This window comes from Lineus longissimus, chromosome 10 (assembly GCF_910592395.1).
Source record: "Lineus longissimus chromosome 10, tnLinLong1.2, whole genome shotgun sequence".
NCBI classification, from domain to species: domain Eukaryota; kingdom Metazoa; phylum Nemertea; class Pilidiophora; order Heteronemertea; family Lineidae; genus Lineus; species Lineus longissimus.
The window spans coordinates 12128865-12200953 of NC_088317.1; the positions used below are offsets into that span (position 1 = coordinate 12128865).

General features: G+C 40.9%; 3 protein-coding genes and 1 long non-coding RNA gene across 4 annotated transcripts; 2 read left to right on the plus strand and 2 right to left on the minus strand.

The window, feature by feature from the left end:
• The first annotated feature begins 1228 nt into the window (after nt 1-1228).
• LOC135494341 (uncharacterized) lies at nt 1229-2152 on the plus strand. Its single transcript, XM_064782258.1, has one exon. It carries the CDS (start codon nt 1229-1231, stop codon nt 2150-2152), a length of 924 nt encoding a protein of 307 aa, XP_064638328.1.
• A 16774-nt stretch (nt 2153-18926) lies between these two features.
• LOC135494634 (uncharacterized) lies at nt 18927-20283 on the minus strand. The gene is made up of 4 exons (XR_010448418.1): nt 20206-20283; nt 19792-19925; nt 19298-19403; nt 18927-19010 (listed from the first exon to the last, which is right to left on the minus strand). It is a non-coding gene; the product is annotated as an uncharacterized LOC135494634 (long non-coding RNA).
• A 12335-nt stretch (nt 20284-32618) lies between these two features.
• Nucleotides 32619-34961, plus strand: LOC135494342 (uncharacterized). Its single transcript, XM_064782259.1, has one exon. The coding sequence runs from the start codon at nt 32619-32621 to the stop codon at nt 34959-34961; it is 2343 nt and encodes a 780-aa protein (XP_064638329.1).
• Nucleotides 34962-60517: 25556 nt separating this feature from the next.
• On the minus strand, nt 60518-62890 carry LOC135494343 (uncharacterized). The gene has a single exon (XM_064782260.1). It carries the CDS (start codon nt 62888-62890, stop codon nt 60518-60520), a length of 2373 nt encoding a protein of 790 aa, XP_064638330.1.
• Nucleotides 62891-72089: the final 9199 nt, after the last annotated feature.

The following is a 72089-nucleotide window of genomic DNA, read 5'->3' on the forward strand; positions in this document are numbered from 1 at the left end:
CCAGTTTCCTTCATGCGCTCTCGCTCGCAGGAAGTAGGTCGAATGGCGACAAATTTTGTTTTGAAAGTAGAGTTTGACCAGAAGTATCCAGAAATGCAAAATTGAAGTCTCTAGGTCTTACGGTTACAAAATGTGCACCATGGGTTTAACGGACGGACGGACGGACGGACGGACGGACTGACAGACGGACGCCACTGAGCAGCTTGTTTGACAAGCTCAGCTGACTTTGTCAGCTGAGCTAAAAATTCTATTCAACCCTAAGCCAATGGATGCTTTGACTCACGAGCAGCAAACTAGTTACAATTTTGCTAGAAACTGTTATCTCTGTGACAAAATGTTCACAGCACAAAATTTCAAAGTTCGTGATCACAATCATTTCACAGGTGAATACAGAGGAGCAGTACATAGAAATTGTAATCTACTCTTCAATTCTCCAAAGTTCATACCTGTATATTTTCACAATCTGTCAGGCTATGATGCACATCTGTTTGTGAAAAATTTAAAAGGGAGACTGAATGTCATCGCCTCAAACTCTGAAAATTACATATCTTTCAGCAAGGTCTTACCTATCAATGATGACCAAATTGAAATAAGATTCCTTGACTCTTACAGGTTAATGCAGTCTTCACTAGCAAATCTAGCTAAGAATTTGCCTAATCAGCAAAAGAAAAATTTAGCTACAAAGTTTAATGGTGAACACTTTGACCTCGTAACAAGAAAAGGTGTCTACCCTTATGAATGGGTTGACTCATACGAAAAATTTCAGAGTCAACAGTTACCATCCATTGAAGGATTTTATTCCACCTTTAACAACACCAAAATTTCCCAAGAGGAGTACCTACATGCCCAACATGTGTGGGATAAGTTCAACTGTCAAACCTTTAAAGACTACCACAAAATTTATCTTGAGACAGATGTTCTACTGCTAGCAGACATACTGGAAAATTTCAGGAACACATGTCTGTCTCATTATGAATTAGACCCTGCTTGGTTTTATACATCACCAGGTCTGTCATGGCAAGCGATGCTTAAAACGACACAAGTTGAGATTGAGCTGCTCACAGATGTGGACATGTACAACTTCTTCGAACTAGGTATTCGAGGGTGAGTATGTCAAGCAAGTCATAGATATGGCAAAGCAAATAATCCACTCCTGAAAGACTATGATGAAAATCAACCTACAAGTTACATCACCTATGTTGATGCGAATAACTTGTACGGTGTCGCCATGGGTCAAGATTTACCAGTGAGAAAGTTCAAATGGATGAAGGACTTTTCCAAGTGGCAAGATACCGCCTGCACGCTTGAAGTTCACCTTGAATATCCAGACCATCTTCACCAGCTTCACAATGATTATCCTCTTGCTCCTGAGCACAAGAATGACAAGCTCATTCCTAACCTGCAAGACAAGAAAAATTACATTGTGCATCACAAGATCTTGAAGTTCTATTTAGCACAGGGTCTCAAACTGACAAAGATCCACAGAGGTGTAAGTTACGAAGAGTCTAATTTCTTGAAAGAATATATAGACTTCAACACAGGCCAACGCGCAAACGCCAAAAATGACTTAGAAAAAGACTTCTTCAAATTGATGAACAATGCGATATTTGGCAAAACTATGGAGTCCGTCAGACGTAGAAAAGACATTACCTTAGCCACAACTGCCAATCAGCTTCGAAAATTAGTCAATAGTAACAACTACAACTCACACAAAATCTTCTGCAAAGATCTAGTCATGGTAGAACGACAAAAAGCAGAAGTCTATCTCAATAAGCCAATATTTATGGGACAGGCCATTTTAGACCTCTCTAAAGAGCATATGTATGACTTCCACTACAGTCATATGATGAAAAAGTATGAACACAAAGCACAACTGCTGTACACTGACACTGACTCACTAGTCTATAACATACAGACTGATGATATCTACAAAGACATGCAGAAAGATGCTCACTTGTATGACTTCTCTAATTTTCCAAAAGATCATGAGTTGTTTTCAGATGTCAATAAGAAAGTGATTGGCAAGTTCAAAGACGAAGAGGCTGGCAAGGTGATCTCTGAGTTCATAGCTTTGAGGGCTAAATTATATGCCTATACATGTGACAAAGACTGTGAAGTCAAAAGTGTAAAGGAATCAAGCGACAAGTTGTGAAAAGTGAAGTCACCTTCGAAGACTACAAGTCCGTGCTCTTGGGCAAGGTTCCCATCGAAAAAAGGATGAATGTCTTTAGAAGTCGAAATCACCAACTTTTCACAGAGCAAGTTACTAAAGTAGCATTAGACGCAGCGGACGATAAACGAATGATTCAAGCTGATGGAATAAGTACATTGTCTCTAGGACATCACTCACTGTGCTCGTAAAAATTTTATCATAAATAAAATGGAAACATTTCCACCTTATCTTAAATTTAACCCAGATGCAAACTATCCAATCACTTACAAGAATAACTCTTTGACCAAGGACCCCTTCATCCATCAGAAGATTCAAGTAGCACCACATCAAAGCTTTGAGTACGATACGATTGACATATTCCCGGATAGATTATCCCCTCGGAAATTTACAACCTATTCACAAGTGCAAGACTATTTAAAAAATGCTACCCTGGACAACTGGGACAACCAATTCAAATTTGCACTATGGTGTGCGACGTCTGGCTGCGGTGTGTCATGGCACAATCATGTTAACCATGCTGACCCCTTAGTACAGAGTATTTTTAGATTCCACGTGTACTTCACCATCAGAAAGATATTACATCAGCTAAAAATACCTTTACCAGAAAATCCTGACTTTAATTCAAAGAAGAACCCCTACAGCACACAAGCCTATGAAAATTTAAAGCTTGAATTTGGTAGAGTTGACTTCAACTACTTTCACAAAGGCAAAATGAAAGCGCTTGACATCGTCATGGACAATGGTAAGTATTACTTGGATGATCCGAGCAGGTTCCCGTTCAATGCAGACAAAGAAGGATATGTATATGCTGATCATCATAGGACCTACATTGATACACTATCTTTCATCTACTCAGATGACTGGACCAATTTTATCGCTTTAGACAGTAAAGGATTGACTAAAGCAGGCATGAGTAGAATCAATGAGTCCATTAGGACCTATGTATATTGTATCCTTGGTGCACAAACTATGATCAGACAAGACATTTTAGACTCCTTAGACACGCAAAAGCAGTTTGGGATCCTGGTGGAAGATGCGATACAAGGTCAAACGTTAGTTGACTCCATCAAAACATTTCAGTCAGCGAGTATATTAATTCACTCAAAACAAGCGTATGCGTACGCTTTAGAAAAAGCAGGTACGCGACTAGATTTCGCCGTTGGTTTAGGGTTACAACTTGTGCCGAGTCATATGCGGTTACATATTGGCACGATTGAAGGGTATAATAACTCCCTGTTGACCGCTACGGAAAATACAACTTTTGGCATCAACTCACATATCAATGTTAGAAAAAAGCGACAAGTGAGCACAGCGAGCACAGCAAGCACGAGTAAAAAACCTATAGCGTCACTCAATGCGAGTGAAGCGAACATTGTACACGCGAGCGAAGCGAGTCATCTACCATTTACAATAGGGTTAATTACTGTAGGTCTTTTAGTTCAAACTATTCTCTAAAATAAATATGATGCAAGAAGAATATGCGAAGTACTACTATCCATCGGCTTTAAAATTTTATAGAATCATGAAGAAGAAAGATCCTAGCATAAAATTTAACGACATCGATGCATTTGTAAAGCAGCAAAAAAGTTATCAACTGCATAAAAAGCAACCACAAAAGATCCAGGGTCACATTATAGCCTATCGTGAGAATGCTCTATGGTTTATGGATCTTTTAGACATGTCAAACTACTCAAGGCAAAATAAAGGATACAAATGGATACTTCTTGCTATTGATACATTTACTAGAAAAGCCTATGCTGAAGCTTTAAAAAATAAGACAAAATTTGAAGTGAAAAATGGGTTTGAAAAAACACTTGCGAGCCCAATCACACTTATTATTACAGACTCTGGCAATGAATTCCTGAATAGGCCAGTACAAGACCTATTCAAAGAGTTAAACATCAAGCATGATACAGTGGACATAGGAGATCATCATGCGCTAGGACTTATTGACAGACTATCTAGAACCATTAAAGAGATGATATTCAAGGACTTTACTGAACGAAATTCAGTAAAATGGATTGATCATTTGCAAGAGTACATTACTGCGTACAATAGTAGACCGCATAGAGGAATTTTAAACTATGCTCCTAATGAAGCTGCGCATCATGAAAGTGAGCTGATTGAATTAAATGCTGAAAAGTCTATGCCAGTTGAATACAAATTTAAAATAGGTGAAAGTGTTAGAAAGAAGTTAAAGAGACCTATATTTACTAAAGGTTACAAACAAATATGGTCCAATAGAACTTACACTGTGAAAAATATTGAGGGAGTGCATGCAATATTGAATGATGATTCTAGAGTTAGACTTGATGCTTTGCAGCGTGTGACACAAGTGCTAGCTACAATTGATGAAGAATCAGAGGTTGATCGTGTTGAAAAAGAAGCTAAAATTGAGTCAACAATTAAACACAAAGAAGGCTTAGATCCTGAAAATAGTATTGACTCACGGTTGAGAAGGTAGTAAGATATTTATAATGTAAAAACATATTATAAACATGTTACTCAATTTGCAACGAAGGAAGTTCTTTCATTTCTTTTGGTACATTTTTCCATCTTCTACGGGTCAACATATAGTCTAAATAAGTTCCAACGATAGTCCACCATGTTTCTAATTTGATGAAACTGTCATTCACTGATATCTCAAGTTGATCAACTTTGGTATTGACTTTACTCGCTGTTATAACGTCTGCACCCCACGGACTGTTTTTAACCTTGAGGATCTCTTCTTTAATCTCAACTAGTACTTTGTCAATCTCATAATCCCACAAATTAAATCTATCTTTAACCTTGATAATGTCTGCATCAAACTTGTCTTGAATGTCTTGAATTTGACTATCATTTGAACCAAAGTTAGTATATAAATTATTCATTTATTTTAACATTTTATTTTTTATTCTATAATAAATGGACATGTCCTACGGTAAATACTTAGACCCCTATCGTACAGATAAAACAGCTGGAGGCTTAAAAGCCAAGAGAAATGTTGAGGTTATTACACACAATCCTAATTCTGTGAATCCAGGTGAGACACTTTATGTGAAGATTCCCAAGCTTGAGAAAGGGCAAGTGATTGTTCCTGGAAGTATGAAGCTTACGTTTAAACTTTCTACCACATCAAAAGCGAGCAATGCGGCCAATGCTACACCAGCTACATTTGTGGCCAATGTTGGTCGAAATATTGTGGACAGAATCACAACTAGTATGGGAGGTCAACACATGAGTGAAGTGAACAAAGCGTTCATCTACAACACTTTCAAAGACTTTTGGTTGACTGAGAAACAGCGAAAGAATCGAGTACAGCAAGGAATTGTGAAAGATCAGCGAAAAGATGGTATCAAAACAGTCTTTGAGGACCGTTACTGTATTCCTATTGAGTCAGCACTGTTTGATACACATGCACCCTTTTACCCAGCAGCTATTTTGGAGTCCATTGAGTATAACATCAAATTCAATGATGCAAAGTATGTGGTTGCTGGAACAGCATCCTCAAAGACATATGCTGTGACCGATATTCAGCTTGAATATGAAACAATCACCTCTGATGTTCTGACTCAAACCATTGAATCTTTTTATAACTCTGACATGAGATGGATGTATGAAGATGTCCATCTTTTGTGGACAGAGTCAATTGGGAAGAATAAACGCATGAATATCAATGTAGATGTCAATCGCAAATCTACAAAGGGTATTCTGATATTTTTCCAGAAAAATTTCTCTGAGTATGACTCAGAGAACACAAGTTTTCAAAACCCTGACATCACAAATGTAAGCATCACTTCTGAAGGGATCTCACATTGTATATTCAAGTCAGGAATGAAGGGTTACAACTTGTTCGATGAAGTCAAACGGCTTTATATGCCAGAAGATCTTAAGCATACAGAGGACTGCATGATGGATGTCGAAAAATTCTATGACAAACACAAGTATGCTCTGTGGATTGACTTAAGATCAACCGAAGACAACGATTTGCATGGATCTGGAACCGCAATGTCAAATATCAAACATGGCTTACAACTTGAACTTACACGAAGTACTGAAACAGAATATGACATGCTTGTCTATATTGTAGCAGATGGTCTAGTAGGGCTTGAGAACAAGCGTGTGAGAGGCATTGTACGTTAAAATAAATGGAGACATTTCACTATTGTCACACCCCGTTCAATATGCTAGTGTGTGGCATGACAGACTGTGGGAAAACATATTTTGTCCTAGATCTTCTAGAACAAGAATTTCAGAAAAAATTCGACGATATTGTGATATTTTGCCCTACGATTGACATGAACAAAACCTATCAAGATAGACCATGGATCGCACAAGATAAAAATATACACATTTACCCTTCTAAGTTAGTGTTGAGCGATTTAAATGCCTGCTTAGAAGATGCTGTTAATGTACTAAAAAGTCAAGATCATCAAACACTATTTATCATTGATGACTGTGCTAATTTATGGGAGGCAAAGTATAAATGTACAAAATTGACTGAACTAGCTTTCTCTGGACGACATTTTGGCATTTCTGTATGGCTTTTAACTCAAAAATATAATGCAGTAGTCAAAGACTTCCGTGAAAATTGTAAACATATGGTCATCCATACGTTGAATGATCAAAGCTCATTGGACCAAGTGTTTAAAGAAAATCGTTGTATCCCCAGTAGCGAAAAGGATGCAGTACTTGCGCAGATTGATGCAGGTAAACGACTTTTACTGCGCAGAAAGATTCCATTTCAGTATAAAATTTTATCATAAATAAATGGAAACTACTGTTGAAGAAGAGCACGGTGAGTATGACATGCGAAGTGAATTACTCTCTCACTATCAATCAGGATTGCTGAGTAAATTAGGAATAAAAGCCAGCGAAGGAACAATTAAAAAAGCCTCTAAAAAAAATATTGAGAAACTACATGGTGAATTTCAAGTCAAATATAATACACAGATTGCTGACGATTTAGTCTCTAACATACTATTCGGATATACGCAAGCTGTTGGGGTGGTGTATCCGAATATAGACAAGGAAAAACTTCGCGAAAAATTATGTGGCAATGTTATTGTCAACAATGAAATAAAGAAACAGCTGGGTCAGTACATGAATCCAACTCTTCTGGCAGCAGGCACAATTGTAGCAAATACGGCAGAAACTGTCTTGAAACCAACGAGTGTACCTGCGATCGAAGAAGCGAGCGAAGAAGTGAGCAAGTGTCAATAATTTTATAGGATGGGTTAGATCTTATAAAATTATGGCCAGTTCAAATGGTCAAATATAGCATACACCTTTTTCATTGAGTCAGTTAATTTTTTTGGCTGTTCGACCAAGGAGTAATGTTCAAGTAATTTTTGTACTATAAATTTATTGGAAAAGAAGTTCGTCCTACCTATTTCATCATACCTCGCATAAAACAGTGCTTCGAGCCTTTTAAAATCTTTTTTAATCGTACCACAGTCTTTTGATTTGAACAATAGGTCATCTTTATAGAGTTCCTTAAATTTTGAAAATTTAGATGGTACAAGCTGATGAGTATCTTTCATACCATAGTCTAACCCTTGAATATATCGGCTTTTTTCAACTGCATTTGACCAAAGAACTGGTTTATGACTGTGCGGATCATAATAGTTGTCTATTGTGCCACAGTCCTCGCAGACTATTTCATACTCTAGTATAGCATGATCGGTTGAATAACATTCTTTGCATATCCAATGGTCGCAGTACAGGTACACATATCTGTTCGCTATTGTGAGCTCTTCGTGCAGAGAGATAGCGTCTGAAACTTCATTCATATACAGGTGTCTTGTATATGGTTTTGATGTCAGAGCAGCAACAACTTTGTCATAGATTTCATCAAATGTGTGAAATTTAACATCAGGTTTCATTTTATTTAGAGTAGAATAATTTTTATTAAATAGTCACTTTAATAGTCACTTTAATAGTCGTCAATAGTCACTTTAATAGTCGTCAATAGTCACTTTAATAGTCGTCAATAGTCACTTAATAGTCGTCAATAGTCACTTTAATAGTCGTCAATATTATTTTATGAAAATAAATGACGAACGAAGAAGAAGATGAACAAGTTAAAGACATTACCACATCCGAAGAAAAGCCAAAGAGCTCTGAGAGAGTTGAATGGGGCAAGAAATTAGGTCAGTTGAACAAAGGAAAGAAGAAGACTGTACAGCAGGACGCTGTACAAGCTAGGAACTACTATCCTTATATTGTAGCAGGTAGTGTTGGATTAGCTGTATTTGTGCTGTACTATAGTTCACAATCACAACCACAACCGGCGAGCATAGCGAGCATAGCGACTCCACCTGTTACAAGAACTCAACGTGGTAATACAAAGCTAGAAATATAATATTTTTTATTCTATAATAAATGGACACTATTAATCCAAAACAGATCGGTAACACAATCTATCATGCTGCTGTTTTAGCAGGTTTAACCGTTGGCTATGGTATGGCTGCAAAGAAACTTCTGAAGTCAAACATTGGAGATCCTAGTAAACCAGACCTTATGGAAGCGCTGAAGCTTACGGGAGCGGTGACACTTGCTATTATTAGGAAGGGCTATCTGGAAAAGCAAGGGTTACCGAAGAACATCACTGGGTAAAATTTTTATAAAATAAAAAGAATATGGCTGGCATGATTTTAACAACCATTTTCGGGGCAGTAGCTAATGCGACTGCTTTTGTAGGAGGTAATGCCATGTTCCACGCATTTGATGCGCAGAATGCTGCAGAAGAGCGTAAAAGACACGATTTAGCGAGCGAAAAATTACAAAAACAGTCAGCGACGTGGTCGCACAATAGAATTAAGCATCTTGACTTCCTTGCAGAACAACGACAGAAAAAACAACAAGCACAGTCAGACATGTTAGACATGAGAGACTCTATCCGACTGTATGACACGATCCACCCTGAACCTACTTTGTCTCATTATTATAAACCTAGTCAGAGTCAGAAAAATTATGAACAGGCCTATATTGCTGCAAGTGTCATCGGATCTGCTGTGATAACAAAATTTTTATAAAATAAATGGCTGAAGGTGGTATGGGATTTAAAAATGAAGCATTTGATCCAGATGCAGATCCTGAAGGTGATGCTGGAATTGGAGAAACAAACAACATGGATGAAATCTACAATCAACGGGTAGAGGGAGATAACGCACTTGAGGGGGAGATGGATGCTGGTAGTGTCCAAGAAGACAAAAAAATTAGAGCACGTACGGAAGAAGAAAACAAAAAAGAAGAGCAAGGTATCATAGATCAACGAAAAGTAGTTATAAGTTATGATGAGATAGCCAACTTGAAAAGACCTGATGGAAATCCACCAAATCCTATAAGATCTTCGTTAATGAGGGCTGAGGAAGTCATTGATAAAAAAGATGAATTTATAGATAAGGCTTTGAGAAAATGGAGCAAAAAATTATTGACAGTGGATTCTTTGAATAAGCTACGTAACAAGCTGACAATTGATGAGAAGGGAAGTATTTTATTCGAATGCGTATGCTCATGACCTTAAGCTAACAATGGAAAAAAAAAAATCGGAGAATCTTTGGCATTGAGTACTATAAAAGGAACAGGAAAAACAGGACTAGAATCATTTTTAAGAGACATTAGACCGAGGGAAACAAAAGGACTTGATAAAGTGAAGGAAACAACAGGACTTGAAAATGTTAGAGAAACAACAGCTAGAAGACAATTGGACTACAGAGATGCAGCAGGATCTAGTTCATTGGATAACATAAGCCCACCAATTCCTCTGAACCCTAAAGTTAATATCACCAATATTGGTACAGGTGAAACACAGCCTGTTGAGTTTACATCTGAAGATCTGAACAGGCTTGCAGCTGAAACTTTGAACTCAAAGGAACCTATTAAAACAGATGATCCTAATTTAAATATGGAGCTTAACGAGCTCAGACGTCGGAAGGTAGCTGTTGACAAGAAAGCCGAGCAAGCTACTACCACATTTCTTGAAAAGAGTGAAACATTGAGGAGAGATCCTAATATTAAACCTTCGGATAGAGCAGCTTCACTTGAACAAAATGAAGAAAATATGATGGAGGTTGATGATGTACATGCAGATGAAACGTATAGTTTGTTAGGAAAAACCGGAAAAGCTTTAAGGGGATACGGAACGAGGTTAGAAAACACAGTCAATGATACGAGCAGACCCTTAGGAGACAGGCTTGACGCCCTGTTCAAATTGAAGGGCTTTAAACTTGGCACCATTGTCACCGCAGTTATTATAGCGTTGTCTGCCATTGGTGGAACTATAGGTTCTTTAGTAAAGCCAAGTGCTCCTTCAAAGTCAGTTAAACCTGATACACCAGGAGGATCTGGTAGACCTAGTAAACCAATAGGACCTAGCACACCTCCTAGTAAAATTACTCAGGGTCTGATAAAATTTAAAAATTGGTTACTTTCCTTAGGTTCTAAAGCTCTAGCAGTACTTCCAGGGATTCTAGGAGCCATTGTGTCTACTATCTTGAAAGCAGCTGCTAGTGTTGTAGGATTTTTAGCAGAGCATTTGATCATCGCAGTGGCGGTCACTATTCTTGTCATTGTTCAAGTATTGGCATCCAATATAGGAGGGATTAGAAAAAAAGCAAATAAAATTTCTTCTAAAATAAATGAACATTAGGTTCCATGACACATTACGATGTCTACTCCCAGGGAGTATTCAACCGTACGAAACCGTACAGGTTGAAAAGGCTGTTATTCCTATGACCTACTATAATTTTTCAAGGAAACTGAAGAATCACTATCTACGATTTGCTACTGTGGTCAATAAGGAATATACAGCACAGGAATTGATTACTTTCCCGGATGGATTTTATACACCAGCTACCTACAATAAAGCAGTAGAGGAAGCGCTGAGTGAAAAAGGGCATGCTGATAAATTTGACCTAACTTATGTACCCAGTGAAGGTAAAATAAAAATTAAAGTTAAGCCACCGTTTGGTGTGATTCTCCATAAAGAACTAGGTGAGAATGAGATATTTGGGATGACTAATACAGAGACTACCTTCATAAGCTCAGAAATTACTGGTAATAAACCTTGTAAATTTTTACCTCATCATGAGTACAGAATTTCATGTAGTATTGTCGATACTAGAAAAAATTTAGTAAATGGAAAGCGCAGTGATCTTATCACTTCATTTGTCCCCAAAGGTAAATATTATGGAGATATGCATGAATATACCTCCCTGCAAAAAGTAAAGATCGCGCAGCATGACCATACTAATATTGAACTGCAGGTCAAAGATCAGAATGGTGAGGTTATTGAATTTTTAACTCCAGTTTCAATTGATTTACGGTTAGAATAAATCATTAAATGGATGATGTCGATGGAGTGGAAGAATTTAGGCTTGAGAAAATTAAAGATAAAATTACAGAATTAGAGGTGAACATTGGGGAAAGAAAAAAACTGTCAAAAAAATATAAAAAAGCTAGTCAAATCTTGCACGGTTGTGAAATTGGTATGTATATCACCAGTGTCACAGTGGCATCAATTGGTGCGGCGACTGTGATTGGAAATGTAGTCAGCATACCAATTTCCGCCATCTGTACAGTGTTAGGATTGGTTGGAAAAATTGTAGTTCCTCAGTTGAGGAAAAAAGAGAAAAAACATTTAGATATTTTAACCAAGAAAAAAGCATGCTTAATGAATGTCAATAATTTACTTTCCAGAGTCAGTGACAATGGGACTATTACTGCGAGCGAATTTGAGCTCATCATTACATCTTAGAAAAAATATTATTTTGTTTAAATAAAGGGCAGGTATGATGGATTCTACGGTAAACACGGTCTACAACTTGAGAGCAAGCGTATGAAAGCACTCTGAGGACTGTATGATGTTAACACAGTCTATAACAAACGCTAGCGTCTGTTGTTGTTATTAAATGATAAATTTAGCTTCTAACTTGAAGCAGGGCTTATCGCATCCAAGGTATCCAAAATGACATGACTTTCATCTGAGATAATCAGTTTGGGCTTAATTTAGCAAGTCAGACAAGAGTAGTGTGGATGTAAATTTATAGGCTTAAGGGCTTATAAAATTATTCCACCAAGTCAAAACCGTAGTAATTCCTGCCATTTACTGACTCTTTCATACCTGTGGACCGTATATACTTATGAGCAGGTGTGAGTTGTCGCTTAATGATACTCGTAGGCCACACGGTGACAATGTCACCTTTCGAATCTTCCAACGTGAGTAACATTGACTCACCGACTAAAGTTCTCAATTCTTTCAATTCGTTGATTTTGTACCATACATTCAACGGTAACTCTTTCCATTTTAGATAATCTGTCGAACGTGTGATACGTAGTTCAAGTTGTTCGTTTGAGAGGAAGGGCATCATTTATATTATACACAATAATAATTTTTCATTAAGTTCACGTTTGGAAAGGGTATTCCCCTTTTTTAAGTTTCGGTTTTGTAGAAGTTGTGTACTTTTGAAGAAATGTGTAAAGCGAGCGAAGCGAGCGGTTTGAAAAATAATTTAATTTGACCACGTTTGACTCCGTTCTTCAATTTTGGAGAACGGCTTGACTGACGTTTTGACTGAGAGAAAATGTGTTGACTAGGATTTGACCATATGTTCGTTCTCCAGATTTGGAGAACGAGTTTAACTGAGATTTGACTGGTGTAAAAAATTAGACTGGAATTTTAACTGGAGGTCGTTCTCCAAATTTGGAGAACGAGTTGACCAGAATTTCACTGAGTTTGAGAAAGCTAGAACGGTTTGTAAATTTGTACAAGCTGTTGTTCAGCGAGCGAAGCGAGCGAGTTGAGAAAATTCGTGAAACGTGTTGACTGAGATTTGACTGAGGGAAAAATTATTGAAAAATTAACGAGTTGAGAGATTTTGTGAAACGTGTTGACTGGGATTTGACTGAGATTTGTTTGACTAGGATTTAACTGGAAAGGGTAAGGAAATTCGTGAAACGTGTTGACTGGGATTTGACTGAAAGGGATGTCAGTCAAATTGTGGGAAGGGTTAGAACTCTCACTTTTACCCTACTAATACTCCTCATCAAGATCTTCCTTATCCTCATTTTCATTATCAGAGACAATATCGTCCTCAGCCTCTTGTGCCTGTATTTCTTCCAGGATAGAGGTCAAATCATCTGAAGAAAATCCTATATCGTCCACTTCTAGCAGGGTGTAAGGAATCCTGTCCCTAAACGAATCCGTCAGTTGCTGAATCTCAACATACGCACCACATGTATTCCTAAATGTTGAAAACTGTCTTTCAACCAAAACAATCTTTGACACAATCAAAGAGTTCCTTCCTCTTGAAAATGAATCCGAGGAGTCACACGAAGACAGTGAAGAAATGAGTGTAGCATGTTGGCGACGCATAACCATGGCAACATTGGCGATTTCTTTCTTGAGCAGCTCAATCTCTTCCTCAGCTCTCTCCTTCATATTGAGGACATTGGCAGCTCGCCTTTGGTAGGGGCGATCTGAATCCACGGGAAACTTGAATTCAATGGCCTCCTCATAAGTCAGAGGTGGAGTCAGTTCCTTGTTCACCTGTGCTATCAAGGATCGAATAGCCTTGTTGGAATTATTGATGTTCTTCTGCAGTCGTATGGCAATTGCCTGGCCTACTGGAAATATAAAGAAATCACAAAATTTATTTTTGCAACAGCTTTGCCTAAAAAAAATCCCCAAATTACTTTCAAATGACGGTTCACAAAATTGGAGGTCCCCATGTACACATCGTGACAGCCTAGATCACTGCAATGAATCTTAACACCACAAACTTTACATATGAAAATCAGTAACGCCCTCCCACGAGAAGCCAGGGAAACACTTCTCAACATGCCTGGCTCCTTGCAGTTCTTCAAATAAGATATAAAACCAAGGTTTCTTGTAGCTAATGACCATGGCAAGACAAGCTAGACTCAACTTGGGTAAAAGAAACATGACTGTCTTGCAAAGGACTACTTCCGACTGAAGATAGACCCCATTGGGGCCTAAACGTAGTGGCACGTAAAAACCAAGCTCATCATGCCTGGGAGCAGAAATAGTCTAACACCTCCAAGTGCTTAAGAAACACCCAAAAAAAGACACTATGAGTAAGGCATTATTCATAAAACAATCACACTCGTCAGCAGGCAACATCTGACAAAGTGAATTTGGACACAGCACCAAAAAGCCATTATTACCTGCATATTTATTCATCATTTCCAACAGAATTTTTCTTTCAGTGCAGTGTCGATGGAGAAGAGGCAAAAGTTTGTCTTTACCTGATTTCGCTGAAATTATATACATGTACGGTAATGAGAAAAGGAATTTCAAAGGCAGTGTCAAAATTTTACTTGACTACATGTACAAGTACTTGGAATACTCTGTAAGGTTACTGTGTGTGAGAGCAAGCACACAATGGAGAAACAGTTCCGCAACAGACTCAATATCACTTATATTCTTTCCAAATTGCTAGGCAGCCTGTCCTGGGAAAAAGAGAAGAGATTATCCTATTTTCAATACACATACCTGGACAATTTTCATGTCTCTTGTACGCTGCGGATCTTTCTTCGACCAATTTCTCACATCAGCCGTAGTTGCTAAAAGAAAGATAAAAGTTTAAATGAAACGGCCAGGGGCCATTGTGCTCACCGTATACATCTTTTATTAGGCAGGATCATGCTTAGTTTAGAGGTGAATATGGTGAACACAATCAGGCATGAAGACTTTTTTTAGATGTGTATTGATGTCAAGTAATAAGACAGGGCAGTATATATAAGTTTATGATCCAACCAATAATTGTCTATGACATCAACAAGATCAATATCGTGTGATTGCTAAGAGTCCCTGCAATAAAAAATTCATCGAAAAAAAGTCATTAATAAGCGAGATATTGCACGTCCTACTTTTTCAGTTTTGACCCCCTGGTGGCCAAATCAAGAATCAGATCAGGCCAAAATTCGGTGTCAGAGATTATCTGATGTAGGGGGTTACATGTACCAACTTTCAAGTTCATAGCTTTAGCAGTTAAGAAACGTGCCATAGTTACACTCGAACGGTCAATTTACGCCATTTGACCTCTGTGACCTAGAAAAGGAGGTCAAATCCAAAAATCATAGGAAATGTGATGTATCCTTGCTAGGAGTCCCTGCCATAAAATTTTATCGAAAACAATTCACTCAAATAGGCAAGATATTGCACTTCTTCCTTTTTCCGTTATGGCCCCCTGGTGGCCTAATAAAGAATCAGATCAGGCCAAAATTCGACATCAGACGTTATCTGATGTAGGGGGTTATATGCACCAAGTTTCAAGTTCATAGCTTTACTGGTTAAGAAACGTGCCATAGTTTACACTCTAACAGCCAATTTACGCCATATGACTTCTGTGACCTTGAAAAGTAGGTCAAATTGAAAACCCGTAAAATATGTGATGTATTCTTCCAAACAGTACCTACCATAAGAATTTTATCGAAAACAAGTCACTTATAAGCGAGATATCACACTTTTTAGATTTCCACTTTTGGCCCCCTGGTGGCAAAAATTAGGAATCAGATCGAACCAAAATTCAGCGCCAGAGGCTATGTGATATAGGGGGTTATATGTACCAAGTTTCAAGTTCATAGCTTTAGTGGTTAAGAAACGTGCCATAGTTTACACTCTAATGGCCAATTTACGCCATATGACCTCTGTGACCTTGAAAAGTAGGTCAAATTGAAAACCCGTATAATATAAAATGTATATTTGCTATGAGTACCTACAACAAAAGTTTTATCGAAAACAAGTCCCTTATAAGCGAGATATCACACTTTTTAGATTTCCACTTTTGGCCCCCTGGTGGCAAAGTTAGGAATCAGATCGAACCAAAATTCAGCACCAGAGGCTATGTGATATGGGGGGTTATATGTACCAAGTTTCAAGTTCATAGCTTTAGTGGTTAAGAAACGTGCCATAGTTTACACTCTAATGGCCAATTTACGCCACATGACCTCTGCGACCTTGAAAACAAGGTCAAATTAAAAACCCGTATAATATAAAATGTATATTTGCTATGAGTACCTACAACAAAAGTTTTATCGAAAACAAGTCACTAATAAGCGAGATATCACACTTTTTAGATATCGACATTTGGCCCCCTGGGGGCCAAACAGAGAATCAGATCGGACCGAAAATCAGTGTCAGAGGTCAGCTGACCTAGGGCATTCTGTGTACAAAGTTTCAAGTTCATAGCCCTAGCAGTTAAGAAACGTGCCACTGTTAGGATACGACGACGACGACGACGACGACGACGACGACGACGACGACGACGGACACAGCGCTATCGTATAGACTCCCCTTACGGTGAGCCAAAAATCACTGCCAAAAAATACTCAACACAGAAAGAAACTCCATTGGAAAGATGCAAATTGTGCACAATCTTGATAGTGGGCGTTCCAACAATCCAGGATCGTATATCCCAGCTGGTGTGCCGTTGCTTGGTATAGAAATATTTCTTGGGACCACAACACCATGTTTTGGTGTGAGAGACTGGGTAGCTCAGTTCCATTGGAGAAATTTAAATAGTGAAAACATCAGGATGAATAGATCAAGGCTACCAAGATGTATTGTCTTTGATGCATGACAACTATGTGAGAGAGCAGCCCCACAGTTTCTAGTTCTGACGTGAGTTGTACCTTTGCATAGTTGAAAGGAGGATGGTCAGTTCTTTTGATGAAGTCATCGCGACATCTTTGGCCTTCTCCATTTTGGAACTAAGGAATGTTCCTACAAAGATAAACAATGAATACAAGATTTTATTTTAAGTTACAATCATGTACATAAAGTTGACCAAACGACACGCCAACTGAAAACAAATTGTTCAAGAAACAGCCAAGTGCCATTGTGTTCTCCGGTTGGACTTAAGCTGAAAAATGAGCAAGTGTTACAAAAAGTTATGTTATTAGAAATGTGTGACCTTGAAAGACAAGTCAAATCCAACATGTTTGTGAAATATCTTGTGCAGTGCTTCATAGATAAACTTATGATATCATAATTCAGGGCAACTGGCAGTAAAGGAATCATGAAAGTACTAGTATTCAGGTTCACAGATGGTGAATCGATTCAATCCAAATACCATCCCAAGATAACAGGGCGTACATGTACGTACATGTATGCAGGTTTGATTTAAGATGAACAGTCATATTGGTTAAGATATGTGCCCAAATTACTCAGCCTAGCGGCACAGCTAATTTGCTCCAATTGACACATGTGACCTTGAAAGTGAGGCCTTTTCAATAACTGGTACCATACATCATGTATTCTTGCTAGGGGAACCACCTAACATTTTCAAAATAACAACAGGCCGAAGGGCCTGATGCTCAGATGAAATATATGAACATAAAAAGTATCTGGTAAGTCTCTTTCAACCTCTATTTGTTGACCATACGTCTACGTATATCAGGTAAACACACCAAAGTAAAAAGACTCTCAGAGAATGACAAAAACAAAATGCCACCACCTATTAGTCATGAGCACGTCATTGCACTTTTCAAGTATCACACAAAACTGACATTCTGCCAGAGGTGTCAGACAACATTGCGTACCTATACATGTATTGGGCCAATAAGGTATTGGTCTTGGCGGCACCAGTCCTAACTCTCCCAAGCTGATATTCGTTTTTGCAAGCCTAATTTTATCAGGATAAGAAGTGGTATGCAAGATCCTGATGCTCCACATGAATCACCTCAATGTCATGATCATTACTGAGGCATCTCCATTATACATATTATATCCCGAACAATGACACTACTTGCATGCATGTATTGTATGCTGCGACTCTCTGTATCATCAAATTACATGTAAATAATATCAAGCAGCAAGTCTGATCAAAATCATTGTTAAGATCAAAATCTGACTGCTAAATTTAAGCCTGGTTAATCCTGAAACCTTAAAAGCAGACCTCAGACGAGCTGCTCATTCAGATTGAGTCAGCTGAAAACCACCAATCAGATCAATTAATAGCTATTGCAAACAATTCACCAATCAAATTACAGTTTGTAAGAAAATATATTTACCGATCTTCAAATAATTCCTGTTGGCATAATGAATCAGGGCATCTGTCAGGGTATCAACACGATGACTTGGTGTCATTTCCTTGGTAATCTTTGAAAAATTCCTCAGGTATGACCAGAGACGCTCTAAACATTCTCCATCTGTCAATGCAAATCCAGCATTTCGTCTTGGACTGTACTGAACCTGCAAAAGTTAGTTGAAAATTGAAAAAGTACATGTGTGAATGAAATGTCTGCATGAAGATTGAAACAGGTCAAATTCACCGAATTTCGTCGTTAAAACAATATAGTCCAAGATTGATTGTTACATGTACTGACAGTTTGCCACAAATTATACATGTCAACAGACATTGCATACTCGCTAACATTTCTGTATTACATGAACGTGCTTGGTTGAATAAAACAATAATAACAAAAAATCTCCAAATAACTGAAGCAGATGCCAGTGACCATCACTTCTACGACATTTCCTTGCCAGGATCTGTATGTGTGCCACATCAGTTTTATTCAAATTGTAGAACCTCCTTGGTAAATGTGATATCACCAAAATGTACATGTATCGCCAGGATGAAATATTAACTAGATTTGTTGCTGCTAACAGGTCATGAGGTACCCATGTCAGCACAGGCAAAAACATGGTGAACCTGTGGTGCAATAACAAATTCAAAGAACTGTCATAAATAGCCTTGCATCAAGTGGCCATACTTATCTGCCAACAAATAGAAAACAAAAATACCTGACAGTCGAACTTGTGACCATAGGAATGGAATATAGGAATGGCAAACTTCTTTGAGTCCAACGACATATCAGGATAATGTTTCTGCAAAAGAAATTACAACAACATTATCCTGAGAGACAAATATTTGCACATGTAATTAGATTCAATGCTATAAAACTGAAGCTATCAAATTAAGGTGAACTGCACGGGCGATTGTCCCAGCTGCTTCCTTTTTTACTACTGAGAATTAAAATCCTTTAGTTTTGAGCTTTACAGGGTTCAGAGCCGGCCCTATTGGGTGGTAGCCAGCAGTGTACACCTCGAGGCTATGAGGCAGATATCAATACTCTTATTGACAAGAATCAGACCAAAATGATCAAAACAATTACCTTGACGTGATTATCCAGCATACATGCAATATCATACATGAAATAGACGTTGGTTTCCCCATGTCTTCTCAGCAACTCCTGGATGAGATAACCTGGGTAGGCCAACCTGCAAAACATGAGTGTCATGAAAATAAGAAAATACACTATATACATACATGATTGGTAAATTTCATACAGACACTAGCAGACACAAGACACATTTTATACAGACACAAGTTATCAGATTAGTTTTTCATCATCGTTATAATTTCCTCTGAATGATTTTGGTAACAAGCCATCCGCACTCCCACGTTATTCGTAAAGTGGAGTGTACCTAGCTTCCTTCGCCTGATGCCTGATGGTGAGCCTGCCTTGTCACCAAGCAAGGAGATAAGCCAGAACATATTACTGCATCAAAAGTAATGAAGCAATGCCTCAACACCAATTTTAAAAATTGACAACATGCTTTCATGTGAACTTCACAACAGAGCAAATTTCCTCATCAATTGTCATACCTTTCACCATGCTTCAAGCTGAACATGAGCTAAGGAAAGTCATGTCTACAAGCTGCACCAAAAACAGCAGTTTCATCCAGTTTTGCGTGCCTTCCTTTGGAGCGCATACTGCCAGCTTTGAAATCACTGCAATCCTGAAAAAATACAAATGCATCAATTTTGACATCCACCAATGGTTTCCGCGAGTTCAGGAGTGTGCAATGTGAACAAGGGACTCGACTTCTGACCTCCTTCCTTAGCCGGATGTCAAGTATTATTGTACCTTTAAGCTCATTATTATCAATTTAGACATCAAATTTGCCACCATCTCTCCAATGCCAATTGTGAATGAAAACAGCCTCACAAATGCTGCCTAATTAGGGCTACTGTATTATAGGTCAAGTGCCCAATATGACACGAGACCAGGGTACATACCACTTCCTTTGACGGTTGAGCCTTTGAATTTGCAGCCACAAATTTATCTACACCACTTTGGTCAATGAAGTAGAGGTCATGTTTTGGTTTAGCCACACTGCTGCCAGATGACTTCTTCCTTACAAGACCCATATTTGCATCCATGGAAATGATTCGTTGGTACTCATTTTTCTAAAAACATTCAAAGAAATTCATGCTCAAATATCATCATCTGCAGCACCATGATCATCACTGCCAGAACCATCATCTTCAAAACTTACAATGTAACTGTTTGTGCTTTGATTACAGAACAACTGAACAACATACAGAACATCATTTCCATCAATTTTTGCTAACCGAGTTCATTTGGATTGAAACGTGACAGATTTGGGACACAAAGAGTCTGCTAAAAGAGCTCTTCTTACCTGTGGGCATGCTGGACACTTTGAGTACTCAATCCCTGAACACAATGGAGCTAGTGTTTCCATTTGATGGATAAAATAACGATACTCCTCAAAAGACTCGTTAATCAACACCTTATAGATGTCTTGGAAAACCTGTAAAATAGTAGGTTAACACTTCTTCAATGCCCAAAAAATGAATACAATAAGGAAAATTCAAATAATGATTTAAAATAAATAAGTCCAGGATGTATTGATCACACAAAATGGTCAAGAAATAATATAACAAACTCCATCTGGGTTGTTGTGAGTGTGACCAGAGTCACTAGAATTGAATTATAGAAATGTAACAGGAGCACAGAATACATCAGTAATCAAGAAAACAGAACATTTATGAGACCTAAATCATCTTTAACAAATATTACACAAATGGTTGGCCTTAGGCTAATTCGTCCAGCCATTCATCTGTTCTTTTATATTATGTAAGATTGTGACTATTTTCTGCACAAAACTGGTTCAATCATGATGTCGATGTGGTGAGATACAAGCCAGTATATTTGCTGAAATACGAGACGGAGCAGAAAAAGGCTCTCACCGGATTTTCCATCTGAACAAAAGGATGATAAATGAATTTCTGGGCTTCGCAGAAATCTCGGACAGGTGTGGCCAATATTTCCGGCCAGTGGCCAAATTAGCAGGCATACAGGCACCTGCAAGCACATAGAATTAAGGATAAGCAAGGAATAATGTTATAGTAGAGTGATAAACTCAAGGAATGGCTTTTAATGACGGAATGACGGAATATATTTACAATTTACAGAACACGAATATGTACATACCTGCAAGCACATAGAATTAAGGATAAGCAAGGAATAATGTTATAGTAGAGTGATAAACTCAAGGAATGGCACTGGGCCACACCAAACATTCACTTAAATAGGTATAAGTATATATATATTATGTAATGATTAAAGGTATTAAAGAGCATTAAAACTAGTGTATTGAAAAAGGCAAGACCAGCTTGTGCTGCCATCTGCAATGGGCAGCACAACTATTAAAGACATTAACCCATTCTCCCACACAGGCACTGGAACCATCAGGTACAATACACGCAGCATTTCCATAATATGGAAACTGAAGCAGATCTTTGGTTTGATTGGGGATGCTGGCCAAAAGTGGTGTCTTATAAGAGTGATGGACTCGCATTCACAACGACAGAATTGAAACATCACAAAATGATGACGCCCTGAAAATATACATGTATTACAACCTTTTCTTTCAATCTGGACAAAGAAATAAATTTTTAACCAGTTAACACAGAAAAGAGTTTCTCTCCTGTGATAACTATTAAGTCAAGAAAACCTTTTTGAGGCAATGAATCAAATCCTTACCCCTGTACATGTAGAATGAAAGCAACAGCAATAGTACAGACTCCAGAACACTGTTGACTGTAGACATCATAAACAATCAAGCAATCAAATCTATGCTAAGGGTATGAACATCTATGGCGGGGGAAAATTTTAGTCAAAATACTAAATTTTTAGTTGGACATGTCATGATGCAATGTTATGTAATTTCTGCACATACCAAGCAACGTCAAGATACTTGGTCAATCTTTTTATAATAAGCAACCTTAAATTAAAATAGCAGGATTTACATTTACCTTTTGAATCAACAACTATGATTTTCTTCAAATACTTTTCCTCACAGAACTGGTGAACTTCACACTCAATAGGCGCAACAGAAAGGGTATAACGAACTCATGCATTTTCCTGAAGTGAAACAAGAAATGCAATAAGACCATGGATTGACAAGAAGGTGGGTAAAACTAAAAGCCTTTACCAACCAACCCAAGTAGAGCTATGCATCAGTTTTAACTCCAATAACAGGTGCCGTTGTAATGGTTGTAAAAACACAAATAGTTTCTGGCTTTATGCAAGTATCATGCACATATCCTAATATCGAATGCAGGATTAATTGGCAATTCTGGGACAGCGAGGTCACATTGATCTTGCAGTGCACCTATCTATATCAGCCCTGGCTGCATCTCAAGGCAGTTGATGGTATCCAGAGATAAACAGTTGTGCTGTCCAGTGTAGGATCACTTGCCATACAGATTTTGTGGTTTATCACGAGATTATCTATGCTCTCCAGTTGAATTTTACAGTTAAGCTATAGCTCCATGGTCTCCCATCATGACATATGGACAATTCATGCCCTTAGACATAACATTTGGGTTCCAGCTTACTGGTGTGGTGGCAAAGTAAAAAACCATTCTGACTAAATAGTTGTGTCAGACAAATGCCATTGTTTTCGCAAATTGTTCTCGATAATGACAATGAATAATGGATTGGATATAGCGCTGTTGTATACATGCAGAATCACCATGGCATAAGAGTTTCTTCTTCGGCGTTGAAACTACCTATATATAAAAACGATAACTTCAGTCCTGTTCACAACTTGTTCACAACCTCAGCCATGTCAGCATTACCCTTCCATCCAATGCTCTGGCAACACAGTTGAATAGTAAATAACGTCACAGGTTCACCCTACGTCACCGAATCCACAGATGACATTGCAACATCAGGACAACAATGCAATATGACAATCGGGATGAACAGTACCAGACAGGCTGGCGGTACATTTTGGGATTACCCCGGCTCGGCTATGGCCATGGCGTTCATGAACAGATGAATGCAAATAGGCCTATAGAGACCTTTACTAGCATGACTAGTACACGTGCCCATGCCGCCAAGGCTTTATTATTGTGGCTCCCAATAGTACAGTCAATACACAAGCTGGTGTAGCCTAGGCTATGATCTTGCATGCATGATGATCATTAGGGCAGCATGGTCCATACGTACCTTGATTGATACATGTATGTACATGTTCGTGTCCCAGGGTTCGTGTACATGTGTACATGATGATTAGCCCTACCACTTCAGTCTTCACCATGTTCACTACTTACGACACTAGCCTACAGCCTATAGCGTGTACCATGTATGTATGTATGTGTAGGCCTACAATATCATCAATATGAATACAGGATGGTAGGCCCAGGTCTACCACCATGACCATCACTCATCAGTATCACTCACGGCATCAGATGAGGCTAAATAAATAATTTCAAAGAGTGGAACTATGTCGACATTGACGAGAACGCTTCTTCGGACAATTCTACTAGGCCTCCTTCTACTAAACTACTATGCAGAATAAAGACTGATAAACGAATGAAAATGTTGAATTTGAATGAACGAAATTTACCATTTTCCTTCATGATTTAGCGCCCGGAAAGAGAAAAAACACGGATCAGAAACAGACGAGCAAAGCTGTCAACTTATTCTTATAATTTATTCCTACCTGTCATTAAGTCATCCTTTCTTTCACTCTGTCGTGTCCAGCAGGTTCAGAAAAACTTGTTGATGGATATATGATAGTGGGTTTTGATGACGACAGTATCAAAATCACTTTCTGTTTATTAGGCATCGCACCCGGGACGAATCAACTGAGAATAAATATAATGAGACAAGACCACAATTGATTTTTTAAGCCTTTTAGCAGTTAAATTGTCAATGTTTGACCGCGACGCATCAAAGAACGCGTCAAGTAGTGAAACTGAAATTCGGATATGATATACGGGTTAGTCTTGCGAGTAACTGGTGCGATGGAAATTGGTGATTGACCACGGAAATTTTTTTATAATCGACAAATTAGACAGACTTTGATATTTCCACTCTTTTCAGCCAACTGGCAGAAAAAACTCAGAACACGCCCCCTATTACCCAATTAGCAAAATTCGAAATTAATTTTTTCATCAAATAATTTCTTTATATCTGTAGACTTGCCACAACAAATGTTTTTTCAATACCTCTCCAAATATGTACTTGAGAGTTAAAAACATGCACTCGTCTAATTGATAGGCCTCGACCCTCCAACCTATGAATATTCATTAGTGGTCTTGTCTCTAATACAAACATTTACAATCTCCAATCAAAGATGCGCAAGCGCTTTGGAAGAGACTAGAGAAGCAAGCAGGTCCAGGACAGATTGCCGCGAAAATTTATAAATAGCTTGGAAAACACCATGTTGACGTCTTCACGGAATTACCATATCTCCCGCCTTTTCAGTTGCAATATTCTTCGAAGTCCGAAAGTTGTGCTACTCTATACCGAGCATTATTTGCGCATTTTACTGGAAAATGCTTGGAATAAAATAAATAAAAAATAAATTTTAAATTATAAATTTTCGCGACAATCTGTCCTGGACCTGCTTCTCTAGTCTCTTCCAAGCGCTTAGGGCGAATTCGCCCTTTCCCGCAAAACGCCGTTTCTGTATGACAAACGGACTAAACACGCGTCGGCCGTGTAACGTTTTAGTTTTTCCTGTGCGAGTAATGTCGGGACGAATTTTATTAACAGTTGGTGTTCTCCCTGGCAGGGATGTGGGATGTAGCCCTGGATAGGCCTACGCTACTGTCCCACCCAAGGGATGAGCGGGGATAGGGGCAAATCCCGGCCAAGTTTTGGACGAGAAAAGGGAGGGGCGGTGGGCCGGGCATGGCCAATTCATGTTCAATTATCCAAAAGTTGTTCTAAGATCCTCAATTTTCAAGGTCAATTTCAAAGATGGGGGGGGGGGGCGGTCCCCCTAAATCCCGTCCATCTGCATGAAATACACGTTTATAGGCCTATCAGCGATGTCATGCCTGCCTCCAGCACCCCCCCCCCCCCCCCGCTCAGAAAACCGCTGATGCCAGCTGTGGTATTCATTCATAAACCCCTCCAAAATGTGGGAGGGTCAACCTAAAACAGTCATGGCCCTTATAGAACCAAAAAGCAGAATACACTACGAAGGGACACTTTTTCCAGGGGACATTTTCTACTTCTACATCGGTACTTTCTCAATTGCGGCGTCGATCATTGCGTAAGCCTAGGCCTAGGGTTAATCGGCCCAAGTGTCCTACTACAGGGTAGCCCATTACCCACTGGGTACCCCCCTCCTCCTCGCCATGCTGCCAGCTGCAATGGGGACCACTAATCCGCTCCAACATGTGGGAGGGTCAACCTAAAACCATGGAAACGCCGGTACTGTATCATCTCTTGCGTCGTCCGGCCCGTCATTTACGTAAGCCAGAGTCTATAGAAAGACTCTGCGTAAGCCTAGGCCCATAGTGCATAGGGCTAACCTACACGAGTGTCCTACTACCCCACCCACATGGCCGCAGAATAAGTGCTTCATCGTCTCACCAATAGAGAACACTACTAGTTAACCCTTTAGCTACTATGGATCCTACAATTTTCTACCTGCTGCTCACTGAAGTTTTAAAGCCAAATCATGATTTTGACTAGGTAAAGAACTTTTGAAAAAAGAGATACAAAAAGTTGTATTTCATGCACTACAAGTGTTATTTATTTGTTAGAATACATTCATATCTACACGATTTTAGGCAATTTTCGTTGAATTAACCCTCCACGAACCAGAATTAACCCACCATCTTCGAATCTAAAATTTCAGCACAAACACCTCTTTTTATGGATAGAAATGACCAAAAATGTCAATGTATCACCACAGAATGTCATATATTGATGGGTTACTGGCAAAACATATCGATCTTCCACTAATAACTTGCTATTTATGCACTTTTACTGACTTTTTTTAGGTGATAAACACGCACAGTGTATAAGCATGTACATTTACATGTAAGACTACTGTAGTGACCAAGCGGTATCATGCATCGTCTTTCGGCCTATATTACGCCCTGTGATCGTACTTCATGAATGTCCACACCATCATATTCTAATCGTCCAGTCTCCTAACAATCTTTTGAAAGTAGTTAGATGAAAATCTGTCCAGTTTTGGTTCCACAATGACCCAATTTGTGTCACGAAATTTTCGATCATAATCCAACATGGCGGCATTTTCACCAAAGTTCAAGATGTTCATTCAAAGCTATTTTTCTCTATGAAAATACATTGTAGCACACCTAGAAACGAGTTTTAAATGAATTATAAGGTAGGCAACCATGTCCCCATGGTGTTATTAGTGATTTATGTGCATTGGTACAGGCGCAGTGGTAGATTTAAACAGGGGCGGCTACGGGCGGATCAGTGAGGAGCCGGGCGGGCGGCTACGGGCGGATCAGTAGCTAAAGGGTTAAGGGATATAAATTAACAAAAATCCCTACAAAGACCGCGTAAATGTTATCTCGGACATACAAGATATATATCTCGTACCGCTTCCTGAGGCTAACAGATTAACAAAAATATCGTTGTGTGTAGTGTAACAAAGGCAGAATCAGGTGCAGTAACATCCATGGAGTAAAATACTTTTATTCTACACTTCAAATATTAAAACTTACCTATCAGTGGAAGACTGTGGGCCGTGTTGTAGTCGCCCATCCAGCGAAAAAAAAGAAAATTCTATTGTTTTTGTCACATGGCTTTCAACACAATAGCAATAGTTTCGTAAATGCAAAAGATGAAAAATATATTGAATTAAATATTATTGTTCTTTTTTCTTTTCAATTTGTATTTAGTAAATCGAAAACAATGTAATTTGTGATTATAACTCACACAACGTAGTGAGTGTAATGGTTACGTGTGTGTATAAAGTGTAAACAAAATTCATATATCCATCATGTCCATCGAATCTGAAAAAATTTGTGCAGACCCATGACAGTTCCGGTTCCGGTACAGTTTGTTGCATTCCATACGGGCCGCGCTTGCCGATCCTGCATTCACGACGCACCGCAACCACAGTTACCATGATTCCCGTTGTTGACGCAATTATTTCATGACGTCATGAGCCATTGACCAATCACGCAAGTAGATTTATTCACACCGGCGCCACTGTCTTGAATTGTATCTAAAATTCGTCTGCTAGAACATACAGGACAACAACGTCGGCGGAGACAGTTGTGACATTTCATTGCAGACGAAGTAAACGTCCTCTTCTTCTCGATTTACGTACTTTACTTCAAAAAGTCAGTTTTAACACTACTGCACAAATATAGAGTGGTCTTAAAGTTCCATTTGGATAGAGATTTGACGGACTGATTTGGAAATTCATTCCAACCATGCAACTGTTTCAGAAATGAGAAAAAGCTCCTGGGTGTCATGACATGCATGATGTGTCTTGCCTCTGCATTTTTGTACTCAGACATGTCAGAGGGTTTTCAACTTTCATATCATTGAAGAAATAATACATTCCAATCTACAAGTATATCAATCACATCATTTATTTAAAAATCGTCTGCTAGGACATACAGGACAACGGCGGTGGAGACAGTTGTGACATTTCAATTTTCATTGCATAGAGATTTGACGGACTGATTTGGAAATTCATTCCAACCATGCAACTGTTTCAGAAATGAGAAAAAGCTCCTGGGTGTCATGACATGCATTCAATTATTATTTCACCACAAAGAGCTGCTTCTTTCAGCAGATATGAGACAGCTACCGGGGCGGGGACTATTTCTTTATGGGGCCTTATTGTTCAGCGTCTCCAAGGAATTCTATTTTTAGAGTCCAATGGGGGGGGGGGGCTTCCCCCCTGTTGAGAAGCAGGGTGAAGACAAGACGTTTAGGTCATTATCTTATAACCAGGTGACAGCACCATACGATGTCTGGGTATTATTACGGTGTCAACTTCTGTTTGAGGGTTTAATTTTATTGGTAAAAATACCTAACTACTTGTACATGTTTTTAGGGGAATTTTGAGTTGCTAAGAATTGTTAATTTCTGTTGAGATGATTTTGTGAATTTGCTGCGGTCCTCGCTCGGGACGACGGCGCGACGATCTTGAAGACCTCAAAATATTAAAGACGAAATCTAACTCGATTTATGAACTTTCCCGTCCTTTCTTAACAACAAAAGTGGTAGCGGAGCGAAGTTATGAACATCAACGATCTATGGAGAAAAAGAAATTAAGAAAGAACATTTAGAAACCCCTAAAATAGCGCCCCAAAAACGCAAGATAAAAATCGTCCCGAGCCACGCCTGCCATTGTATTGCCGTGCCGCTGGCACGCACGAGAGTAGGAGATCACGTGACCCGCCATGTGCGATCAAGAAGAAGAAACCCAGCCAGGAGCCGTCGGGCCTGTCGTTGGCGAGACACCAAGGGGTGAGGAACAAGAGTCGGCGCAGCCAAGGAAGGAAGATACTGTGGAGAAAAGGTCAGAACCGTCCAGATTGACTGTCGAAAATGTCATAAGCCATAATACTGATTTTGAAGTGGAGGATTTATCTCTAATGCCTAGTTTCCTTTGGAAAATTCCTGAAGATGAGGTCACAGTTAACCAAAAGGGTGATAAGGATAATCAGGTCCTTGGAGTTTTTACAGTTACAAGGGGCCGGATAAATGGCCTGAAATCTGCAGTAGGGCGAGCGCTCTCAAAACTGAGTTCAGCCATAGGACAGGAGAGATCGGAAGACGAGTTGGCGGCATTAGAAGAGGATGTTAGGAAAAAGATGGCGAGGGTCATTGAAGCCATTGAAGAATTTGGTAGGCAAAACAATCTACGAGAAAAGATGATCGATGAGATTCTCAAGTATGAGGAGAAGATAGACGATGAAATAAATAGGCTGAGGCAGCTGAAGGAGACGTCTGTGATGGGAAGTAGCAGTCATCGGAGCAAGAAGTCATCAAAGTTACCACGTCCCAGTGTAATGAAGACCCCATTTAAAGAATATCAGGAGCTCTTAGGACACCAGATGGTGGATGCTAAGGAACCGGATATGTATATCTCGAGAGAAAGGGATACTTTAAGTTATGGGAAGGATGATAATCTTCAACTGAGACAACAGAGTACAAGTGATGATGACTACAACAGATGGTGCCAGATGTCTCGCAGACCAGCAGATGAATATAGGATCAAAGATAATCATCACCAGGGAGAAAGGGATACTCTAAGGGTGAAGGATGATAATCTTCAACTGAGACAACAGGGTACAAGTGATGACGACTACAACAGATGGAGCCAGATGTCTCATCGACCAGTCGATGAAGATAGGATCCAAGATAATCATCACCAGGCCAAACTGATAACTCCAGCAAGCCACGATCAGAGACCCTTCACTGCAATTAGATGGGATGAACCACTGATGCCAGCCTTCCAGAGGTCTCGCGGACACACAGAAGAAGATATCAGCCATGATGAACCCAGACAGATACGACAGATAACTCCAATCGGTCAAGACTCTGATCAGAGACCCTACACTAGGAGAAGATGTGATGATCCGCCATCGCAATATGTCGGGGAGACCCACTGGAGAAATGCTTCAGGAAATACATATCGAGTGGAACCGGTTTCTACAACAGCTGCAGATGGTGGACCTTGGAGCCAGTATACCATGGTAGAACAGCCTTACAATCACAGACCCCCTCAGCAGTATAATAGACCACAAGGCTTGCCGAAAATACAGCTGGATAAATTTGGAGGAGATATGACTGAATACCGGGCATGGAGAGCCGCCTTTAATACAGCAATCGACCGTACCACAATGGCAGACGAAGAAAAGATGCTGCGACTAAGAAGTGTCTTGACGGGGAAACCGAAAACCTTGATAAATGACTTACAAGCCTACACTTCAGCACAGTATAAAGAGGCACTAAAGAGATTGGAACGGGAATATGGAGGAGATAATAGAGAAGGATCCCGTCTCTTAGAAAAACTGTTCAAGTTCCCAGTTATCAAGGACGATGAAAAAGAAAAAGTCAAGAAGTTAAAGGAGTTACTGAATAGCATTAACACAGCAATATCTTTCATGGAAACAGCTGGGAGGCAGGGAGAACTAGGCGATGGGATGATGTTTACAATCGTGAAAAGTAAAATACCAGAAACAGAACTTTTCCTGTTCGCACAATGGCAACATCAAGGCAAAAAAGAAGACAGTCTCTTTAATATCCAGACATGGCTTGAGGAATTGGTTGATATGAAAACGAGAGTGAAGGAAGCAGTTGTTGGAGTGGAACAACAGAAGAAAACTTGGGAAAGGACAGACAACGAAGTGAAACCTTGGAAGAAGAACAGAACATTTGCTGTTGTAGAAAGTCGATGTCCAGTTTGCAGCGAGAGTCATGACGTCGAATCCTGTCCGAAGTTTAAAGTGCTATCGCTGAGTAACCGTTGGAGGACAGTAAAGCAACGCGGCTTATGCAAGGTTTGCCTTGCCCACGGACACATGGCTGTGGACTGCATCAAGGGGACTTCAAAAGATGGCGATAGAAAGCCTAATCATAGACTTCTACAGCGCGACTTCCAGAATGCCAGCAAGGGAGGCAAGGCGCCCATGTCAACACCAGCAAAGAGCTCGTTTACCGCCAAGAAACCCAAGAAGCATGAAGATAAAGCTCCAAAACAGGATAGCAAAGACAACCAAGGTTCTCAGTTTGCCAGCATGGGCGGCAATATCTCTCTAAGAACGGTGCCTGTCATGCTGAAGTACAAGGATCGCATTATACATACCAATGCAATGCTAGACGATGGTTCCTCTGAAAGTTACCTCCTTGAGAATATAGCGCACCAGTTGAAGCTCCCTGTATTGGAAACAGCCAAGAAAGTATCCATTGTATTTGGAGCCACGGTCGAAGAGTACCATACCATGAGAGTTGAAGGGTTGACCATCCAGGGTGTGGAGCAAGAAGAAAACTTCCAAATATCAAGCATTTGGACCCATCCCGTATTAGTTGGAGAGCCAGCAGTAGTGAACTGGGATAAAGCAGCAGATAATTGGAAGCACCTTACAGGTGTACCCTTTCCTGTGAAGCCAAAAGGAAAAAAGATTGGTATCCTGATAGGAAACAGACATGCCTACTTTCACCGGTCTTTGAGGGAAATTGCGGCCGAAGAGAAAACCGGACCTATTGCACGTCTGACCCCTCTTGGATGGACCTGTATTGGACCAGTGAGCAAAGAAGAATCAGAAGAATGGGACAGTTCTACTACTCAGTATACTTACCACGCGACCATGGATGATCCTATCACGGAAGTGAAGACAATGGTGAAACAACTTTGGGAGTTGGATGCGATTGGTCTTGGGAGAGCTGAACATGGTCCAAAGGAGAACAACATGACACCAGAAGAGAGACGAGCCCAGGAAACAGTCTTGAACTCAATGAAAATGGTGGGAGGCCGTTATGAAGTGGTGACACCGTGGAGATATGGTCAACCTAAGCTGCCACACAACTTACGAGCTGTGTCAAAACGCCAAGACAAGATGGAAATGAACCTACAGAAGAAAGATCCAAAGTTTTATGCCAAGTGTAAGGAGGTCATAGAACAGCAAGTCAGAAAGGGTTACTTACTACCCATAGGACCTGTAGCAGAGGCCAAAGATGAAGGATTCCACATCCCAGTTTTTCCTGTGAGAGATGACTCAAGAGCAACCACGAAAGTCCGAATGGTCCTCGACTGTGCTGCCAAATTTGATGGGACAAGCTTGAATAGCAACATTTTACCGGGACCTAAACTGCTCAATGATCTGGTGGAAGTACTCCTGAGATTAAGGCGATACCCTGTAGCTATTGTTGGAGATGTCTCTGAGATGTTTCTCCAAATTGGCCTTGACCCTGATAGCAGGCGATTTTATCGGATAGTTTGGGAACAGCAAGTTTTAGAGTATCAGAGGACAATCTTCGGAGACACATCATCACCATTTAAAGCCAACCTGGTTATAAGAGAGCACAGTCGTAAACTGAAGAATCAATATCCAGAGGCAGCTGACACAGTGGAGAATGCTTTGTATGTCGACGATGCCATTGATAGCCGATGTTCTACAGGAGAAGCAAAGAAAACCAGATCTGAGATGACAGAGATGTTGGACCGAGGAGGAATGAAGATGAGAAAATGGCTGTCAAATGATCCTGAGGTACTAGAGGACGTCCCAGTGATAAAGCCACATTCTTGGATATAAATGGAAAGGAAACTTTGCCATGTCAGAAAGCCTTGGGTATACTGTGGTTAGCCGAAGAAGATGTCATCACTGTGAAGCCACGATTGAGGGAAGGAGAGTATCCAGCCACGAGGAGGGGTATGCTGAGATGCATAGCAGCCTTTTTTGATCCACTGGGATTGGTTGATCCGTTCAGAATTAGAGTCTGGATCCTCTTTCAAAGGACATGGATCCGAAAGGAAGATTGGGACAGCCCCCTGGAAGAAGACTTAGCCCTGGAGTGGTCGTTGTGGAAGAAAGAGTTGCCACATTTGGATAACATCCGAGTGAGCAGACATCTTGGTATGAACACAAGTTATCAAACTGAACTTCATGTGTTCAGCGATGCCTCAAAGGATGCCTTTTCTGCTGTCGTGTATGCCAGGACCCTGATGACGGACGGGAGGATACTGGTGAGACTGGTGATTGCCAAGACGAGACTGTCGCCACTGAAAGCCATCTCCATTGCCAGACTGGAGCTATGTGGGGCAGTCATTGGTACAAGATTGGTGAAGAAGGTTATCAAACCATTGGAGAGCGGTCGAGGAGCCAAGCAACTGATGGTGACATATTGGACAGATTCCATGAACGTCCTGTTTTGGATTTGTCGACCAGGAAAACAGTTTAAGCCCTATGTAGCCAACCGAGTAGGAGAGATACAGGAAAGGACCAGTACTGACCAATGGAGACATATACCAACCAAACTAAACCCAGCAGACATATCATCTAGAGGTATGGCAGTGGAGGAATTGGCTAGATCACAACTCTGGTGGGAGGGTCCAAGTTTCCTGAAGGAGTCCGAGAGCAACTGGCCAGAGAAAAAGATAGCTGTACCAGATGAAACCACCGATATTGAGAAAACCTCAACATTTGCAGTACAGGAAGCCCAACCAGAACAAAATGAGACAATGATGTTCCCCCTACATCCCAGTAGATGGAGTGACATGGGAAGACTAACAAGGAGAATAGGATTCGTGCGACGTATCATGATGTGGCTGCTAAAGCGACCCTTACCCCCGGGAGCCAAGACCTGGATAGATGAGTTGTCCCCCGAAGACTACAGGCAGGCTGAGGATTGCCTTTCACGCCAAGCCCAAAAAGATGTATTTGGCAGAGAGCTCAAAGATTTGATGGCAGGAAAAAGTTTACAGAAGACAAGCCACCTGATACCCCTGTCACCATACCTTGATAAAGAGAGGAGACTTCTTCGCATCAAGTCCCGTCTTGAAAGAATAGACTACATCTCAGAAGAAGAGAAATACCCCATCATCATGCCAAGAAAGCATCCAGTTTCGCAGTTGCTTGTCAAGAGAGCACATGATGCTGTGGGACACCCCGTAGGAAGAGATGCTACCATGGTCGAGTTGAGGAGGAAGTATTGGGTGATATGCACTAGAGAAGCTGTCCACTCCTGGGAAATGATATGCAGTCGATGTGTATTGAAGAAATCAAAACCAGCTTGTCAACAGATGGCCCCCATTCCTCAATTTAGATTCAGCCAACCAACCAGAGCCTTTGGAAAGTGTGGAATGGACTTCGCGGGTCCATTTCTAACCAAGCAGGGTCGAGGAAAAATCAGAAACAAAAGATACTTGGCTGTTTTCACTTGTCTACAGACTAGAGCTGTTCATCTAGAACCTGTTTACCAGATGGATACTGACAGTTTCCTAATGGCTTTCGCCAGAATGACCAGCCGGCGATCCGTCCCAGAGGAGGTGTTGACAGATAACGGAAGTAACTTTGTCGCTGGAGAGAGGGAGCTCAGAGAGTTAGTGAATGCCATCGATTGGACCAAGGTGCAACAGAAGACGGTGGGCTACCAAAATACCAGAGGCGTTACATGGCACTTCAACCCCCCAGGATCTCCACACTTCGGGGGCGTCTTTGAGATTATGGTAAAAGCAGCAAAGCGGGCCCTCAAGATATCCATTGGTAATGCTGACATCAACGACGAGGAGTTCCATACATTTGTGGTGGATGCCGAGGGACTCCTGAACTCAAGGCCATTGACTCCTCCCAGCTCTGATCCCGAGGACCAGTTACCACTAACGCCAAACCACTTCCTGCATGGTCAGCTGGGTGGACAACTGGCTCCTCCGTCGACTGATGAACTACGATTCAACCCTAGAAGAAGATGGCGAAGAATACAGGACATACTGAAACAGTTTTGGCAGCGATGGCAACGAGAACTGTTACCCCAGCTGCACAACCGTAAGAGGTGGCTGTTTCCAAGGCACAATCTCAAACCTGATGATATCCTACTGGTGATTGAGGAAAGATTACCTAGAGGACAATGGAAGATGGGTCGAGTCCTGGAAGTCTACCCCGGTGAAGATGGATTGGTGCGAACGGCCAAGGTGAAGACGTCAAATGGGGAATATGTCCGGCCCGTGAATCGTCTCTGCCCAGTCGAGTTTCCAGAGATGACAACTTCCGTCTGGTAACGCTGAGATGAACGTCTGGTTATGCTGAGATGAATCCAGCCAAGCAGTTACAACCGTGGGTGATGATATCCGTCTATAACCGTTAAAAGTTGACATTTGACATTGTGTGGTGAAATTACACTGAGAGAGTGATCTAAAAAGTTAGTGTTGGTCAGTGTACTCATTGTCTGGTGACTTGCTAATTTTCTGATCGGGATGTCCTTGACATTTTCAATTGCCTGTGTTTTTTTGGGGAAAAAAAACTTTGGGTTTCACCACCTGATATACACTGATCAATTCTATTCTTAGAAGTGAACTCTAGGACACTTAATGACTCGGTGCGAGTTTTGAACATTGATTGAAAAGTGAGAACACTCAATGGAGTGTCAGTATCCGAACTTTCTACAGTGCGAAAAATATCGGAATTGAGATAGAGACTAGCGGGTATCGGTAAAGGGAGAAAACTTTAAGCTTCTGTTACATTATTCTGAGCCATGTTTTTAAGCAATGTAGAACCCAAGGGGTTAAAAATTTGGATCTCCTTTGGAGGAGAAGTTTACTCCAGTTTCCAGTGGGGAAACAATTTAAGTTTAATAGGTTTTCTCATTTACCATCCCTAAAGAGTCGATTCTTGATTGAAATTATTCTGGACTAATGATAGTGACTTTCGAAGGATGAGAACATTGAGGAATTCATGAGCAACTTGGATTACTTGAGCTCAAATTCAGTGGGTGTTAGATTCCGATTGGATTGTAAAATCTAAAAGAGTACTAGTAATTTACTACAGGAGTGATATATTTCAGTTAATAGTGTTCACCTATTCTTATCTTTAATGTGTTCTTTTGGTGAACTATTGTGTATTCTAAACTGTCTTTTCATTTGATCAATGGGATCTTTGAAGGGCCATCTTCCGTTATTGTTAGTTGGAAGATTTGCCAAGATTGTTTAAAAATAGTTTGACAGGTTCTGTCAAGAGGAGGGGAATGTTGAGAAGCAGGGTGAAGACAAGACGTTTAGGTCATTATCTTATAACCAGGTGACAGCACCATACGGTGTTTGGGTATTATTACGGTGTCAACTTCTGTTTGAGGGTTTAATTTTATTGGTAAAAATACCTAACTACTTGTTCATGTTTTTAGGGGAATTTTGAGTTGCTAAGAATTGTTAATTTCTGTTGAGATGATTTTGTGAATTTGCTGCGGTCCTCGCTCGGGACGACGGCGCGACGATCTTGAAGACCTCAAAATATTAAAGACAAAATCCAACTCGATTTATGAACTTTCCCGTCCTTTCTTAACAACACCCCCAATGTACTGACTAAAACCTGTCACTTTCAGAGAACGGGGGAGGGGGTTTGGGGGACTCATCCCCCAATGTACTGGCTATATATGTCAGAAGGACAGTTGTGTGAGTTCACTAGAGATTGCTCTTTACATATTATTTTACACGGCCTTAGCGATAAATAAATCAACTATAAATCAACGTTCTTTAGAATCAAACAACACGCAGAGATCGAACCACCACACACCCCAACGTACCAAGCCCAACGTCGCCCACACCGACGTTGATAAGTGCGCGGGGTGTGATTCCAATAGAGAAATTCTAATGAAAAAAGAAACAGCAGTCACACACGTTCGTCCCTCTAGTGAGACGAGTTGGAACCAATCTACATTATATAATTGGCCAATTTCTTAGGCATATGATGTAGCGAATTCCCATGAAGATTTAAATTTAATTTAACTTAATTTCAACCAATGGGATAGCAACCACCACCGGAAGATCGCGGAGAAATCGGTAAACTCAACGGAGTTAATTCAGAAAAATACCAAAAAAAATTGTTTGTAGGATATACAATTGTTACTCTCTTTATTTCTAATCATTCACTATATACTCCCGCACACACGTGTATCTTAAGAGCCCCTCCTAAGAGGGGGGCTTATTAATATTTTTATTAGAGAAATATCCGTCCTAAATAATGACAGAAAAGGGTGGTTTATTTCAATTTTGTGTCGACATGGTCGAGGTCACGTGACATAAAAACAAAACAATCGCACACACCCGTCCAAAAAAGGCACTTTAAGAAAAATAAATACGTTTTTCCAGCTTAAAACCACACTGACGACTAAGTTATATTGGTCTACTGCCCAAATCTGAGGTATCAAAATGAATTACAAACTAGAACTAGCTCTATTTAGCTATAGTTGCGTGAAAATTTCGGGTGAGCGACGTACATTCTGTACCCTAGCGGCCAATAAATAAACTACTTTCAGCCGTCTGCTCCGGTCTCGTTAGGGAGTTTTTCCCAAATGAACGCGATGATGACGTGCCCCATTAACAGGACGTGGCATCTATTTTAAAATGCGTTTCCAAAGTGAATGCATGAGGACAATCCATTTAAGTGTCGTATATCACTGGAAACGCCCGATTCCCGTGAATAAGGACAATCACAATGTATTACATTACCAAAACAAAAATGTGTCGGAAGGAACTATATGGATGGTCCCATCGCACCCCCCCTCCAGCAGTATGACACAGAAGGGCTAGTTGACTGTCCACCGGGGGGGGGGGGGGGGTTTGGGGGGAGCTTCCCCCCAACGCACTGGTAAAAACCTATGTCGACGGAGGGGGGTTTGGGGGGTGTCCCCCCATTGTAATAGCTGTAGTTGTTTGAGCTTGCACTTAACATATGCTCGTAGGGGGGTTCGGGGGAGCTCCCCCGACCTAAAGGGGGGCTCACTTAGTCCTTGACTTTACATATTAAGCCCCCCTCTTAGGAGGGGCTCTTAAGATACACGTGTGTGCGGGAGTATATAATGAATGATTAGAAATAAAGAGAGTAACTATTGTATATCCTACAAACAATTTTTTTGGGTATTTTTCTGAATTAACTCCGTTGAGTTTACCGATTTCTCCGCGATCTTCCGGTGGTGGTTGCTATCCCATTGGTTGAAATTAAGTTAAATTAAATTTAAATCTTCATGGGAATTCGCTACATCATATGCCTAAGAAATTGGCCAATTATGTTAATATTTTTATTAGAGAAATATCCGTCCTAAATAATGACAGAAAAGGGTGGTTTATTTCATCTTTGTGTCGACATGGTCGAGGTCACGTGACATAAAAACAAAACAATCGCACACACCCGTCCAAAAAAGGCACTTTAAGAAAAACAAATACGTTTTTCCTGCTTAAAACCACACTGACGAGTCCAAAAAAGGCACTTTAAGAAAAACAAATACGTTTTTCCTGCTTAAAACCACACTGACGACTAAGTTATTTTAGTCTACTACCCAAATCTGAAGTATCAAAATGAATTACAAACTAGAACTAGCTCTATTTAGCAAAAGTTGCGTGAAAAATTCGGGTGAGCGACATTCTGAACCCTAGCGGCCAATAATTAAACTACTTTCAGCCGTCTGCTCCGGTCTCGTTAGGGAGTTTTTCCCAAATGTACGCGATGATGACGTGCCCCATTAACAGGACGTGACATCTATTTTAAAATGCGTTTCCAAAGTGAATGCAAGAGGACAATCCATTTAAGTGTCGTATATCACTGGAAACGCCCGATTCCCGTGAATAAGGACAATCAAAATGCATTACATTACCAAAACAAAAATGTGTCGGAAGGAACTATATGGATGGTCCCATCGCACCCCCCCCCCCCCTCCAGCAGTATGACACAGAAGGGCTAGTTGACTGTCCACCGGGGGGGGGTTGGGGGGAGCGAGGTATGTTGCCCGTCGGTTAAAACCGCCCCCCCCCCTCAAAATCAGCGGGATAGGGAGCGCTAATAAGCGTTAACACGATATCTCGGAGACGCGGATTATTGACGTACACTAAATGCACTGTAAATGTAGAGCGTTAACGCTAACTGGGGCTTAACAGATATCCTGAGATATTCTGTTAGCATTACAAACCGATTTAACACATACCCTGATATATTTTGTTAGCGCTACTAACCGACACACATCGTTAACAAATTACCGCTTCATAAGGTTTAACATCCCCAGTATCAGGTGTTAGTGCACCCATTCTCAAACTCAACCATCCTAACCATTTGTCCAATTCATTGGTAACAATGTAATCATTTCTTAGGTCTTCGTACAGCTGGTCTTCGTCATCAACAGGCAAGAAAAACTTTGTTAATTTAGTGTAAGTTTTTAAGACTGTCTTACCCAATGAATCGTTAAGTCTGGCAGCCATCTTTGTCTGGTAGATCCTATGGTGTTTCAATACTTCCTTCTCATTCATTGCGTCTAAATCATCAAGTGTAAACTGTTTATTTAGGAAATCCTTACTTTTACCTGTTGCCACCAGAACTTCGAGGTCTTGTTTAGCTTTAAGGCCATTTTCAGTTAAATTAGCTTTAAGGCCATTTTCAGTTAAATTCTGTTGACAGTTAGTAGGACTTTGTTGACTGCTATTCGTCACTAGTTGGCAACTAGGGTTAACTAGGCCTTGACTTGTGTTAACTAGACCTTGACTAGAACTGACTAAATTTGAACTATTTAACACCTTGTTAGAAGCTTGTTGCTTTGTTGTGTAATTCTGTTGGTAATTAGCAGTGTTCTGTTGAAAGTTAGCTGCATTCTGTTGGTAATTAGTTGAAATGGGATTAGCTGGATTTGAACTAGCACTAACTGGGATCACTCCGATTTGTTTCATTTGCTGCTCAATTATCGTTGATGTCTGATTATTCATTTATTTGAACGGAAAATCCCTTCTAGGAAAATCCTTTACAGGTTATCTCGATCTTGCAAGTTCTAGACTACATGGTAAAGGGTAACATTTACTGATATCTTGCACCTCTAATGCCTTCAATAAAATTTCACTTTGTTTATCGATTGCTTGTTCATTTTCATATTCAAGCCTGTAATTTTTGAAGAAAATACCTCCTAAGAAACCAGACCATAGTGATCTCAAATCATCCAGTCGGTCCTTATCGGTTGGATTCGGTTTCAATACTACATAATCAATTTTCAATGCTTTAAATGCTTGGTGTAAAAACAGCTTGTAATTTATGTTAATTTTAACTCCCCTGCAATGAAGATATTTGAGGAATGCCAAGAAAACCATTTTGAGATCTGTGAAATTTTCTTTGGTCAACTGAGGTTTACCAATTGCTCTGTTAATGAATTCAATTTCTAAATAAGTGTCACACTCTAGACCAGGTAAGACATCATTGGGTTTGAGTTTAACAATACCAAATCGCAAGGCATTCAGGACTGTTTTTTCATAGCTGGCCGCACAGAGCCATTTTCTTGGACTTGAGAAGTAAACCTTAATCCTACTTTCAACAAAATGTTTCAAATCATTAACGAATAAATCTGACAGACGTGTCTGGCCAAGGTTTATGATGATGTAGTTATAGTAACGTGTTTTGTTCTCAATAGTGATTTCTGGATTCTTAAAGTCATCACTGTAAGTGGTCGAATTGCAATTCCTGCAGTACGTGTAAAGTTGCTTGGCCGGTCTGTCAAAATTCAGTTTTTTCTGGCATTCAAAAAGTGTCCATCGTTTGCAGTTATGGCACAATTGAGCATCACTTCCTGTGAATGTATCATACTGTTTCATAGGTGTTACCTGGTTCATAGGTGTTACTGTAAGATCGAGCTCTGCTCTGTGCACTTTGTCCGGATCTTCTTCAGAGATTGTCATTAATGGTTCAACCCTTGGTTTAATGTAACCATTTTGTTTCATAGGTGTTACCTTTTTCATTGGATTGAAATACTGCATTTTACTAAAATACTTCTCTAAAGAGACATAACTGTACATTCTTTCACTCATGATTTAGAATTAAAAAAATCATTAAGTAGTAAACTTGCTTTTATTCTTGTGACATTTCGCGCACTTGACCAGTAGATATCTGTGTCCATTTGAAGTAATGTGATGAGTTAACTTACCCGAATTACCTGTAATTTCCTTACATCTAATGCAGTAAATCTTATTCATATTTAAGTAGGAGAGATTATTTGAATGCATGTCTGTCACTGGATTACTTGAATTTTGGTTAAGTCAAAAGTTATCAGACGGCAGCACTGTTCCCTTCGCGGTTAGGTCAAAAGTTAGCAGATGGCAGCACTGGATTACTTGAATTTCCCTTCGCGGTTAGGCCAAAAGTTATCAGATGGCAGCACTGGAGCAATTAATGTCAAACAGGTGTTAAACAGGTGTTACTGTTAAATAGGCATAAATGTCATTGATCTAGTAGAAAGTTCAATAGCCGAGTGTGTAAAGCATGGAGCTTCCACACCTGAGGTTGTGTATTGGCGTGGGTTCGTTTCCCGGCGAAGGCAACATATGAAGACGGGTTTTAGTTGTGGATAATGGAGCGGGTGTAAACTTATCACGCCGTGATAAGTTTTTATCCCACTGGGATAAGTCTTTTTGGTTCATTTGTTGTTCAATGACAGATACAATTATGATGTCCCTAAAAACAACCAACTTAAGTAAGTAATAGGGAACCTTGTCATTTTATCCATGTTACGTTTTTGGTAGGTATTGGTAAGAAAACGAAGTTATGTTATGTTTCTGGTAGGTTTTTGCATGACAAAGAAGTTTTTTGCCCAAGTTTCCAGGATTAGTCGTAGATAGTCGTACATGAGGTTCCCTATTACTGGAATGTAAACCACCGCGACCGCGAAAATGTTCATGTTGTGACATCATCCATGAAAATGACGTCGGCGTAGCGCGATTTCAACGGCATCAAAGCGAGCCATCCGGGCGGGATTAAGACCATCAATTTCTAGAAAATGTGCATTTCGATTCGAAAACCTTACCGATTTATGAGAAAGTGACGTAGTCATTTGTCAAAAACAGCTAAAACATTATATGGTGAAATTTGACACGAGTTACCCTTTAAAGTTATCAAAATAAAATCGACGCAGTGTCTAGAGGTACGGGAGCCGTACATCCCCTCAGAAGGCTAATAAAGGTACTGGAGTCGTTCTTTCCCGCATGCCCATTAATTTTTTCCCCTCAACTGCGCAGAGTCATGGCCACAGTGACCCTGCTCGTGTCTTTGATTTGAACAATCAATATGAAAATACTCTTGAAGAATATTTCAAGTGAAGAAATATTAAACATAAAGGTCCACACCTAAAATCGTGTTTGAAAGGAATGGGCGGCTTTTTGGCTCGCCGTAGGGGAGTCTTTACAATACAGCTGTGTCCGTCGTCTGTATCCGGTTTCAAAAACGGTAGTACATTTTTTAATTACTAGGGCTATGAACTTGAAACTGTGTACACAGGACCCCCCCCCCCCCTCCCAGGTCAGGTGACCTCTGACACTGAATTTCGGTCCGATCTGATACTTAACTTGGCCACCAGGGGGCCAAAAGTGTAAACCTAAAAAGTGTGATATCTTTCTTATTTAAGTGACCTGTTTTTGATTTAAAAATTATGGTAGGTTGTCCTAAGTACTAGCAAGGATACACCACATATATCGCACAGCTGGGCCCAGTTCCTGAAATAGCGCTAGGCCAGCACTAAGCCTAAGCGTGGCGCTATGTCCTCTCTGGCGCCAATCTACGACTAGAGTGGCGCCAGATGGGTTCCAAAGCCTAGCGCTGGTGCTATCTTGTGACATATCAGCGCTAAAGTTATCAGCCCAAGGACCCTCCTCTAAGTTCTGCTAGTGAGCGCTAACTTCTACAGAGATTTCCAAAATGGCTGCCAACCAGGTCCTTTTTGGAAATTTATTCCAACCAATTCATCCAATTCGCAGATTTAGGAGGTTTGAGTTCCCTCTGGATTATTACAATGATATTCAACAATTTGAAAGGTTCAGATTCAGGTCTGATAGCATTTTATATATAACAGATTTAATCCGGGAACAACTTGAAAGGGACACTAGCCTCTCCCCTGAGACTCAAGTCTTAATGGCCATTCCCTATTTTGCCAGTGGCAACTTCCTGCAGCTAGTAGGCGATTCTTTTGGGATGTCAAAGTCGACAGCTTCAAGGACTGTGTTTGGTGTTACAAATGCTCTAAACAATCTTAAGGAACAGTTTATTCGTTGGCCCACATACGCAGAAGCAGCAGTGATTGCACATGCATTCTACCAAAAGGCTAGATTTTCAAGAGTCATTGGTGCAATCGATGGCACCCACGTTGAAATACAATCGCCAGACATGCATCCAGGTGATGGCCATGACTATGAAGCAGCCTATGTGAACAGGAACCACTACCACTCCATTAATTGTCAATTCATCTGTGACCACTTGGGTAAGTTCATAGGCCTAGCATAGGCCTAAACGTTTTACCATGTAGATTTCATATAAAGCTATCACTAAAACCCATTCTTACCAATCCATATGATGTAGGTTTGCCTAAATTAACGAAAACATGACGCATTCATATTCAGGACACCACAGATCTGCAGATACATCTACATGGAAACCTACAATGCACTGGGACAGAATGGAGTACTTTTGGGAGACAGTGGGTATGCATGCCGACCATTTTTGATGACTCCTTACTTGCATCCTGCAAATCAACATCAGACAAGATACAACCGGGCCCACAAACGGACAAGAGTGAAGGTTGAGCATTCATTCGGAGTTTTAAAGCGAAGGTTTCATGTTCTTCATGCAGAAGTGCGAATGCAGCCAGATAGAGTGTGCAGGATTATCACTGCCTGCGCCATCCTAAACAACATTGCCATTGACAGGAATGAAAGGTTGCCACCAGCGGATCGATTCCCTCGCATGCAAATGGATGATGAACCCTATGATGGACCAGAGGATGGGCGCCTGGCAAGAGACCACTTGGCCAATACCTTCTTCTAGGCTGCAAGAGACAATAAGGAAACATGTAGACAATGTTTACAATCATAACCTGTTTAATTCCTGCTAACTTGCTAATAAAACACATAGTACATTGTCCTCATTGCTCATTGGTCCGCGTACAAATAGACTCCAGAAGCTTGTCAATTTCACTTTGTGGCCGGCATGTCACACCTGTCTCAATAGATTGCTGCAATATTTGAATTTCAAGTATCAGCTTCTTCTTCTGGAGGGCCTCCAACTCCTCACTGGCGAGTTTTCTCACTTTGGCCGCTGCCATCTCATCCTTGAGTCTTTGCCCTTTCATCCTTTCATTCTCCAGGGTCGTCTGCAGGACATCAAATTGTAACGAAAGAACATCAGCATAGCTCCTCTTCTTCGGTTTCATTGTCTGAAAGAAGGGTTTAAATCCTGCAAATACCTGATCAAAATAAGTGAGGGGATTATCTCAACATAGTTTAGTTTACACTAAAGGCTGCAAGGTGGGCCCTTATGGTTTTAACTTCAAAAACTAAGTTACTTTGGATCCAAAAACCTAGTTCCTATATAGAGCAAAAACTAAGATTCTTGAATTAATGAACAAATGGCTTAGGCCCTATTAGCCCGCAGACTTCATTGCATTGCAAATGAGTCCGTGGAGAGGGAGTATGTGTGTGTGTGCATGGGGGGGGGGGGGGGTTACGTGTAACTTACTTTCTTTTGTGACAGTCTCCTTTTCTTTCTTTGATGCACTTCTTGCTTGACCTAAAAAACAATGTTTATGCACATATATACTTGATGTCTAGTATTGATGAATTGGCCATGTATAGTACCCCCAGGTATGGCCCGGCTTAACCCGCCGGCCATGAAGTAATTCCTTTATGGCCCAGTGGTTGGCGCGTTGGCCCCAGAGTGGAAGTAAGCAACGTCGAGCGCGGTCAACCTTTGGATCGGTGACCGGCGCGTACAATACACCTGGCAGACCTTCCAACGCGATGCGAGCTCTGGATTTGTAGTTCGGTACTGAGACGCATGAAGCGCTAAGTAGGAGCTAGGACGATCCATCTCTGTCCGAAGGGGGGAATTGTTGCCGCTACCGTCTTGTCTTCGAGACACCGCTGTATAAGGGCACGGCGATTATGGAATTGGTCCGCGCTTACGCCAACAGAGTCATTTTCGAGAAGATAATATTTCGGATTTGTGCCGATAAAATGCTCATTTGACAGTGAAAAGCCTTATGTGGCTTAAGTTAATATGTAAAGTCAAGGACTTAGTGAGCCCCCCTTTAGGTCGGGGGAGCTCCCCCGAACCCCCCTACGAGCATATGTTAAGTGCAAGCTCTAACAATTACAGCTGTTACAATGGGGGGGACACCCCCCAAACCCTCCTCCGTCGACATAGGTTTTTACCAGTGCGTTGGGGGGAAGCTCCCCCCAACCCCCCCCCCCCCCGGTGGACAGTCAACTAGCCCTTCTGTGTCATACTGCTGGAGGGGGGGGGGGGTGCGATGGGACCATCCATATAGTTCCTTCCGACACATTTTTGTTTTGGTAATGTAATACATTGTGATTGTCCTTATTCACGGGAATCGGGCGTTTCCAGTGATATACGACACTTAAATGGATTGTCCTCATGCATTCACTTTGGAAACGCATTTTAAAATAGATATTACGTCCTGTTAATGGGGCACGTCATCATCGCGTACATTTGGGAAAATTCCCTAACGAGACCGGAGCAGACGGCTGAAAGTAGTTTAATTATTGGCCGCTAGGGTTCAGAATGTCGCTCACCTGAATTTTTCACGCAACTTTTGCTAAATAGAGCTAGTTCTATTTGTAATTCATTTTGAAACTTCAGATTTGGGTAGTAGACTAAAATAACTTAGTCGTCAGTGTGGTTTTAAGCAGGAAAAACGTATTTGTTTTTCTTAAAGTGCCTTTTTTGGATGGGTGTGTGCGATTGTTTTGTTTATGTCACGTGACCTCGACCATGTCGACACAAAATTGAAATAAACCACCCTTTTCTGTCATTATTTAGGACGGATATTTCTCTAATAAAAATATAAATATAATTGGCCAATTTCTTATGCATATGTAGCGAATTCCCATGAAGATTTAAATTAGATGTTCTCGTAACCTGTTACAACTGGTCTGATTTATAATTCAGCGCTACAACTGGTCTGATTTATTTATTCAGCGCCATTTTGAAAAACCAAAAAAAATTGTTTGTTGGATATACAATAGTTACTCTCTTTATTTCTCTTCATCATTCATTATATACTCCCGCACACACGTGTATCTTAAGAGCCCCTCCTAAGAGGGGGGCTTAATATGTAAAGTCAAGGACTTGGTGAGCCCCCCTTTAGGTCGGGGGAGCACCCCCGAACCCCCCTACGATAGCGTAACGTTTTTACCCAGTACAATGAAGGGGAAACCCCCCCCCCCCCAACCCCCCATGTTGGGACCATCCATAGTTCCTTCCGACACATTTTTGTTTTGGTAATGTAATACATTGTGATTGTCCTTATTCACGGTAAATGGGTTGTCCTCATGCATTCACTTTCGAAACGCATTTTAAAATAGATGTTACGTCCTGTTAATGGGGCACGTCATCATCGCGTACATTTGCGAAAAACTCCCTAACGAGACCGGAGCAGACGGCTGAAAGTAGTTTAATTATTGGCCGCTAGGGTGCAGAATGTACGTCGCTCACCCGAATTTTTCACGCAACTATAGCTAAATAGAGCTCGTTCTAGTTTGTGATTCATTTTGATAATTCAGATTTGGGTAGTAGACCAATATAACTTAGTCGTCAGTGTGGTTTTAAGCTGGAAAAACGTATTTGTTTTTCTTAAAGTGCCTTTTTGGACGGGTGTGTGCGATTGTTTTTTTTTTATGTCAAGTGACCTCGACCATGTCGACACAAAATTGAAATAAACCACCCTTTTCTGGCATTATTTAGGACGGTATTTCCCTAATAAAAATATTAATATAATTGGCGGATTTCTTAGGCATATGTAGCGAATTCCCATGAAGATTTAAATTAATTTAAATTAATTTTAAATTAATTTCAACCAATGGGATAGCAACCACCACCGGAAGATCGCGGAGAAATCGGTAAACTCAACGGAGTTAATTCAGAAAAATACCAAAAAAAATTGTTTGTAGGATATACAATAGTTACTCTCTTTATTTCTCATCATTCATTTACATTATGTACTCCCGCACACACGTGTATCTTAAGAGCCCCTCCTAAGAGGGGGGCTTATAAAGCCTAAATCTGTCACTTAAAGGCACCAAGTTTCTGTAAGTTGAAGATCGGTAGTTGTAAGGTCCATTTTAGGCATTCTTGCATGGTTTCGTGATGCCGTTTTCATAAGGACACGCTCATGACACCTTTTTTAGTTTTGTCTTTGACAGGTTTATCACCCCACTTTCCGTTTGAAATATTTCTCTTTGTGACCAGTAACTGTACTAAATGTGCCCAAGGTTCACGTCAGTATTATTCATTTAACCCTCTAAGGCCTGTTCATGATCCGGGCTCATGATCTACCCTAAAATATAGGCCTAATTGGCTGTATGCAATCCTAGTGCATGTAGTTCGAAATGCTTCTCATAGGGGGCAGCACCTCCTGGACGTCTGAAGACACCACCTGTCTTCGGTTGTGACAAGTGTTGATTGTTATTGTTTTGTCTTATAATTGCTGGCTGTAATTCAAGTGGTTTGATTAACTGTTGATGTTATCATTACTTATGTTTGTTCACTGTTTTGTATTTGCAGTGAACCCTCTCCTGTTGATGAATAAATAAAGAAGACAGAGGTGTTCCATAACTTGGGAAATTTTTGTCCGTGCTTTAGACTTCAAGCCTACAGGAATGATGTATAGTACCCCCAGGTATATGGCCCGGCTTAGCCTTAACCCGCCGGCCATGAGGGAATTCCTTTATGGCCCAGTGGTTGGCGCGTTGGCCCCAGAGTGGAAGTTAAGCAACGTTGAGCGCGGTCAACCTTTGGATCGGTGAACGGCGCGTACAATACAGGCCACTCATGTACTGGGTAAATGAAATGGCTCTAAAATCTAGGCCACTTTAGGCTTCTTGGCTCAAAATACTTTTGAGATGGTCCCTTATGACATTTATAAGCCCCCCTCTTAGGAGGGGCCCTTAAGATACACGTGTGTGCGGGAGTATATTATGAATGATGAGAAATAAAGAGAGTAACTATTGTATATCCTACAAACAATTTTTTTTGTTTTTTTTCTGAATTAACTCCGTTGAGTTTACCGATTTCTCCGCGATCTTCCGGTGGTGGTTGCTATCCCATTGGCATTGGTTGAAACTAATTTAAATTAAATTAAAATTAATTTAAATCTTCATGGGAATTCGCTACATCATATGCCTAAGAAATTGGCCAATTATAAGAAATATCCGACCTAAATAATGACAGAAAAGGGTGGTTTATTTCAATTTTGTGTCAACATGGTCGAGGTCACGTGACATAAAAACAAAACAATCGCACACACCCGTCCAAAAAAGGCACTTTAAGAAAAACAAATACGTTTTTCCAGCTTAAAACCACACTGACGACTAAGTTATTTTGGTCTACTGCCCAAATCTGAAGTATCAAAATGAATCACAAACTAGAACTAGCGCTATTTAGCTATAGTTGCGTGAAAAATTCGGGTGAGCGACATTCTGCACCCTAGCGGCCAATAATTAAACTACTTTCTGCCGTCTGCTCCGGTCTCGTTAGGGAGTTTTCCCCAAATGTACGCGATGATGACGTAACATCTATTTTAAAATGCGTTTCCAAAGTGAATTCATGAGGACAACCCATTTGTGTCGTATATCACTGGAAACGCCCGATTCCCGTGAATAAGGATAGTCACAATGTATTACATTACCAAAACAAAAATGTGTCGGAAGGAACTATGGATGGTCCCAACATGGGGGGTTGGGGGGGGGGGGGTTTGGGGGTTTCCCCTCCATTGTACTGGGTAAAAACGTTACGCTATCGTAGGGGGGTTCGGGGGTGCTCCCACGACCTAAAGGGGGCTCACCAAGTCCTTGACTTTACATATTAAGCCCCCCTTTAGGAGGGGCTCTTAAGATACACGTGTGTGCGGGAGTATATAATGAATGATGAGAAATAAAGAGAGTAACTATTGTATATCCTACAAACAATTTTTTTGGTTTTTTTCTGAATTAAAGGGAATGGCCCGCCAAAAAATGGGGAGTTTTGGACGGCCCGGTCAAAACCTTAGGCGGGAATAAGGTTTCATTGATAAATATAAGGAGTTTCAAGGCCCCCAAATCACTTGTAAGGTTCAATAGATAGTGGCCTTTCATTGGTTTACCGTCTGGGTATCATTTACATACTCTCATTTTGAAAAATATGACAATATTTACGATCACGTTATTGATTTTTGCAACATTTTCGGTAACGCGCCCCTTGCGGATCTGTAAGGTACCATTCGGATGCTTGAAAAATGCTTCGTCTCGTCGATTCGGTCGCGGATAAACGCATCAGGTTGACTGCAGCAACTTTTAATTGTTGGAGACGGAGAAGGAAGGAATATGATTATCAGTTTGATGAAAACTTTGCAAAGTTTCTTCTTGGGACTCGAAATCCATACTACTATTCTCTCCATTTTCCATTTTCTCCTCTCTCCAACTCACTACTATCGCTATTGACTGCGTAACATACACTAACATTCTTTCGCTATCATTGCTAACTTCATTTACTAGAACACTGGCCTCTTTGTAGCAAATTATGTAACCCATAGTGGAAACACCTGACAGCGCCGCCCGGCATGATCCACGTGCTACTGGCATACTTTGGTCCGACAGTGGCATTGGGTACGGGAGTGGGTAGGTGATATGCCTAATATGTGAGGGCCTTATTTGGAACAGGACCTGCTGTCACTGGTCTCAATGCATTGTGTAAAATAGCGTACTACAATCAATCTATTGGGGGTTGCATGTAGATAGCAGCAATAAGTCCCTAAATGCAGTTCATTGCGTGTTTAACCTTTAATAAAACTTCAGTAACGTTAGAAATTTAATGTAGTTCAATCATCGTGCCCATTTAACTAATGTATATTACATTTCAACTTTGCCCGCTCCACGGGTATATGCTTATTTATAACTCGTAGTAAATAAGGTTGTAAAAATATGCAAATGAGATGCCGTATATGGAAACCATGACGTCACTAAGCAGTTCTTATTTCTGCTACGGGTGGCGCTGTTGCTTGCTTCTGGAGGCGCTATTCAACCTCTTTAAGATGTATGGTTAAATCATGTGATTTCTGTTCTGGGTGGTCACTGGAATTAATGTACACCACGGTTTTCATTTACTACACTCAAATTTTCATTTACTACACTTAAATTTTCATTTACTACACTTAAATTCTACTTGATTATGTTTCTGGGTAAAATACCTTGATCGTAAAAGTATTCCAATGTTACATTACTGACTGCTACAGTTCTGCCAAGTTTAAGAATCTCTTCTAAGTTTGCCTGACTTGGTGGGCCAATGGCAATTCTCAAGAATCTCTTAAGTAAATATGAGTAACCAATTGTTGCCGTTGACAATAACACACTTTGGTACAGTGTATTGATGATTTCCTTCTTTCCTGGTGTTTCCATTTATTTAACTGTAAAACAATCTTAATGTTGCAAGGAAACAATCTGTGAATTTTGAATGTTAACTTGAGCGTCAGAAACCACAAATATGTGCATTTTGTATGGCCCCTTTCCAGATTCTTTTGTTATCGACAATTGAATACCATCTTTAGTGTTTTGAAGCTTTTTGCCCGATCCGTGTTATCTATTGTCTTCAGTAGTTCTCAGGTCCAACCAAAGCCCGTAGTTATTCGAGTCTCCATAGTACTTTTTCATAGACATGTTGCAGTCGTAAGTTTTCCATAAGTCTTCTGTCATGAAGTGTTTCTTGATCTCCTCCCATTGATCTAGCATTATCATTCCTTCTGGAAACACCTGATTAGCAACTCCTTCGATGGTTATTTGCACTTTTGTGATGTTAGGATTTTCAAACTTTTCAGAATCTCTTGAACCATCAGTGTAATCAGAGATGAAGAGAAGTAATAGTCCTTTTATGGACATTCGAGGAAAATTGATGTTCTCGTTGATCAGAGTTTCATTGGCCGTTACGTTGACAGTTTTGAAGTGATCTACCCAGTCGTAATAGATGGAGAAACCTGAATTGTACTTGTTTGTAAGCGTATTGGCTAATCCCTTGTTAGTTACAGTGTCATATTCAAAACTGATATTTTCAAGTTTGTAATTCATGTTTGCAGTTGTGCTGGTAACAATGATCTCCTCCTTTGGCGCTAACGTAATCTCGATGATCACATCCTCTTGAATTGGAAACTTGTAAAATGGAGCATAGTTGAAAAATAGTTCAAAATCTAACTGTATCTTGTACTTGGTTCCAAACACTTTCTTCAGTGTTTTCTCATCACCGGTTTCACCGGTAACGTCGGCTTCTGCCACACCTGATCTCAACTTTCTAAGATTTTCTGACTGAATACCTTGAAAAACCCTGTCGTTCCGTTCCTCCGATGTTAACCACAGATCTTTAAAAGTCGAATAATGATTGTATTCATTGAGATCAAATATCTGTTCCGTTCCCCACTTAATTACCATCTTGGATAACAGGTTTCTTCCGAGATTGTTAACCACGCTGTTCTTTGAATCACCAGAATAATGACATCATCTGACAGAAAAAGAGATCTGGGTACAAAGAACGTATTTTCTCTTAAAGCAGGTATTCTAATGTACAATGTTTCTTTTGGATTAGCAGAAGACGGATTGTGTGTGATAATGTGATGATTTCTCTCGGCCTTTAATCCGAGTGGAATCTTATGACTCCTTTCAGTGTTGAGCAGTACTCCAGTTGTCATTCTATTCAATTTACATGAAATTGATTTAATTTTACTTGAAAATCAATCAATCATTAATTTTACTTGAAAAATCAATCATTAATTTTACTTGAAAAATCAATCATTGATTTTACTTAATAGCTTTAACAGCTTTAACACCTTCTATCAAACCATAAATTACGGAGCTAACAACAACAATCACTAGAATGACTAGATTTTCGGCCATGAATCCAACAACTGCACCAACTGTTTTTCAGGAGAAATGAGACAATAGAACCGATGATTCCCGGTAAAGCCGCAGCTGATTTCTTGGCCAGTTCTTTTAGCCATTCAGCAAACTTCTTTAGTCCTTCTTTCACTTTATCTGGAATTGATGGTGGTTTATCCGGTGTTGGTGGCGTAGGAGGTCCTGGTTTAGGTACAGCTTTCAAAGCATTACTGATAAAAAAACCTAAAGTGGTCAGTATCGTAGTAACTGCAGTGACTATTGCAGCAATTGTAAGGCCTTCAACCTTAAAGGCCATATATCAAGGTTTGAAAACATGCTTGATACTCATGAAATATGTTGAGGGTTAAAAAAACAAGATCCCAGACATTAAAAAAATTCTAATAATAAAGTTATTATTTAGTTATTTCAATTTTCAATTTTAAACTATTTGAATTTCCCACCACACACAACTTTAGATTAGTTCCACATGTGGCCGCTAGGGATTTTTTGATGACGTAGATCAGGTCAGTCAGAACAAAGCAAGATGGCTTCCGCATACAGTTCAGAGAGTGAGAGCAGTGAATTTGAGGATGTTTTGGTCGATACAGAAGGATATTTAAACGTTGAGCCGTACATGTTCGAGCCATTAATATCACTAGATCATAATGAGAGTGATCATTCGGACGAAAGTGATTAGAATTTGTGGTTAATCAATTTGCATGGCAGACCTGCCGATATAGCAAAGAAGACATTGATAGACGGTTGCAGATGCATAACATGTATGATTTTTGAACAGACTAATGTTGCACAATATTGTTTCGCCTCGTCAGTGTTGTATCGCCAGTTATGTCATGACGCTGAACTACTACTGAAAAGTGACGGTATTATGCACAATCATCTTGACGTGACGATATAATGCCGTGCAACGTTAGATAGGCCTAGATGTCAGATGACAATAATCTGTCATTGACAGTGGCTGTCACTGACACTGACCTGTGTCGCTGTCACCTTGCTATGGCTGGAACACAAGAAGACACTATGCGGTATCACAGGCCCCAATAGGGCCTACACATTATGTATAACAACCGACCTCAGCAGCCTCGGGCATTAAATGCAATTGACATGGTTGGAACAGCTGTTTTTAACAAGTGGCATTTAATATTCAGTTGGATGCAGATATCCGGCTTCATGTGATAATCCGTATCGATAAAGTGATCACTACAAAGTTTGGCCGAAGGCCCAGGCTTCCAACACTCCAAACGTTTGCACTTCCGAATCCACAGCTTCCTCCTCTCTCGTTCAACTGGCTTTGGAAATTCATGAAAATGGGTCCCATCCGTCATTCGATTGTTCTTTGTGCTATCCTTGACACAATTCGGAGCCACACAATACACCATAGTGAATGAAACACATTACTTCCAGGTGTGCATAATTAATTAAGGCCCTCCTGCTTTTATGATTGCATGACATGTACAGATAACCTGATCTACATAACAACTTTTGCTGAACCCGCCGCCTGGCTCTAACAAGCCAGTTGCTAGCCTGATTAGGTAATCAAGTTGTCAAACACATAATTGGCTATATCTTCAAAATGGATGGAGCTAATTGCCTTTGGTTTTCTGTATTGTATAAAGTGTTAGGTACACTTTTGAAATCGTCTTACAGCAGAAAATGGCAAAAAACCTTGATATATGGCCTTTAAAAAGTAACTTGATTCTGTCCTTGAGTGAAATCTGTGAATCTGGTTTCTTCAAGACATCAGTGATCAAACGTTTCAGTCTTTTTGCACTGCTTTCAGCTTCTCTGTCTTATTCAAGCACATTGACACGTTCTCTATTCAGTTCCTCTTTCACTCTATCAATTTCTCTTCTTAGCTCTACCTTTTCGTTAGCATCTTCATCTGCAGAGTTAATAAAGTCTCTTGTTAGATTGTTAAGTTTTTCTTCTAGGTTTTCTATTTTCATAATACTCATATCTCTCTCCATCTTAACTGCTGCATGAGCATCCCCACCGTGTATTAATCCTCTACGTTCTCTCAAAGCGTTATCTGTAAAACCAAATGCCTTTAATTCTTGATCAGTAGCATCTATGATTTTATCTATGGGTTTAGGTGAAGTGATAATCTCATCAACTACTGCCTGTGCTTCAGGTAATACAGATTGAGCTTCCCTTCTTGGTGAATAACCTTCCATGTTAGTCATTGGAATTGCCTCTGTTGGGCCTGGTGCAATTAGTTCTTTAAATTTATTAACTAATTTTGTGCCATAATTTGCAGTTAAAGTTGATTCAGCATAGAAGCTTCCATTATCCTTAGTTAAGCGAATACCATAATATGTCCCATCAGGTTCAATCATTTGTTTTCTTTGGATGACTGTAAAACTAGCAAATTCTTCTTGTGTCGGCAAGTAGTACATACCTTTTGGACGGTCAAGAATGCGTGGTGCAAGATTACTCAATTTGTTCTTGTCATAATTCCATTTTTATTTACTCAATGCTTTATCAAGTTTATCCTCTACTTCAGTGTAATTTAACTCCTTTCCCATCAATTCAGGGTCAATACTTCTTGCTCTATCTGGTTCTGGCATTTCTGGTACTGCTAGTTTAGGGAATGTCGGATCTGGACTTAAGGTACGACTATCTGTGTTGTAACTTTTGATATTATCAAGTAATTGGTTACTGAATGGTGTTTCAGCAGTACTACTGCTTGGTTCTGGAAGTGGATAACGTCCTTCGGTCATTGGGAAACCTTCTCCTCCTTCAGCCATTTACTTTACAGTAATAAGAATTAAACTGCCAACTACAGCATAGAGTAAAAACTTGATTGTTTCATGGGTATCATCAGATTTACTGATCACAGCAGTCTTACTGGACACAGCAGTCTTCCTTGACACATCAGTCTTACTGGACACGTCAGGCCTACCGGTTGTAGCAGTTTTACTTGTTACAGCAGTCTTACTTGTTACAGCAGTCTTCACATCTTTTGGTGTGGTGATATTAGCCTTAACCCTTATCTTCTTAGCAGTTTGACCTTGCATCAATGGAGGAGGCAAGGTCTTTTCATTGTTAATGTCATTCTTACCAGGCTTCAAGTGTTTAGTTGCTACCAGGATATCGTTGTTGTAATTCTCGATTTTACCGATATTGAGTACCATGTCAGACCCTATGATGTACAGGCCTGGGGCAATTACATAGTCTAATCGTGTGTGAGTGTCAGACAGTGCTTTCTGGTACCTAGCAATTGAGGTAGGGATATCCACATGCTGTTCAATTGAATCACTTAGCAGCTTGATGAATTCCTTTTGTACGTCTAACTCTGTTCCTGGCTGTCCAGTAATCGGGGTTCTAGTGAGGGCCTGTGATCCCAGTATGCAGTAAACATATGTTCTGATGGAATCATTCAATCTTTCTATCCCTGGATTCGAGAAACCTGAGGACTTAAGAGTCATAAATTGTTGATATGTTTGGCATGGTTTCTGTTCTATCACATCAAATACATTCTTGTGTTGTTTGACGTGCCACTTGATGAAAGTATCTGGATATTTGAAATTAGACATCCCAGCGTCCCAATCAGATTTAAACATTGGTGGCATTCTATTCTCGTGAACTTGCATTAAAAAGAAATTGATTTTCGAATCATTGATGTAGTAGCCAGGATCAATTATGTTTGGGTTGTAATCCGGTACACTCCAGGAAGTCCATCCGTAACTGCTTGCAAACACTGAAAAATCATACTCGTCTTTTAAGCCAAACTCACTTAGTAACTCGCCTAGTTTCCTACGCTTAATGTTATTATTTGTTTCAATGAAATTGCTTTCTCCCAAAATGGGGATATCAAGGTTCTTCATAATTTTTCTGATTTGATAGTAGGTGTGGAACCTGTAAAATGATCTGATCATTTGATTGCTGCTGTTTAGGTGCTCTAGTGAAATGCCACATCCAGTTGTCGCGAACCAGACGGCCATGTTAAACTGATTCTGGTAGAACGCTAGTGGGTTTTTTTCAAGTCTAAGACAATCATCTCTGTTTTTCAATTTTAAAAACCCTGGCGTGATATCACTTTCTTGTACTTTGAAAAAGCTGTAAGCAGTAACATATGCATCAAAGTGATCAAAGTCAAATTTAATGTTATCCTTATGCTTCGTTGCCAATGGGTAATACATTTATCTTAATTTTTCCTTGAATTTTGGTTAAGTCAAAAGTTATCAGATGGCAGCACTGGAGCAATTAATGTTAAACAGGTGTTACCTTAAACAGGTGTTACTGTTAAATAGGCATAAATGTCATTGATCTAGTAGAAAGTTCAATAGCCGAGTGTGTAAAGCATGGAGCTTCCACACCTAAGGTTGTGTATTGGCGTGGGTTCGTTTCCCGGCGAAGGCAACATATGAAGACGGGATTTAGTTGTGGATAATGGTGCGGGGGTAAACTTATCACGCCGTGATAAGTTTTTATCCCACTGGGATAAGTCTTTTTGGTTCATTTGTTGTTCAATGACAGATGCAATTATGATGTCCCTAAAAACAACCAACTTAAGTAAGTAATAGGGAACCTTGTCATTTTATCCATGTTACGTTTTTGGTAGGTTTTGGCAAGAAAACGAAGTTATGTTACGTTTCTGGTAGGTTTTTTCATGACAACGAAGTTTTTTGCCCAAGTTTCCAGGAATAGTCGTAGATAGTCGTACATGAGGTTCCCTATTACTCATTCCTGCGAAAAAAATAAATCTCATTTGTTTATTTACGACTGCCACTGACCATTGACATTCAATCCTGTCCTTACACAATATATACACTATAAGAACTGAAGATTATGGAGAAGAAGAAGAAAAGGGTTGTCGGGTGGCGTTGTGCTGCGATGTTTTGCGGCACCACCAGCAAAACTGAAGGTGTTGGGGTTTTCCGCTGGCCTGACCCTATCAAAGAACCGGGCCGTCACCATGAAGTTCGAGTCAAGAGGTCACCAGCCGGTGGTTCATCTTCTCCTCCTGATGCTCTGCCGGAACACAAATTCGTGAACCAACTCAAATTCGTCTGCCGTTGGGGGTCTTCCAGCACATTTGGAAAAAATCTCGAAGTAACGAAGTAAGGGAAGGGACGGCCACTCCCCCAAGTCCACAGTCCTAGTCATTTCATCATAAATTTCCTAAGTCCAACCAGGAAATTCCATCGCTGACGTCATAATAATGGTATTCCTAAGACTATTTTTAGACCTCATTTAATATTCATTAGATTTTCCTGAGCGTACGCGAACTACTGCGGATATAGCTTCTTCCTAGAGCGAATAGGAAAATATTCGACGGTCTGACTTGTTCATGTTGTGACGTCATGAGGTCACTTGACCTAGTGCGGGTTTTTCAAAACATCTTCGGCAGTTGGCCAGTCTGACGCGATTAAAACAGCGAGTTTATAATAAATCTAATCAAAAATGGAAAATTTGAGCTTTACATTTGTGATCAACAACTAAAAACAGACGTATTTCCGCAAAGTTGTAAATCACATCATAGTATCACTTTAAACTTGCTTTTACAGACCGTCTGTTGATAAATACCTAGGTGAGCAAATATTTACTCTCCTAACTTTTATTTTCATAGCCTAGGCGCCTAATTCTTGAAAGTCACTGTTTGCGACTTGTGCCCGGTGGCCATGATTGATAATAATGAGAATCACGGATTCCCATGCTAGGAGCGATCCCATTGGTTGGCCTTCTGAGTGACCCCCGACATTGACCAATGGCGTGCACTGTTACAGTCTGTGATGTAGTTACAATAATATGCCTATTGGCGGGGCTGCAGTCGGGATATCCAGGTGCGCGAATTTTAATACTTTTTGAAGAGCTAAGCGCGCAAGTGCAAATGCGTGCCTTTCAACAGGTCTGTTTTAAATGTGGTAACATTAACGTCCACCACGTTTAAAAGCAAGTTTACTAGTAGTGAGGAGACACTGGAAATTTGTGAAGTGTTGAGGTACATGTAGTGAAAAATTGCTACTCATTATACTGTAAATGTAAAAGAATGGTATTGTAAATGTACTTGAAACGCGCCAAGTGAAACAAGCCATCAACTAAACGTCAACCAAATAAACATTCTAAACATGAAATTGAAGATCACGTTTAGATGCAATATGATTGCAAGCGTTGGGTTGATATTTGCCTGAAATGAAAAGCACTTTCATTCACTCAGGCCCTCTTTAAATTTAGCCAGTTCAAGTTTTAAACAAGCCAAAATAAACGAGTAAATGAAACGTTCCATGGTGCACCGTGCAAACTCAAAATGAACAAAATTGAATGTGACTATGTCATGTGAATAATATTTGAATAATAATTTTAACTACTCTATGGCTTGAAGTGCAATATTAATTTCAATTCATCATACCAAATCACTACGTTGATTTGATATACCGCCAGAAAAATACTCGGGTCAATCGATCAGGCGGTCCTGCAGCCGACCTCATTCCTTACAGTAGAACTTCTCATTCTCATTCCATTTTGTCAGACAATGGCGTAAATACTCACCATAAAGACATTCTCCTGCTACTCATCTCAGTCCTGCAAACTTCACACAGCCGTTTTTGTTCCGTGACATTGACATCACCTAAATTATATTGCCAAAGGCTTACAGTTACAAATTACAACAGTAAAATTTATGGCATAGTCACGCAGTATCGTACTGAATATCATGCTCAGATTGGTTCAAATACTATGACATGATAAAATATTTTACCAACAAAAACATAGGCCTACTTGACCAAATCGAGCAATTAAATCTAATATTCCTTCACTCAGTTCAGGTTTAAAAATGAATGTTTATTTGGCTCATTTAGTTTGGCTTGTTTCATTTGGCTCGTTTCAACATTTACATACTGATGCTACCATAAAGAACGCCGGGGAAGCGGGGTATTACATCTGGACCCTGAAAAAATGGCACCTGAATGTTTGCAAACTTGCGACTTGTCTATTCCACTCGACAACTGCACAGGCATGACAGGCCTACTCAGCATTCTGGGATATGCATATCTACACGTGACGCGTTATTTCTTTCATGTATGCAGTGTTTATATGCGTATCATCTACCATCGCATGCAACAGAACACTCATGCACACAGTTATGGGCCGTCAAAACCGCAAAAAAGCGGTCGTACCTCGAATAGACGTTGGGTGGCGCTTTACATGTTTTTCGGTGCGCGGTCGTGCCTCAAAGAGACGTCTTCACATGTTTTTGTAAGCGGTCGCCGCTCGCGCAAACTTGTCTTGCATGTTTTTGTGAAAGAGGATGTCGAAGAACGCGGTCGTATATCAAAACAGACGTTGGGTGGCGCTGCTGGTGGTTGTCTTCTACTTTTAACGTTGGCAGGTCCAGGCCTAGCTGATCCATTGGTACTGCCACTGGTGACAGGGGCATGGCCAACATGCCCACGGGCAGCACAGCGTCCATCAGGGCCAGCAGTGGAAAGAGCAGGAGGAGGAGGGCGAGGGTTGCCATCATCACTAACGTTGTTAGGCCTAGTCAGGCTAGTGCCAGCAGCAGGTCTAGGGAGGCGAGTGTTGTTAAGAAAGGAAATTAACAATTCTTAGCAACTCAAAATTCCCCTAAAAACATGTACAAGTAGTTAGGTATTTTTACCAATAAAATTAAACCCTCAAACAGAAGTTGACACCGTAATAATACCCAGACACCGTATGGTGCTGTCACCTGGTTATAAGATAATGACCTAAACGTCTTGTCTTCACCCTGCTTCTCAACATTCCCCTCCTCTTGACAGAACCTGTCAAACTATTTTTAAACAATCTTGGCAAATCTTCCAACTAACAATAACGGAAGATGGCCCTTCAAAGATCCCATTGATCAAATGAAAAGACAGTTTAGAATACACAATAGTTCACCAAAAGAACACATTAAAGATAAGAATAGGTGAACACTATTAACTGAACTATATCACTCCTGTAGTAAATTACTAGTACTCTTTTAGATTTTACAATCCAATCGGAATCTAACACCCACTGAATTTGAGCTCAAGTAATCCAAGTTGCTCATGAATTCCTCAATGTTCTCATCCTTCGAAAGTCACTATCATAAGTCCAGAATAATTCTCAATCAAGAATCGACTCTTTAGGGATGGTAAATGAGAAAACCTATTAAACTTAAATTGTTTCCCCACTGGAAACTGGAGTAAACTTCTCCTCCAAAGGAGATCCAAATTTTTAACCCCTTGGGTTCTACATTGCTTAAAAACATGGCTCAGAATAATGTAACAGAAGCTTAAAGTTTTCTCCCTTTACCGATACCCGCTAGTCTCTATCTCAATTCCGATATTTTTCGCACTGTAGAAAGTTCGGATACTGACACTCCATTGAGTGTTCTCACTTTTCAATCAATGTTCAAAACTCGCACCGAGTCATTAAGTGTCCTAGAGTTCACTTCTAAGAATAGAATTAATCAGTGTATATCAGGTGGTGAAACCCAAAGTTTTTTCCCCCCAAAAAACACAGGCAATTGAAAATGCCAAGGACATCCCGATCAGAAAATTAGCAAGTCACCAGACAATGAGTACACTGACCAACACTAACTTTTTAGATCACTCTCTCAGTGTAATTTCACCACACAATGTCAAATGTCAACTTTTAACGGTTATAGACGGATATCATCACCCACGGTTGTAACTGCTTGGCTGGATTCATCTCAGCATAACCAGACGTTCATCTCAGCGTTACCAGACGGAAGTTGTCATCTCCGGAAACTCGACTGGGCAGAGACGATTCACGGGCCGGACATATTTCCCATTTGACGTCTTCACCTTGGCCGTTCGCACCAATCCATCTTCACCGGGGTAGACTTCCAGGACTCGACCCATCTTCCATTGTCCTCTAGGTAATCTTTCCTCAATCACCAGTAGGATATCATCAGGTTTGAGATTGTGCCTTGGAAACAGCCACTTCTTACGGTTGTGCAGCTGGGGTAACAATTCTCGCTGCCATCGCTGCCAAAACTGTTTCAGTATGTCCTGTATTCTTCGCCATCTTCTTCTAGGGTTGAATCGTAGTTCATCAGTCGACGAAGGAGCCAGTTGTCCACCCAGCTGACCATGCAGGAAGTGGTTTGGCGTTAGTGGTAACTGGTCCTCGGGATCAGAGCTGGGAGGAGTCAATGGCCTTGAGTTCAGGAGTCCCTCGGCATCCACCACAAATGTATGGAACTCCTCGTCGTTGATGTCAGCATTATCAATGGATATCTTGAGGGCCCGCTTTGCTGCTTTTACCATAATCTCAAAGACGCCCCCGAAGTGTGGAGATCCTGGGGGGTTTAAGTGCCATGTAACGCCTCTGGTATTTTGGTAACCCAGCGTCTTCTGTTGCACCTTGGTCCAATCGATGGCATTCACTAACTCTCTGAGCTCCCTCTCTCCAGCGACAAAGTTACTTCCGTTATCTGTCAACACCTCCTCTGGGACGGATCGCCGGCTGGTCATTCTGGCGAAAGCCATTAGGAAACTGTCAGTATCCATCTGGTAAACAGGTTCTAGATGAACAGCTCTAGTCTGTAGACAAGTGAAAACAGCCAAGTATCTTTTGTTTCTGATTTTTCCTCGACCCTGCTTGGTTAGAAATGGACCCGCGGGGTGTCCCACAGCATCATGTGCTCTCTTGACAAGCAACTGAGAAACTGGATGCTTTCTTGGCATGATGATGGGGTATTTCTCTTCTTCTGAGATGTAGTCTATTCTTTCAAGACGGGACTTGATGCGAAGAAGTCTCCTCTCCTTATCAAGGTATGGTGACAGGGGTATCAGGTGGCTTGTCTTCTGTAAGCTTTTTCCTGCCATCAAATCTTTGAGCTCTCTGCCAAATACATCTTTCTGGGCTTGGCGTGAAAGGCAATCCTCAGCCTGCCTGTACTCTTCGGGGGACAACTCATCTATCCAGGTCTTGGTTCCCGGGGGTAAGGGTCGCTTTAGCAGCCACATCATGATACGTCGCACGAATCCTATTCTCCTTGTTAGTCTTCCCATGTCACTCCATCTACTGGGATGTAGGGGGAACATCATTGTCTCATTTTGTTCTGGTTGGGCTTCCTGTACTGCAAATGTTGAGGTTTTCTCAATATCGGTGGTTTCATCTGGTACAGCTATCTTTTTCTCTGGCCAGTTGCTCTCGGACTCCTTCAGGAAACTTGGACTCTCCCACCAGAGTTGTGATCTAGCCAATTCCTCCACTGCCATACCTCTAGATGATATGTCTGCTGGGTTTAGTTTGGTTGGTATATGTCTCCATTGGTCAGTACTGGTCCTTTCCTGTATCTCTCCTACTCGGTTGGCTACATAGGGCTTAAACTGTTTTCCTGGTCGACAAATCCAAAACAGGACGTTCATGGAAACTGTCCAATATGTCACCATCAGTTGCTTGGCTCCTCGACCGCTCTCCAATGGTTTGATAACCTTCTTCACCAATCTTGTACCAATGACTGCCCCACATAGCTCCACTCTGGCAATGGAGATGGCTTTCAGTGGCGACAGTCTCGTCTTGGCAATCACCAGTCTCACCAGTATCCTCCCGTCCGTCATCAGGGTCCTGGCATACACGACAGCAGAAAAGGCATCCTTTGAGGCATCGCTGAACACATGAAGTTTAGTTTGATAACTTGTGTTCATACCAAGATGTCTGCTCACTCGGATGTTATCCAAATGTGGCAACTCTTTCTTCCACAACGACCACTCCAGGGCTAAGTCTTCTTCCAGGGGGCTGTCCCAATCTTCCTTTCGGATCCATGTCCTTTGAAAGAGGATCCAGACTATAATTCTGAACGGATCAACCAATCCCACTGGATCAAACAAGGCTGCTATGCATCTCAGCATACCCCTCCTCGTGGCTGGATACTCTCCTTCCCTCAATCGTGGCTTCATAGTGATGACATCTTCTTCGGCTAACCACAGTATACCCAAGGCTTTCTGACATGGCAAAGTTTCCTTTCCATTTATATCCAAGAATGTGGCTTTATCACTTTGTGGGACGTCCTCTAGTACCTCAGGATCATTTGACAGCCATTTTCTCATCTTCATTCCTCCTCGGTCCAACATCTCTGTCATCTCAGATCTGGTTTTCTTTGCTTCTCCTGTAGAACTGTACCGTGAAGCCCTTAAAAGGTAGGCTTCACGGTGTTCATAGGGTTAACTCAATTCGTTTGAAGTCTACCGAACGTGCCTTATCAGGCTATTCGTCATTGTTCTTAGCCTTGATTAATATTATTATACAATATAAGCAGTGAGTCCAGGGGTCCGAGTCACGCGGTTCCAAGTCGGAGGATTGCGGTGACAGCAGTAAGTCCTTAAAGGAATGGCCAGTGATCTTGGCACAGTTAACGTTCCGATCATGGTCACCTGGTACGAGGCGTCCAATCATAGCTTCCCAATGGTCTTCAGCTACCAGGGGGAGGCACTTGACATTGTTAGGTCTCTCTCTGGACGGCCTCGTACCCTGGACCGGGTTGCTCCTTTAATTAGTATTCGTCTTCCGTAATCCTGGACTCTGAGCTCGTGACTTGGCGTCTGGGTATTTAAGTACTGGGCACGCCGGCTCTCTCTCTCTCTCTCTCTCTCTTTCCTCTCTGAGACAAGACCACTAATGAATATTCATAGGTTGGAGGGTCGAGGCCTATCAATTAGACGAGTGCATGTTTTTAACTCTCAAGTACATATTTGGAGAGGTATTGAAAAAACATTTGTTGTGGCAAGTCTACAGATATAAAGAAATTATTTGATGAAAAAATTAATTTCGAATTTTGCTAATTGGGTAATAGGGGGCGTGTTCTGAGTTTTTTCTGCCAGTTGGCTGAAAAGAGTGGAAATATCAAAGTCTGTCTAATTTGTCGATTATCAAAAAATTTTCGTGGTCAATCACCATTTTATTTTTCACCATTTACTTGCCCGACTGTCCGGAATAACATAATCTAAATTTCAGATTCACAACACCACGCGTTCTTTGATGCGTCGCGGTCAAACATTGACAATTTAACTGCTAAATGGCTTAAAAAATCAATTGTGGTCTTGTCTCTATTTACACTACATTTTGGGTCAATATAGTGAAAAATTTGAATGTGCTCAAATCACTCTAATTCATTTAGAATATTGTATTGCTGATGATTTAAGGTCAAAACAAGCTAAAATAATGAGAAAAAAACTTAATTTGACCCAAATAAGAGTCAACCTAACCCCGGTCTAAGTTCAGTTTCATTTTTACAAGTCTTGTTGTGTTGCCATTCATTTTGTAATTTCTTTGAAACTACTTAGGCCTTGATTCTGAAAGTTGTGCCCTAAGCAGCAAAGATATTTCTAAATCACATCCTAAATTTTCAGCTCCATAGCTTGCTTATTCTGGCCAGGGCAGGTCTTTGAATTTGGTGCTGTTGGCTGCAAAATCATGACTTTTTGTCGATTTTGTCCTCTTTCGTCGCTTTGGCACAGTTGTACCACTCTTTGAAATGTCTATCATTTCTCCAAAAATGTCCAGATATGACTTTCCTTTGTTGGAGAGTTGTGGGATGTCATCTACATTAGTTTGAAAAAAATCTCAAAATGTTAACCCCTGAAATGTACCTTCATTGAGACAAGACCACTAATGAATATTCATAGGTTGGAGGGTCGAGGCCTATCAATTAGACGAGTGCATGTTTTTAACTCTCAAGTACATATTTGGAGAGGTATTGAAAAAACATTTGTTGTGGCAAGTCTACAGATATAAAGAAATTATTTGATGAAAAAATTAATTTCGATTTTGCTAATTGGGTAATAGGGGGCGTGTTCTGAGTTTTTTCTGCCAGTTGGCTGAAAAAGGGTGGAAATATCAAAGTCTGTCTAATTTGTCGATTATCAAAAAATTTCCGTGGTCAATCACCATTTTATTTTTCACCATTTACTTGCCCGACTGTCCGGAATAACATAATCTAAATTTCAGATTCACAACACCACGCGTTCTTTGATGCGTCGCGGTCAAACATTGACAATTTAACTGCTAAAAGGCTTAAAAAATCAATTGTGGTCTTGTCTCCTCTTGGGCGGCCCAGCTTGCATCCAATAGTGTCTAGCTAAATCAGAAACTCCTAAATCAAGTAAGTACATATAAACTATTATATGATTACTCCTGACTTCCGAGTTCATTCTCTGCTAAGTTAGTATGTCTGCAAGTTCAGCATCGGTCTACGGCACCAGGTCTCTTGTGGGACGTTCGTTAACCTCAGGGACGCTGGGAACAGAACATCGGCTATCAATGGCATCGTCGACATACAAGGCATTCTCCACTGTGTCAGCTGCCTCTGGATATTGATTCTTCAGTTTACGACTGTGCTCTCTTATAACCAGGTTGGCTTTAAATGGTGATGATGTGTCTCCGAAGATTGTCCTCTGATACTCTAAAACTTGCTGTTCCCAAACTATCCGATAAAATCGCCTGCTATCAGGGTCAAGGCCAATTTGGAGAAACATCTCAGAGACATCTCCCGCAATAGCTACAGGGTATCGCCTAAATCTCAGGAGTACTTCCACCAGATCATTGAGCAGTTTAGGTCCCGGTAAAATGTTGCTATTCAAGCTTGTCCCATCAAATTTGGCAGCACAGTCGAGGACCATTCGGACTTTCGTGGTTGCTCTTGAGTCATCTCTCACAGGAAAAACTGGGATGTGGAATCCTTCATCTTTGGCCTCTGCTACAGGTCCTATGGGTAGTAAGTAACCCTTTCTGACTTGCTGTTCTATGACCTCCTTACACTTGGCATAAAACTTTGGATCTTTCTTCTGTAGGTTCATTTCCATCTTGTCTTGGCGTTTTGACACAGCTCGTAAGTTGTGTGGCAGCTTAGGTTGACCATATCTCCACGGTGTCACCACTTCATAACGGCCTCCCACCATTTTCATTGAGTTCAAGACTGTTTCCTGGGCTCGTCTCTCTTCTGGCGTCATGTTGTTCTCCTTTGGACCATGTTCAGCTCTCCCAAGACCAATCGCATCCAACTCCCAAAGTTGTTTCACCATTGTCTTCACTTCCGTGATAGGATCATCCATGGTCGCGTGGTAAGTATACTGAGTAGTAGAACTGTCCCATTCTTCTGATTCTTCTTTGCTCACTGGTCCAATACAGGTCCATCCAAGAGGGGTCAGACGTGCAATAGGTCCGGTTTTCTCTTCGGCCGCAATTTCCCTCAAAGACCGGTGAAAGTAGGCATGTCTGTTTCCTATCAGGATACCAATCTTTTTTTCCTTTTGGCTTCACAGGAAAGGGTACACCTGTAAGGTGCTTCCAATTATCTGCTGCTTTATCCCAGTTCACTACTGCTGGCTCTCCAACTAATACGGGATGGGTCCAAATGAGTATCTGTAATATGTTTTAATTTATTCGTGTAAAATACATGTACAATATTTGATATAATATGACAAGACATTGGATTATGAACAAAATAAAACGTACATGCATTACACTGGTAACCATGTAGGTCGAGACCTATTATATGGCACCAGATAATATGGGTTGTGTCGTCGGGGTGCCGGCGACATGCGCACTAAGTGGGCCGACAGTTTGCACAACGGCAGAAAGTGACGAAAGTGCACATGTCGTCGACATCCAAACGATCCAACCTGTCAAAATAATAAACATTAAGGGACGATTTAAAATGCATTTTTTTCAAATTATGTAATTGGACCGGGAGGCTGTTCCACAGCTTCGGTGTCCTCACCCAGTATGAGGCACCGAACGTCTCCGAGTGGAATCTCGGCTGCGCCAGTCGTAAACCGTCGCCCCTTACAGCCGGGGTTATATAAAAACGTGCATTAAAATCCAGGACATTATAATAAGAATCGTGCATAAAAACTAAATCCTTGATTTCCCGACGGTACGACAGGGGCAGCAGAGACAACGCTCGCAGACGCTCCACATATGGCATATCAGGGCCTAAAATGTGACGAGTCACCCTCCGCTGGACACGCTCTAAAGTTTCAAGATCACGTCGCACATGTGTGTCGAATACCACCGTACCATATTCAAGGCGACTACGCACAAGTGATTTATACAACATGATATTCAAATTAACGTCTGCAGTACGCCCGCATACACGCCTGATCATACCCCACATTCTACTTGCACTGCTTGCAATACCATTGACATGAGATGACCATGACAGGTCCGAAGAAAAGACAATACCAAGATCCTTGAATTTATCAACCCGAGACAATGCAAAACCATTGATATTGTAAAAGAAGTGTGTCGGATTTAACTTCCTAGTAACACTCATGACCATGCATTTGCTTGGGCTAAATGTCATGCCCCACCGTTTACTCCAAGCGTACAATTTATCAAGGTCGGTCTGAAGTAGCAGACAGTCGGTTACAGACTCTATCTCCCTACACATTTTGGAATCATCAGCAAAAAGATCCATGGCAGTACCGTCACTAACGACCTCAGCAATATCATTTACGTACAATAAGAATAAAAGAGGGCCTAAAATTGACCCTTGCGGCACACCAGACAGTACATCTAAAAGTGATGACTCCGAGCCATTAATCACAACTCTCTGCTTCCTATTTGTAAGATACGACGTTAACCAACTCAGAAGACGTCCACAGATTCCAAAGGAACGAATCTTATGTAATAAGAGGCAATGGGGAACGGAATCGAAAGCTTTAGCAAAATCCAAATATATAACATCAGTTTGACCCCCACTATCTAAGACCTGGCCCAGTCTATGCTGGAACTGAACAAGCTGAGTGGCCGTTGACCGCCTGTTACAGAAGCCATGCTGGCCTTTATAGACTGACGGACTTAAGACTGGATAGATACTGTTATAAATGCAACGTTCCATTACTTTAGAAACCACAGATAGGAGAGACACGGGTCTATAATTTGAAATCAAATGCTTGTCTCCCTTCTTGTACACTGGCACAACGTTAGCGATTTTCCAATCGTTTGGTAAAACACCTGTCTGCATTGAAACGTTGAATAAAAATGCGAGTGAAGAACACAGTGTAGAGGCACACTCCCTCAGAACACGATTAGAGACCCTGTCAGGCCCACAGGCCTTAGTCTTGTCCAGCCTGTTTAATACCGATTTCACCTCAACTGCTGTAAAGTTAACAGAATCAAGGTTATAATTATCATACATGGTAACATCAGGTTTTCTCAAGTCGTTGTGATGAGAAAAATTGGAATAAAAATAACCATTGAAGGCATTTGCCTTGCGCAGAGGAGTCACAAAAGACTCATTGCCCAGCTTCGCTGTCTCTGGTACAGAGTTTGATTTGGTTTTTGCGTGATAGAAGTTCCAAAAACGTTTTGGGTTTCTACGCACTTCTGATCCAAGATTGTTTACATTCGCTTTGTATTTGTCACGGGTCAAATTTCTGAGTTCATTGCGCAGGCGCCGGTATTTCCTCCAACTAGAGTCACTGTTCCTGTTTTTTGCGCAGCGGCGGGCAGCATTCACTTTTGTTGACATGCGTCTCACTTCGCGGTCAATCCATGGCGGATAGCTTTTGTCACGAATAGTTTTCCGCGGAATAAAGCGGTCTAATCCAGTGTTATACACACCTAGCCACTCTGACCACAAATTGTCAATGCCGTCCTGGCCATTTTGCAAACAGAAATCAGAGTTGGGACCAAGCTCGTCACAAAGGAATGACCTTAGACCTGTGTAGTCCGCACGCGTAAAGTCATAAACAACGCGCGAAATTCCAACACGACGGGGCATTCTAGTACGGAAATTCGACACTACGGGAAAATGATCAGAATCGTACATTCCTGGCCATGTTTCCGTGTCACTGAATCGCTCTGGTTGATTTGTCAGGATTAAGTCGAGTATGTTTCCATGCTTATGAGTAGGGTTGAGGACGAGCTGTGTTAACGAGAATTCGTTCACGATACTACAAAACTCCCCAGACACATGAGAGCCATTGACACTAGACACAGTGTCCCAATTGATGCTCGGAATGTTTAGGTCGCCTGAGAGACAAATATTGCTGAATTCTCCCTCACAACTTTTGAGAACGTCCCTGAGGTCCCCTAGGAACGCCATCTGCTCATCGACATTATCCGGTGGATTATAGCACACAATAAGAGCAAAAGGCTCGTCAGAATCTGGTTTGACCTCGCACACAAGAATCTCGGAGTTTTCTTTTTCCAGGTCAGTTCTACGGTACGACGGCATGTCCGATCTACATGCCATTAGAACGCCGCCACCACGTTCTTGTTCCTGCGAGTTGCGGTCCCTTCGATGGATGGTGTACGAAGGCGGCAGTATTTCACCGTCTGCTACCTCTGCGTTTAACCAAGTCTCCGAAACACACACGAAATCAAACTGATTACAAAGCACCAACTGCTGGAATTGCGCCAGCTTATTTTTCGACCGATTTACAGTTTTTAGACTACGAGCGTTCAGCAACATAAATGAGTGGCCATCCCTGACTGCATGTTCTCCAGCGGAGTTGTCTCGACACATTGCGTCATCCTAGCGGTTTGCATTCGCTCCACGGTTATATCCTTCCTGGCGGTTGTTCGTGTTTCGTGTTACTGTTTGGTTACCCTGAGGTCGATTTCGGCTATTCATTTTATCGTTTCGATTATTCTCGTTGGGGACATATTTCTGTTGCTTGGCGACCACTCGCGAGCCTTTGACCTCAAGCACGTCGCCAGCGCCTGGGAGATTTTTCACAATTGTCCGTATATTATTCTCGGCGATTCTCTGTGACAGAGGCTTATCGTTCGAAATATACACATTACTGTACTGACGACACTCCTTAAGCGATTGTTTAGCGTCCATTATCAGAGATTTGTCCTCATACGACCGGCACGTGGCAATAATCAGGCCTGGGCGGTCATTGTATGAGCGTTTGCGTTCGACTTTTTGAAAAGACAAGTCCTTCAGCTTTAGCCCTTCCCGCAAAAGGGCTTGTGTCTTGTTTGCGACATTTTCATTCTTTCCCTCCTGTAGATTTCGAATCACAATATTCAAAAACTCCGCGGAGTCATCCGACTTTCTTCTAAGAGCAGCCACCTGAGCTTTCACTTCTGCCACTTCCACTTTTACTTTCTCACTAACGATGTCGTTCACCTTGCGTAACACAGATTCCTCAATTGTCCGCTCAAGCGTATTAATCTGGTCCGTAAGCTTTCTCTCTATATCATTGACGTTGCCCGTAAGGTTAAGTATAGCATTCATAATGTCCTTGTTACTGAACGTTTTCTGACCTGGGTTTTTCGGCGTCTTTGTCGCAGCCGTTGCACGAATCGGTGAAGACCCCCCGGCGGCGTTAATACAGGAGGGCACTGGTGATGAAACATCATCTGAAGAACCGGTAACGTCAGAACAGCCTACAGCTCCACAAACACTCACATCGGCAAGGACCGTCATATCACTTTCACCTGACACCTTTCGCCATTTTAGAAGCGACCCTATGTCTGTTTCACACAGGGTCTTAGACCGACCACGCTTATTTGCGCGTACGGGTGCATGCTTTGTCGTGCTTTGTGTTTGGTCTTTGATCAACGCCATCTTGTTATATTCCCAACTCACCAACGACAGTGATTAAGTCCGCCTTTTTCACAGAATAACAACACGTTAACCGACTGAAGCCAAGATATTCCAAACGTGCTGTTCCTTAGTTGATTTATGAGACCCCTGAAAGACTAGTTTGTGCACGTAAAATCGTTGTAAAGTTCGAAAATTCAGGAGCTCCAAAAACTTTCAACTGTTGTTGTTGTTGTTCTGATGTTTGATATTTGGAAGTTTTCTTCTTGCTCCACACCCTGGATGGTCAACCCTTCAACTCTCATGGTATGGTACTCTTCGACCTTGGCTCCAAATGCAATGGATACTTTCTTGGCTGTTTCCAATACAGGGAGCTTCAACTGGTGCGCTATATTCTCAAGGAGGTAACTTTCAGAGAAACCATCGTCTAGCATTGCATTGGTATGTATAATGCGATCCTTGTACTTCAGCATGACAGGCACCGTTCTTAGAGAGATATTGCCGCCCATGCTGGCAAACTGAGAACCTTGGTTGTCTTTGCTATCCTGTTTTGGAGCTTTATCTTCATGCTTCTTGGGTTTCTTGGCGGTAAACGAGCTCTTTGCTGGTGTTGACATGGGCGCCTTGCCTCCCTTGCTGGCATTCTGGAAGTCGCGCTGTAGAAGTCTATGATTAGGCTTTCTCTCGCCATCTTTTGAAGTCCCCTTGATGCAGTCCACAGCCATGTGTCCGTGGGCAAGGCAAACCTTGCATAAGCCGCGTTGCTTTACTGTCCTCCAACGGTTACTCAGCGATAGCACTTTAAACTTCGGACAGGATTCGACGTCATGACTCTCGCTGCAAACTGGACATAGACTTTCTACAACAGCAAATGTTCTGTTCTTCTTCCAAGGTTTCACTTCGTTGTCTGTCCTTTCCCAAGTTTTCTTCTGTTGTTCCACTCCAACAACTGCTTCCTTGACTCTCGTTTTCATATCAACCAATTCCTCAAGCCATGTCTGGATATTAAAGAGACTGTCTTCTTTTTTGCCTTGATGTTGCCATTGTGCGAACAGGAAAAGTTCTGTTTCTGGTATTTTACTTTTCACGATTGTAAACATAATCCCATCGCCTAGTTCTCCCTGCCTCCCAGCTGTTTCCATGAAAGATATTGCTGTGTTGATGCTATTCAGTAACTCCTTTAACTTCTTGACTTTTTCTTTTTCATCGTCCTTGATAACTGGGAACTTGAACAGTTTTTCTAAGAGACGGGATCCTTCTCTTTTATCTCCTCCATATTCCCGTTCCAATCTCTTTAGTGCCTCTTTATACTGTGCTGAAGTGTAGGCTTGTAAGTCATTTATCAAGGTTTTCGGTTTCCCCGTCAATACACTTCTTAGTCGCAGCATCTTTTCTTCGTCTGCCATTGTGGTACGGTCGATTGCTGTATTAAAGGCGGCTCTCCATGCCCGGTATTCAGTCATATCTCCTCCAAATTTATCCAGCTGTATTTTCGGTAAGCCTTGTGGTCTATTATACTGCTGAGGGGGTCTGTGATTGTAAGGCTGTTCTACCATGGTATACTGGCTCCAAGGTCCACCATCTGCAGCTGTTGTAGAAACCGGTTCCACTCGATATGTACTTCCTGAAGCATTTCTCCAGTGGGTCTCCCCGACATATTGCGATGGCGGATCATCACATCTTCTCCTAGTGTAGGGTCTCTGATCAGAGTCTTGACCGGTTGGAGTTATCTGTCGTATCTGTCTGGGTTCATCATGGCTGATATCTTCTTCTGTGTGTCC

Excerpts from the sequence above, each read along its gene's own strand:
- LOC135494342 (XM_064782259.1), top strand. The coding sequence starts at position 32,619 with ATGCTGAGATGCATAGCAGCCTTTTTTGATCCACTGGGATTGGTTGAT.
- LOC135494343 (XM_064782260.1), bottom strand. The coding sequence starts at position 62,890 with ATGACAGAGATGTTGGACCGAGGAGGAATGAAGATGAGAAAATGGCTG.
- LOC135494341 (XM_064782258.1), top strand. The coding sequence starts at position 1,229 with ATGGGTCAAGATTTACCAGTGAGAAAGTTCAAATGGATGAAGGACTTT.